The sequence below is a fragment of the Emydura macquarii genome, unplaced genomic scaffold, assembly GCF_026122565.2.
Source record: "Emydura macquarii macquarii isolate MOO-44397 ecotype Brisbane River unplaced genomic scaffold, CSIRO-AGI_Emac_v2 contig_1253, whole genome shotgun sequence".
Classification (NCBI taxonomy): domain Eukaryota; kingdom Metazoa; phylum Chordata; order Testudines; family Chelidae; genus Emydura; species Emydura macquarii.
In genome coordinates this window covers 61,908,179-61,980,267 of record NW_027131390.1, presented here as the reverse complement: position 1 = coordinate 61,980,267, position 72,089 = coordinate 61,908,179, and the positions used below count along the sequence as shown (strand labels likewise).

The 72,089-nt window shown below is 38.1% G+C and overlaps 1 long non-coding RNA gene across 1 annotated transcript; it reads right to left on the bottom strand.

Annotated features, from left to right (window-relative positions):
- Positions 1 to 17,425: 17,425 nt before the first annotated feature.
- On the bottom strand, positions 17,426 to 48,625 carry LOC137154119 (uncharacterized). The gene is made up of 3 exons (XR_010920081.1): positions 48,590 to 48,625; positions 31,390 to 31,492; positions 17,426 to 17,677 (listed from the first exon to the last, which is right to left on the bottom strand). It is a non-coding gene; the product is annotated as an uncharacterized lncRNA (long non-coding RNA).
- Positions 48,626 to 72,089: the final 23,464 nt, after the last annotated feature.

Below are 72,089 nucleotides of genomic sequence, written 5' to 3'. Positions count from 1 at the left end.
CAAAGGGGGAACAGGACTATAAAAAGAAGGGACAGACACCCAAAGAACCCTCTTTTCTCCCTGTCTGCCTTGGGCATCCACCTAAGAAGACAAAGGAAAATAGCCCTTGGACTCTGGTGGGGAGAGGGAGGTCCTCACCTAAGAGTTTGGTCAGTAACCTGCTGGAGAATGTGGTGAGAAACTTTGCTTGAATCTAATTTAGTTTGTTAAGTTAGGCACTAGTAAATGTTTTATCTTTATTTTTCTTATAAACATTTCTGACGTTTATGCCTCAATACTTATACTCACTCAAGATCTCTCTCTTTGTAGTTAAACTTGTTTTATTGTTTTATCTAATCCAGTGTGTTTAAATGGGATAATCTGTGTACTCTGTGTAAAATAATGAGATGGCATATTATCCCCTTAAAGAATAATGGACATAACATATTTGCACTGTCCAGGAGAGGGCTAGTCAGTACAAGATGTACATTTCTGGGGGGGCATCCAGACTGGGGGTGTCCTGGGGTCATTTTGTAGCATAAACAAGGCTGGTAAGAGCCAACGTGTGGCTGACTGTCTGCAGTTACACACAGACATAGCTGTGAATGATTTACATGCTGGAGGCTGTTTGTAAGCAGTCCAGGTTGGAGACTACAGCAACAAGGCATTGCAAAAGGCGCCCCAGGTTACAGGGTAGGGGGTGACAAAGTTTCTCATTAGTCTGGATTGTACCTTGGTGATGTCATGGTGACATCATGGTAGGAGCGTACTGTAGACACCAAATCAGTTTGTCAAATTCCAAAATATCTTGCCATCTCCAGATGGTTTCACTGAAGGTTTTTCATTCTTTTATCTACATTTAAACACTCAAGTTTATTACATTAATTTCTGCATTACCCATTTCTGCAGTATCTGAAGTCATTGTACAAGTACAAGCGTCACCTTTTATAAAAATCAGTATTAACCCAAAGTGAAAACTAAAATAACTACATAAAAGAAAAACTATAGGATCTGTCTCCGCAAGAATCCTGTCTTTGTCGGTTAGAAAACACTGCATAGGATAAATAAGAAATGGCTGTGTCTTATCAGATATCACTCTGTAATAACTGTGGATGAATGTTGTCCTTTCAGTAGTGATAATATTTTCATGGATCTTTTAAGGAGATTTACAGCTGCCATGCTACCTTTCAAGCTCAAGAGCATACTCTTAACAAGTATGTTCAGAGGTTTATAATATATTACTAGGAGTTTTGCCACAGACTTCAATGGAACCAGGTCTTAGCCATACTGTCTATATACTATTTTGAGGGAAAAGGAAGTTAATAGGAAAGACCAGCTTGGTTATCTGTGTGAAAGGCAAAAAAATGGAATGCTTATATGTCTAGGTAAGAAAACTATATGACTAAGAAGAGGTTCTATAAATACACTAGTAGCAAGGGAAGGACAAAGGAAAATGTAGGTCCACTATTTGCAGGGAAGAAGTAGTAGTGTCACCCATTACTCAAGGTTTTTAAGAACAGGTTAGATGAACACCCATCTGGGATGTGTTCCAGGCCTATATTTCTATGATTCAATGAAGTTGCACCTGTGTGTAACCAATATCCGAACTGGCCAGTAATAGGAGGATTGTCTTGAATTGTATTAAAATTGTGGAAATCTAAACAGCAAATCTAAACTGTATGCCCAGCTCTGTACATCAAATCCACCTAGACAATTAAATAGCACTGCCTTCATGCATGACTTCATGCAGTTTAGGTTGTAACTAGAGCTGTTCAGGAACCAGAATTTCTGTTCTAAGGAAACTTCCAAAAAAAATTTTTTTTTTAGAGTTCAAAATTGAAATGAAAATCCAAATTTTTTAATTTCCCACAAAAGAAAAATTCAAAAAAAAAAAAAAAAAAATCTTAATTCAGGATCATCAGAACATTTCATGTTGATAGTGTTGAAACTTTTTGCTTTTATTTGCTTGTATTATTTAACTTCATTTTGTTTCAATGTTAACATTAAAATATTAAATACATGCACATTAAATATAACATTAACATTGATATTTTAACACAATATAATTCAAAGCAAAACAAATTAAAATATTTTTATATTGTTGAAACAAAACAGGTTTTATATGTTCCTTTCAAAATTGACTCATTCCCACAAAATTTTCAATTTTGGCAAAACTGCATTATTTTTTTAAGGAAAACTATTTTTTTTTTTGCCAGCTCTAGTAGTAACCAAAGAAGGAGCAGAGTTTCAGAGTTGAATTCCAGAATGAAATCTAAATGTTCCTACATTGCTGGGGGTTTCAGATTTAGGGAACTGATTTAGTCTCATTATAAAACAGGCTTGAGCTACAAAGTTTCTAACTAGATTTGAATCTGAATCCATATTTTCCCAAAGAACTAGTGGTACAAAGGAACAGAGTACTGTATGGAAATTATATAGATGTATAAAATAAATAAGGACCTTTGAAATGAGTTTAAGAACATACTCTATCTTAAATTAATTTGCGTATTTAATGTCTGTTTTCATTTTTGTTTACAGGATGGGACAAGAAATTAAACTGAGGGCTGGACTGCTTATTTTCATTCAAGAGTCCTCAGCACTTTTTTTTTTTTTTTTTTTTTTTTAAGTGTATGGGCTTCAGTTACAATTCCCTTGTCAAATTACAACCTGAGTCATTACATTATGCCTACAAAATTTTTTAGATCTGGTTAGTTACTGTTGTTGAAAAGCCATTTTTCAATCAAAGGAAAATTTTCACCAATGGGTTGTTCTGAGATGGAGCTTGAGAGCTCGATATTTCATGTGTTCTTTGTCTGGCAGAGCAGTACTTAAAAGGCCACTCTCATTGCACAATTTAAAGTAGCCCTTAAATTGCTCTGCAATATTCAGGGGGACTGAAGACCAGGGGTTGGGCCAAAGTTTGAAGGAGAGTTAAGGTGTCTTACAGATACCATGTCAATGAGTGGCCAATAAAGAACTAATATGTAACTAAGGAGTACATAAAAGGTCCTATATGAATGTTGACATACTGTTATTTAAAGTATTCATGGGATAATATAGCAAGAAAACTCAAGTTGTATGAATAGACAGGAACATAATACAGTTACAAAACATTATAAGTCCATAAAAAGAATGGAGCTAATTGCTGAGTAAAGTGTTACTCAATGTCAATAAGTGTAGCAGAATAAAACCCTTATATAGTTAATTTAGCTGATAGAAAGTGGGATTTTACTGATCATAATTTCTGATTTAGTTATTTTCAAGCAAATGCTGCTGGAAAAATATCCAAGCATCTCTATGATGAGCAGATAGAAAGCACAGGGATACCTGATCCTGTGTTCATCAAAGGCCATTTGAGACTTAATACTGATTAGTACATTGGGCTGAGCCAAGTATCCAACTTTACTGGGCCCAGATACAGCCTGAGTGAACTCTGCTGCACTCTGAAGAAGGATTTGCAGGATCAAGGACAAAGTGATCACATGGATCTGTAAGAGATGTTTCAGTCCCATTGTATCTGAAATAAGCTTTTCACAGTTCTTTTCAGCTCATTCGAGAAATATTACTTTGAGCTCACTTTACGGATGTGCTATCTAATGATTATTAGGGTTCTGGTTCATATTAAGAAGTAGTAATAAAAATCTGTAATGTCTCTGGGCCCTCAGGTTGGCTGGTGATTAAGAAGGAATCACCATGAAGTTAAAATATGAAGGAACCAAGGGGCTTTTTATACATTATGCACATCAAAAGAATTTAGCTTCAGAATATTCAAGAGCCTCATTGATCTAATATCTTTTTTGTGGTTCCCTTTTTCATTTCCCTAATTGTTACCGCTAAAAAAAGAAAATGTATTCTCTCTCTTCTTTACTAAATCTAATTCATTCTAAAGCTAAATGTTTTTACTGGTAGTTGGATAACTCAGGAATATTTCACCTACTGAAGACCACTTACATAGAAGTGGTTACAATGGCCTCTTAATGTTTCCTGTGTGATTAGTAGAAATAGTTCTGCCTTAATGCACCCACTTTCTTCCAATTAATTTAGATTAAATGATGACAGTGCAGAGGAATTGTGTGGAAAGACCCATTTAAACAAACTTGGCACCCACTCCTGCAGAAGGATCTGTATTGGCAGTCCCTTATGCTTATTTGCACTCCCATTGACTTCATTGGGACTCTTCCCATACCACCTCCCTTTACTAGTTCAGGGACTTTGTTTGCTTTGCTGTTTCCCTTATTGATACAGGTCAATCTGTAGGATGATGTACCATGACAGATACCATCTTTTGTTAGCATATTCTATGTTATTTGATGGAACGAGTCAGAAAATAATATGATATACTATTTTCCAAGGAAAGCAAACTGTCAGAATTATGATTTACTCATAGGTTTGTAACCATTGTTTTGTGTCTTGATGGTGTAATGTATTAAAGCCGGACTTCTAAGGCAAGAAATGGCTAGCAAAGCAGCCAATGATTCAAATAAGAGACAATCTCACTTCAGCTCAAGGTCACAATTTGAATCTTGACTGTGCTAGTGTGCATAAAATACATTCTTCGTCTCCAACCATGAGAAGGAGGAATCCATTAAGTAGTTTCATCCTAATACTTCAGTCCACTGAGCCCTATCTTTCCTCTCCATTCTAATATAGCTCATTCTGTCTCCTCCTGACCCACTCCTCTTCTACCTTCTATAGGTGACAGAAGTTTTCCAGTGTAGTGGGTTGCTAGAGGAATTGTTACCAGGCTTCACGGTTGTTTTCTGTCTCTCAAATTAATTCCCATACTTGGCACTGATTCAGCACGTTACTTAAGTACATGCATCAATTTAAGCATATGAGTAATCCCATTGAAGTGCCATGCTCAAGTACCTTGCTGAATCTTGGTCACAATCTCTAACTGTGAGTAGCTGATTAGAGGCGGTGTCCTTGTGGCTCAACAGTCTTTCACATCTCTTCACTAAACAAATTTAAAAATTTCTAAATTCTTTGACAACTTCTCTGCTGGTGTATGCTGGTGAAGAACTATGGAAGCCAATGAAGCTGGCCCACTTTACACCAGAAGATAATTAGACCCTGTGTATTTATAATTAACAATTAACCACAAAATGGTGCATTATCTCCATCGGCACTTTTTCCATCACTGTTAATTATTCCTTAGGTTAGGGTCTTTCCTATGTGTTCATATAATGCCTGGCACAACAGAACACTGACCCTTTTGGGGACTGCTGAGAACTTTCACAATGAAAATTAATAATAATAGTGATATAATAATACAACCTGAAAGTTATTGTATTTATGTAATGATAGTTATTGTAATCATCTTCTGGGCTCACTTCAGAACTAAACAACACATATTCCTTGTAGCTGGATTTTTCTGAACCTCTCACAAACAATTTATTTTTCTCACTTACTGTAATGGTTCTTAGACACCACATATCAGTCAGTCCTGTTTTACCAGTTTGCATGTCTCTAATAGTGCTAATATTTTAGGGATTTAAACTTTAAGTTGCCATGACATGAACATTAGTACTCAGCAAAAGATACTGATTTTTTTTTTAAACTGGCTGAACTACCATCCAACAAGAATCCCCAAATATTCTGTTTTCTTATTCTCCTCCAGGTTCTCTCCCCTCCCATCTTCTATATGGGATAGCAATCTTGCAGTTTGGTGAGTTTCTATAGAGGCTCAAAATGTATCAAAGTCCAGTAAGCTAGGTGTTACAACCTGGACAAGTCCCTATAATGTATGGCCTTTGGATTCCACATAATTTAAATCCAACTGAGCGTGAGCAGCATCCAGACACTCTCTGTATTTCTGGCCTCTGAGAAACATTCCTGGAGGGCAGACTTCCTTGTCTGCACCACTTCTTGGGACATGGGTCCCTGCAGTCCAACTGCCCTGGGCCCTGAGACCTGTGCTGAAACTTCCAAGCATCCCCAGTTGCTTATGAATGCTGCCCCAGAGACCACCCCCACGGGTGCTCAGGATTATATGTTAATTCTTTGGGGACCAGGTAACAGTTCCAATAAGACCATGGGCTTTGAAAAGGCTTAAACACACACAAACTTCATTCACAGATTGCACAAGACATACAGACTCAGACAAAACAACACCCAATGCAATATCCCTTTGTCTGGTCTCAGCTCCTTTTTGTGAGTCTCTTGGTTTGATACAAATCCTTAAGGTTGGCCAGGTCTCCCTTGCCTTCCCTCCTCCTGCTGAGTCTTCTGGCTCTGGTGATGAAAGCTCCTCTTGCTTAGAGAGCACACCACTTTTAAAAGCAATCTGTGATACCTTTTCTTGGTTCCTGTCCTTCTACTGGAATTTTCCATGCTGCAACCTCATGCAGGATCACTGGCAGATAGTCTTTAATAGTCAATGTCTCTGCCTGTAGCAACCCATTGTTCTACCAGGGTAGAGCTATTGAATGTTGATGCCTCCTTGATGACCCTTTTTCAGTTCCCCAGACATAGCCTGTTTTCTACTATAAAATGGAAGTTCTAATCCACACTGAAGGATAAATGCTATAAAACAAAGATGAATTAATGTCTTGAAAGAGATGTATTCCCCTAATTGTCACTCCAGTGTCCTGGAAAAGAGCGTTTCTCTTCAAGGATTGCCTGTTGTTGTTGTTTCCATCTCCCCCACCCCAGCCCACTTCTGCTACTTTACATATCTAACATTACCCAGAAAATATTATTCTAATTAATTGCTCATGAAAAACACATTTTCCACGCAAACCCTTAAAAACAAGTGCTGATGTTTCTGAAATGCATCTATATTTTTATAAGGATTTAAAAATTATTCTGTCCCTAATTCTGCAAGAAAATGCAACCAAGTGGACCAGTGCACCCACACAGAGCCCCTTTGAAGTTCATGAAGATCCACACAGATAGCGGACTCTGTAGGAGTTCATCTTACTGCAGGAATGGGGTCATATTTCTGAAGACCGAAGAACTGTATGACTTTCTGACTTTGATTGTCTTCATAATGAACTCCATAATTCCACTGAGTCCAAGTCTGCGCTTGACTTCAGTGGGAGCTATTCTCAGCTCTGCCATTGACCTACTGTAAGCCTGTGACTCACCTACCATGCACCACTAGCTGGCCAGACAGGGTGGAGTTGCTCTCCTCCTCCTTTGGTGCTCCTTGCTGACAGTCACTCTGTCCTTGTGGTGGTCTGTCTCTTCCTGTGACTTGGCCCTCTATCCAGATCACTTAAAGTCCTGCCCCTTCTGGGGAAATCAGAGTCCCACACACCATTGGTTTCACACTGGATGTTTGGCCCAACTTCAGGCTTTTGGGTCTACCAAATCTTGGCTCCAGTGCCTTCACCCCCCTGCCCTCACTGGGTCAGTAGGGGAACCCAGGCCCACCGTCTGCTCAGGTTCCAGCCCAGGATTCCTACATGAAGCAGATAAGATCTGTTCATTCAGATCATCTGGGGTATCCCTGGGCTGCTTCCTACCATGGCCTCCACTAGACCTTTCTCACAGTCTATTCCCCCACTAGATGCTTCTGCAGGATCCAAAACAAAGAAGATCCAAACTACTTGAGGAACCAAAAGAAACAAAAAAGTTTTGCAGCAGGCCTACCTGCCCCAAGACAGCTCTGACACGTAAGATCCTCTAGTTAGGTTCTAGCCCCCACTGATCCTTCCTTCCAGGCTGCTTCAATGTAGTCTTTACTCTCTGGCCCCAGCCAAGTCTTCCTTCACAGGATTACCTCAAAGAGGTCTACTCCCTCTCCTGGTCAGCGATGACTAAGTTGGGCTTTTCATTTTTATCTCTTCCTTCAGGCTTTACACCAACTGTAGGTGTAGCAGGATGAGGCTGATTATGCTCATGGGTTCCCATTAACCCATTCAGGCCCTGTGTGTGATTCATCACATCACACCTACTATGTGACCTTAAGCAAGCCATTTCATCCTTGTGTGTTTATGTGCTCCCACCCTTTAACTGTGTTTTCTATTTAGATTATAAAGTCATTAGGGCAGGGACTATTTTATGCTATTTGTGTTTACAGTACTTAACATGATAGGGTCCCAACTTTGTTTGTAATTCTAAGTGCTACTAGAATATAAATTCATAATAATAATAATTAATCTAAGGGAAGGATTTGGCACCTATTTCCAAGAAAGAAATTAAATACTGTAGAAACAAATTGTTAAAGTAGGTGCAACATTCAGGTGTGCAACCCTGTTTTCCACAAAGAAGGCATTTTCTGTTTATTTTAGCCTCAGGGAGTATAACACTTTAGTCTTAAAATACAGAAACCCAAATATTAGCATGTTTTTAAGCAGATGTCATGATAGGACCATGATCAACAATTTTTAGCTCAGCCCACCTTTAAAGAATGACAGCCCACCTGTCAAGCAGGTACAAGATAAGATAATATCTTGATGAGACTCAAATTTCTCTCTTTTTCATTGACTTACACTATTTTTAAGCTATAGTTGAAATGTCAATTTTAATTTGCATAGGATTCTGATCATAATTCTTTGTGGTTTTTCAATATGAAATGAAAGAAAGATGGTAATGATTAATATGACAGGTTGGCAAGGAAATGAGTTCATATAATATTTGCATTACTTGGTTATAGTATTTCATTCCTATTCCCTATGGAAGTTGTATTAATATTAAACATAATTTTCAAGCCACAGACAGCATGCAACAGAGAGAAAAGGATGCAGTACTGTAAATGCTGCCTGGAGATTCAGTATATCCTCTTGATTTATCTTAACCATTTATATAATGCTGCTTACTGATTACTGTAAACAAGGGCAGTTAGTATGGCCTTACTGGAACTTCATATTATAGATTAGCCTGCCTCATTATATTGAGAGAAATCAGCTGCAATTTTTTTATATATATTATTTAATTTATTGCTACTGACTGAACTTAAAAAATTGGTTTTGAAGTGCTAAAATGTTATCATCCCTTCTATCTATCTATCTATCTATCTATCTAACACATACCAGCTTATAATGTAAACCAGGCAGAATTTGGCTTTTTCTTCCTCTTCAGTGAATTTTTTATTAATGAACAAAATTATTTTGAAGCAAACATATTTGACAAGCATAATCTTTTACTCTTCATGAATTTTTCACAAAGAGCCTTTGAGCTTTATAGATTTGTTCATTATTTGAAACTATTCAAAAAATGGTTTGTGTAAACATTTTAGCCTATAGACTACTACTAACTTTAGCATTTTCATTTCAGAACTAGCTGTTCATGCCCTTTGATTTGGCACACAGTGTTTCAGTTCTGTGACTGGAGGATTCTCAAAACTTTCAGGATGGCTCTGCGCTTCTGGAGTGAATACGTACTGCATACACAAATATTCCTGACGCTTTTTGTTACTATAAACAATTTGGAACTTGATCCAAAGCCCACTGAAGTTCATTAGAAAGATTTTCAGGGACTTCACTGGGATTTGGGTCAAGCTGAAAATGAATAACATTTAACTAGTGAGAAAGTTCACAGAAAATAAATAAAAGAGATCACAGATACTATGTTAGTAAACTAATTTAACTAATATTTGTGATGACATTTTTGTAATATTCATCAATTTCTAATCTTCACCCAACAACCAAAATTTGTATGCTATACAGTAGACTACTACTTGCAAAAATATTGGCTTTGGTTCTTGACCATCCCAATCCATCCCTCACTTCATAAATAAGAAAATTTATATTTATCCTCATGACATACACATTTGTTAAGAGAAGTGAACTGAATGCAGTCATGGATGATTGGAAATTACAGAAAACTATCAGTTTTACATTCTAAAAGAAAGTGTTCTTATGATCTTATACACACAGGCTGTAGTTAAGGACCAATTAGTATGTCTATTATACAATATTCTGTTGAGGGTTTGTCTATAAAAATGCACTGTAGGATAAAACTTGGCATCAAAGACCCTGGCATAAAGCACTGCTAAAATGATACCAGTGCAGAAGAAAATAACCTCAAATCTAATTTGATATTTCAACGGGGAACTGCAAATTCAATGTTCAAATCCACTGAAAATCTGGCTTTTATAATATTTGGCTCCAGTAAGGTGTCTGATACAAAGATTTCCATGCCAAGCAAAAACAGAATTGGTCTCCCAGACAGCTTCTAGACAAGAAGTAACTAGATCATAATTCTGTAACCTCCAAACTGGAAGAACTATTCCTTCATTTCCTCTATCTATTGGTGAAATGTAATAAAAATAATGAAACCCTGGGGATCAATTCTATTAATAAAAAGTCACTGTACAAAGTAGCAACAAAAGATAATCAAGATAGTTACATGAAAAATGAGGAAAGCAAAGGATTTCTGGGAATGGGACCCTGGCAAGCGCAGAAAACCTTAAAGACTAACTAAGGGCAGTGAGTATAATTTAATATACTCCTGGCAGAACACACATAAGAGAATACTCAGATGCGATTATAGAAGATGTCATCTCTTAAGAATCAGAATTTGCAAAATTCATTTGTAAAATGCTGCCAAGAGTTTGCTTTTATTTTTTTCTTTCCCCTGTTCAGAAAACACATTATCTGTGATGGCATCAACATGTAAATACTAAAACGTTCAGGAAAGATTGACAGATACGGAATCAGGGTGACATTTCACATTTAAAATGTATTGTCCACCTTAAGTGTGCAATCATTCAGAGAGACATGAATTTACATTTTGGATTCAAGGATAATTGGGACTTTGCCACAAGCCCTGAGTAAGGGGCCAATCTGTATTTATGCTGACACAGTAACAGACTATGATTATTACCAGGTTCCAGATTCCCCCATGCTTCAGGGGAAGTAATCTGTACTGGCCATATAGATAGACAGATTACTTCCCCATGGATGCTGGGTCTGCTCCAGGGGCCTAAGCTCTGCCTACTTTGCATCCCATGTACAGAATGGGAAATGGATCTCTGTGCAGGTGGCTGTCCTCACTGTGCTGCTATCCACGATGCAAGTAGCCCCTGTAAGGGTATTGTGGAGTGCCTTAGGCCCCCTTTCTCCTCTGTGTGGGCACATAAGGCAGTTCACTACTGATCACTTGGCCAGCAGGACTTATTTTAAACAAGCAAATGCACATATAAAATCTTTATTCTTTCTTGAATTTCAGAGTATTCTTTGGGTCACCTTTACAGCCCAGTTGCTTGGAAGTGAGGAGCACGTTAGCTCTTTACTCCTGTGTATATATAATCTGATCAAATCTTGGATTGTTTGGACATGGTGCAGAAGGGTTCAAGTGTAAAATGCAGAGTTGTTCTGTAGAAAGGCATTATAACAATTGTAATAACAACAATTATTGTCATTATTGTAATAATTTGGTCTTATGTTTGTAATAAGCTAATTAAATATATTGTATAAGTTCTTATATAACTATTTTATATTGTTGGGCAGTCTACTTCCTTCTTTCTGACACACTGTTGCTACACTTCTGGCAAAAGCAAGGTGGAGTAATTTATAGAAACCCTATATATACACAGAGCCCAAGCATAATTTTTTGGGGCCAAGTACAAACATGTAACATGGGCCCCTTCCATACACATACCACAATCCCTCATCCCATACATACAAAGTCATGAACCATGAAAAAAGTTTGAATTCTGAAATTACTGTTACATATTCTACATTTCTGAAAAATGCCCCCCTTTGCTATTTTTGTTTAACATACACCCAGCTTGAGAGTCCTACAAGTTTACTAGCTATTTTGTTAACTTTTTGGTCATTTTAAAGGTATTATATCCTGTCAATGTCTTTATTTTTTTATTCTAATAAACCAATGTGTTACCTGTCAGCTCTGTGTTCTTGGGGAACCAGGGTGCAAAACCTCTACTCTCTCTGGCTCACATGAATCCCGCCCCCAGCCCCTGCTTGAACCAGAAACCAAATGCATCTCAATATGAAAAGGCAGTGGAAGACACACCTAAAACCCTCCCAACAAGGGTGATACAACTCCCCTAGCCTCATCTACATCAAAGATGTAAAAGGAGGCATCTCAATTAGCACAGTGAATGGAGAACAGAAGCCTCATCTACATCGAAAATGGAACAAGAATTAGCATAGCGTATGGAGAACCAACCTCCAAAGCAGGGACCACACTGAATTCTGGTATTGGCAAAGCGGGGATGCACTGCATGATGGGAGATCTCTGCTCTTGATGTAAATGAACTCACACCTGCACACATCCAGCTCCGCAGTTATCAGACCATTCTAGTTATTGATATGCAAAATACTGAAGCTTCCTGATTGCATTGTGAGCTCCCTCAAGGAACACTGCCCATAGCCAGGAGTGATCAGCTTCTATTGTCCAACATAAAGAAAACCACTCTGGGATACTTCCTTGAGACATTGTTTACCCATAAACAAACCTGGTCTACAAAAACCCCTATCCAAGTTCAAACTTCTGTTCTGATGCCTGGATCCAAATTCTGCATCAGTTCCACTGGAACCTCCCCTTTTCCTGACTGATCCTGTTGGGAGCTCTGCCTGTCTCAAGCACTCCAGACCCTAAGCTGAATAGCCTGTCTCCTGGGAACCTTTGAGCTGCACAGAGTGGTGAGACCCTCCCCCTCCCGCTTCCTTCCCCCAACACTCTCTCTTTCTCCGTCCCTTTCCCTCTCTTAGTTCACATATAACTTCCTATTTTTGTAATCAAACCTGGGCTAGCTTTCTCCAATACTCCAACTGTAATTGTGTAGTATTGTGTTTGATTGTTTTTCTCTCCTTGAGTGGTATTACTATTTAGTATTATAAGTTTTACATACCTGGCAATAAAATAACTGTTATAATCAAGCTGGTTGCTCCCCCCCACCTGCACCTCCCTCCCTCCCTCAAGTGCATTTACTCCTTTGTGTTCTTGGCTTCCCTATCTTGCTCTGCAGGAACGCTTCTTTTACCTAAGCCAAAGATCCCTGGAGTGCCCAAAAATCCTACGGGGTTTGCTCATCAAGGGGGTTACTGCTAGAATAATTGTAGAGTGAAGGGGGAGGCAGCTGAGAAGTGCTGTTCTACCTAGTCTACAGAGTCCAGGGGCATATAAAGGTTGCAGCTGAAAGTGCTGTTTGAATCCAGCCTGCTCAGAAGTGTGCTCTATTCTGGTGCGGTGCAAAGGGGCATATAAGGGTGGCCGCTGAAAGTGCTGTGTCACGCAGCCTGCTGAGTTCAGGAACATATAAGGGGTCAGCTGAGAGTGCTGATAGCCCGGTCCACTCAGACACACTGGGTTAATCTGGAATGTGTGTGTGTGTGTGTGTGTATCTGTGGGAGGTTTATTTGAATCTGGGGCTGGAGGAACCCAGTTCTGAAAACCTTAGGTCCTGCAGGATAGCTCCATTGGGAGGGAACTTGTAGCCATATGAACACACAAGTAACACAAGCAGTATATTAATAGAATCACCCCCCCTTCCAGGAAGGTAGCCCTAATAAATGAGCGTACCGCAAGGTGATGGGCAAGTCTGGTAACAAATGTGACTGCAAACATTTTATAATTAGGACAATTAACTTTAAAGCTTTATTTTTCTGGCCTTTTTCATTGAAAAATCATGAATTAGCCCCCCAAAGTCAATTTCTCTGGGACTGGTAGTTCTTGATCTTGTTACGATAGATCATGTCACAGAGAGGAGCACAAATCTCCTTGTCTCTCAGCCTCAAACTACAAGTCCTAGTTTAACTGCACAAGCGCACACTATCTATTCTAGAGAAGGGCCTGGGATGGGCCTGTTCAGAGTGTTGCTTGAGACTGCTCTAACACTGCTTCTGATTGGCTCCAGCAAATCTCACATGATCTGGACAATAGATACATAGATACAGGGAAATAAGTTTCTATTAATATCCTCAGGCATGATCTACAATTTAGCCTCAATTTTTTCCTCATGGTAATGGAGATTGCAAGCTGGGCCAGGCCCCAAGAACCTTCAGGCCCTGGTAAAGTGTACCTTTTTCCACCCCATGTGGGGGCCCTGTAAACACACACCTTTTACAGAAAAATACCAGTGCCATCCAATACCTACAAATTCTGCCCATGTTTCCTTTTTAGCATTTTTACAGAAAATGAACAGTGTAGTTTCTGTTTTGTTATAAAGTCAAATGGCATACTGTAAATTTTCCATTATAATCATTTTATGCAATTAAGTCCACTTACAATTGTATAGCAAACTACTTAAGACTGCAAACTTTTCATTCTGATAGAGATAATGAGAGTGAGACAACCTCAGAGTAATAGAATTATAGAAATGAGATATAAAGAGATTTATTAGATAATCTAACCCTCCTTCTTCCTTACAACAAGTCAAGTGATGGGCTTCTAAGAAGATGTCTCCTTCTAAAACATAAAAAAAATCTTGCTATTTTCTTTTATTTCAGAGTTTTCCATTTTGGATTGATTTTAAGAAGTGATACTGAACATAGTATTAAGTGAATCCTGCACCCACTGCTGTATGAGAGACAGGGCCAGTGAAATGATTATAGCCTAATTAGAATCTTAATCATATGGTTTCTAGAGCAGAGCATGAGCACTATGATGTCATCACTCTGCTTCTCATTAAGCTTCTCACATGGCTATGTGATTAGAAATTACTGAATTGATTTGGTTCCAGGATTAAAGAGCTGTAGACTGAACCCTTTTTTAACTGGATTGTGGCATACCAATATGAGGGAAGTTTGCACTGTCCCTTCCCATGAAGTACATGCTTTGTGGGTAGAAGACTTCAGGGTGGTAAATTTGGTACATTTCATATGCTCTATGTTCTCTCTTTGATATACACATACAGTGCTTAAACAAATTAATGTATTTAAATAAAACAACCAGCTAAAAGCTTTCCCCAAAGTATTTTTGAAGTTTGAATAAAAAAAGCAACAGGATAACATGATTTTCATAATTTTTATTTTCATATGTCTTAAGTTGTTTTATGTAGCAGCTGATATTATGCAAAAAACTGACAAACAGGATTTTTCTCTGTATTCATACAACAATGTATTTAAGATAATCTAAATCAAAGAGCTTAATGCACATTATGTTCCTTGTTATCTACCTAGAATTTACTGAATCAAGGACTTTTGAAGCACCACTTTAAAGCTCTTTGATCTTTTAACACTAATGTACTGTATATATCATTTATATACTAGATGTGTTGAAATTACTCCCTGAAAATAATTAATTTTAATAGTTTAATTATTCATATAATTTAGAGAGATTGGAAAGTCCTATTTGGTCATCTAGCTCATTCCCCTTCATAGAGCAGGATTGTTCCCTGCAGTATATGCTTTTATACATCTTACTTGTAAAGATTGTCTTAATACATATTTGTGAGCATACCTAATATTATATTTCTCTCTTTGTCTGCTGTCTTCTTTCCTTTGAGAGTTTTGAAGTAGCCAATTTTTATTAACTTCACCCAATCACTTTATTTACCTGCTGAAGAGCTGATCAGTAAATCATACCAAAGACTAGAACAAAAATCTATTTCTTAAAGCAGAAAGTGTAAAGAGCTGAAACTAATGGCCAGATCCATAGCTGGTGTAAATGTCAGCTGATGTAGTATTGAGCATCTGGTTCAATATTACTGAAAAGAGGGATCCTTTTACATCATACAAAAATAGAGCAGTTGAGTTTAGGAAAATGTACCTTACAACAATCAAGGACCATTAGTTCTGTGATACCATGGCTAGGAGCATAGCACATAGTAAGCAGTGAAGAGCTAACTGCACCTCAGTGAGGCAACCACCAGCGATGGGGTCTGGAAACTGAGAGGTACCTGAAGAGTTATCATCTCTGCATATGTGACTTGTTATTTCTGAGGCTTAGTCTAGAAATTCCAGGAGATCCCTGGCCCACATGGTCTTGGCAGGCCTTCCTACTTAGCCTCTTCACTTCTCTACTATTCAAATGCTGAAGCAAGGACAGGTAAGTGATCTACTTTCATACATTTTTGTGCAGGAAGGGAATATAGAAGCCTAAGTTTTCTGTTAAAATAGAAGAAAAGCGTTTCAAGTTCTCGGAGAACAGAAATCCTGGACGAGTTCAACTAAAATGAGTAAGGCAGCTTAAAAGTTTTGTATTTAGGCTTTTCTCTCTCTCTTTTTTCCTGTCATACCCACTGGCTACTATATTAGAGAAAAACATTTCAAAGCTATGTTTTGTGCTCAGCTCACGCTCCTCTGTAGCTATATTTAAAGGGATCATTATCAGTGGTGCAGCTGAGCTTCAGCTTCTTCAGTCAGCTTTCCTGACACTTCAAGAGGCAGGAAGGGGGTGAAAAATGTATGTGCTATTAGCAGAAATGGGCAGAACTCTCCATGTTTGCATATGAATCATGGAAATGAAGGGTTGGAAGGGATCTCAAAAAGTCATCAAGTCCAGCCCCCTGTGCTGAGGTAGGTCCAAGTAAACCTAAACCTAAGCCATCCCTGACAGTCATTTGCCCTACCTGACTTAAAAATCTCCAATGATCTCCCCTTGGAAGCCTATTCCTTAGCTACCTAAGCCTTAGCTACCGTTTCAGTTAGAATTTTTTTCCTAATATTTAGCCTAAATCTTTCTTGCTGCAAATTAAGTCAATTTCATCTTGTCCTACCTTCAGTGGACATGGAGAACAATTGATTTCTGTTCTCTTTATAACAGTCCTTAACATATTTAAAGACTATTTTCAGAGCCTCACTCAGACTTCTCAAGACTAAAGAGACCCAGTTTTTTAACCTTTCCTCATAGGTCAGATTTTCTGAACCTGAAGTTTTAGATTGTCAGTTTCCACAAGAATTGGTGAATTTGCACAAAGGAGAAGTTTCGTTATTTTTATCAAGCTTTTTTCTTGGTATAAAAAGTATTTTTATACATTTACTATATGCTACTCCCACAGTATCTCTAAGTCTTTAGACAAAGTCCAAGGATAAGATCAACCTATTCTACGATTTTAGAAAGGATATCCACTTTGATATTTCTGTAAAGAGATAACCATTGATTCCTTTTGTAATTGTTGATGTGATTTCAAGCCTGGTTGGTCATAAATTGAAGCCTGGTTCAATTATGTATATTTGTATAAAACTCTGTTCAGCAAGGACCTAAGCACATACCTAACTTTATCCATCTTCAATGGGGCTTTTTTATTGATGAAACTATTGACATGCTTACTGTTTGGAATGCAGTTAAATACTTTGATGAATTGGGGCCGAAGGCTCTATAAATACTTTTTAATCTGTTTTTCTCTCTCTATCTGGTAGAGTCTGCTTTATTTGAATAACCCATAGTAATATACATATCATTATGTAGAGCTGGCTGAAAAATGTTGATGGAATAGTTATTGTAGAAAACTGCAGTTTCATCAAAATAAAAACATCTCATGGAATGTATCAATTTTGATAAACTTTTCAACAGAAAAAGTCTAAACAAATTTTTCAACATATTTCATTTTGACATTGAAACAACACTGAAATTAAGGTAAAACATTGTTTCTAATTTATCACTTTAATTAATTATAACTGTTCTATTATATTAAAATTACATGTGGCAGATTACAATGGATTCTGTGACAAAAATTGTGGATTCTTGGGCAGTGTAGATGTGGGACACTTGGGACATCCATGTAGTGACAAATGATATAGGAAGGAGGACTATCAGACCTCTTCTGGAACTGCTGCTGGACCCCTGGAGAATGTGGAAGGAAGGGATCCACGATTGGCTTATTTGTTCCCACTTTCTGAAACTGCTGGGGGAAAAAAATCTCTATCAGCAGCTCCAGAAGATACTGTACAGTCCATTCAACTCCCCACATTTTAACATATATGCAATATTATTGGCAGCACAGTTAGTAAGGTCTATAGCTAAAGTTGCCTGACACATCCTATTGTAAGACCCTGTTTTCAGTTGCTTATAACATTGCCAGACTAACTTTTAGGGTTGAAATTTTCTATGTCATGTGTCTGCCTCATTCTAATTTTTACTTGATTTCATTTCTTAAATTTCAGCCAAAATGGGTCAGCTGTTAAGTAAACATGAGATTAGAGGGAAATACATTATTTTGCCCATGTTAAAAATATTCTTACAATTGTTTCATTGAGATGCTCCAATTCCTTTGTGCTTTGGCACAGAGACTTGACATTTGGTGGATGATCACCCTGGTATCAAGAATATATATGTATTGTCCCCATGAGAACCCACCCAAATTTGGCCAGTTAAGACTACGCCAAAGGGCTAGAATGGTGGGGAGAGGGAAAAGTAGATCAAAGAGCTGAAGGTGATGGGATTCTGGATTAGGACATAGAGCTACAGCAGGACCATAAGGGCATATATTGGGGTACCACTAAACTAAGCTTAAAAAAAAAAAAAAAAGACCTAAAACCCAGGCCACCTAAACATTTCCAATAGGAAAAACTTGAGACATTGAGTAAAATAAAAATCCTCTGACAAATTCGTGTTTGCAGAAGATAAGAAATATCAACATTAAAGAATCATGTGTTCTCCAAATTCCCCCTCCTAATTCATTAAAGGGGAGGACAAAATACACATACTAATATATAACACTGAAATGAAGGATTGCTAATGATACGATTAAGAGCTTTGTTAGCAATATTTTTTATAAATTATGTAATTTATAATGAATTAATTTATGTAATTATGTACAGCAAGTATATAGATCAGGTAACACTGGCCAAGGCTTTGCCTGGCATAAGTGTATTTTTTGTTAATTTCTCTGATACCATTTTAAACAAATCAGCAAATTGTATTGTTGGCAAGATAAGCAGTGTGTTGTGTTGGAAGATAAGGAGGAGGTACAATCATATACTGTTAATAAAAAACTCCTCCCTTTTTCTGGGAAACTTAGAAACAGGGTAATTCAGGGCACCACAACACAGAAACTGCAAATTTAGCAGAAAAAAGTGGCCATTAAATGATTTAAGTGTGTTCGTGTGCAATGTATAGGTTACGAAAAAATCAATGTGTTAGGTGTTGAATGCTGATTAGAGGAAAATTGGGTAATGGAGAATGTGAAAATGTATTTGAATACATGTGAAAACGGGACTGAAACTAGAAAAATGTCAGACCAAAGGTGAAGAATGAGTCTGATTGATCAGACCAGGAAACATGGGGCATCATGGAGGAAGAAAGAACTTTTGGTGCATCGTTATGTGGTAACTTGGACCCTTTTACCTATTCTTTAGTGTCTGTTATTACATGTCTGGCATAAATGTATGTCCATACACTATAAGTAACAATAATTCTGTCTGAAATTGTACTAAATAAAGGCAAAACTGATTAAGTTGACATGGGGTGGATGTGTTACTCAGTTTCCTAATCTACAGCACCCATCCACATTCCATTCAATCTTGGACTGTAGGTTCTCTTTTACTGGGGGATCAGAGGTATCTTTTCTTCTGGCGCCTCTGCCAAATCAGTGTCAAGAGATCGATAAGTTTGCATGGATGCCTTAACCAGCCATGGCCTTGAAGATGGTAGCAGTTTTGTTTAACTTACCCAACATCTATCTGATACGTGCTTTATTATTAAAACCACTAACAAATTAAAGGATTTCCCCATATCAATAAGAAGCTAATTCTTACCAGGAGAATGCCAAACACATGTGCAGGAGTCTAGTCTTAACAGGAGGAATGATATCTTTTCCAAGGGGATGAAAATTTGGGCTACCTTTCCTTTACCCTCCTCTTCATATGAAGGCGCTGATACTCTGAGGAGCTTCTGCATTTCTTATCTTGGCCTCTCCCAAAAAGGGGATTAAACCCTAATCCTTTACAAGATCAGAGAGATTTATGTTCTTTCTCCACAAAGCTGCTGGGTGAAATCTCCAGGGGAAACACTTATGAAATTATGAATTGATCTCCCTCTCGAGGGTGAAATTTATTTGGCATTCTCATAATGTTTGTATTAAAAATCTAGCATTTTGTGGCAGCTAGATTGTAACAAAGTCAGACATATGTACTATTACAAGAACAGTGTACATTAAAAGAACACTGTGTTTGTAAAATTAAGCACTCACAAGCAAATGCTAAGAATTGCCTATTCAATGATAATTCAGTCTCCTTGTGTGTATGCATTATGATACAGTCTTTAATTACATGATCACATTTTTTCCCCACAGGACTCCTGCCTCATTCAGTGCACAAGATGAATGGTACTCATGGAATAAAAAGTATTCAGTTGCAACCCCCTTTGGAGTTTACTAGCTCCTGGAATGCTAAACTGAGTCTGGGAGCCTTACCCCCTGGAATGCATCAACAATGGATCCAGAGCCTCCAGCCACTATTTCCCAGTCTGCTTAGGGTCCAGGGCAGGGACAGAATAGATCAGAAACTTCTACAAAAGCCAAAGGGGAGCTTTAGATGAAGAAATGAATATAGGCAATTTGCTGAGCCAAAAAGGAACTAAGATTGTTCAGTCCCTCAGAGGGACAGGACAAGCTGCTCTCGAGACAAACGGATTAGTTTTGGTCTCTTTGATTCTGGAGCTGAAAGAGGAGCAGCATAGCCTGGGCAGTCTCTAATTAACTCTTGCTGTCCACACCAAGGAGGACCTTGAACTATTATGGGATTTAGTAGGTGATCAGGGAGGGCCAGCCCTGGGGACACCAGTGATCAGAGAGGCAGAGAACCAACCTCATGCTGGCTATGTAGAGCTAGCGGAGATGAGACCTCCACAGAGCTCCAGACTAGGGAGGAGACTTGAGTCATGCCTCAGGGGAGGGGCTACCCAATATTGTTTAATCTTCATTATTAAATGTGTGGCCCCCTCCCTTACTTACTGCATGCTATACAAACCCTGCTTTGAAGATGGAATTATTGCTTTCCTCAGGGGCTTTTCAATGACACTAATCATAATTATCTGAGTGTTTCAAAAACATTAATGAATTTATCCTCACACCAAAGAGGATGGGTTGCCTTATGTTTGAATATTTGACTTTGCAAACTTTTTTTTTTTTTAAACATTTTGTGTGTGTGTAGTATTCCTTCTACTTTACAGATCTCAGCTTACAGTAAAACATGTTATGTTGTTGAAAATATTACCTCCAAAAAGGAACAACAATGATCAAAGAAAATAACCCACTGCCAGGCACTTTTATGCTGTGAGTTGGGAATTTTCTACTGTAAAACTCAGTTCCACTCAGTATGGTAATTATATTGAGGTTGTCATAAAAAGATAATTGTGGTATCAGACATCACTGTGGCACCTATTTGCAAATGCTGATGTTTTAACATGAGAAGCACTGTATATAGCATGGGCCAGATCTCAGCTGCTGTCAATCAGATTTGTCTCTAACTATTGTAATATACCCATATATATATTGCTACATTTGACAAACTACCTACAGACAAAGCCGAGCTGGTCAGAAAACCATTTTTCCATTAGAAATCTGAACAAAAAACCTCTCTCCAAAAGTGTTCATTTGAAATTTTTTATTTTTCCTTCAAGAAGTATTAAACCAATTCAAAATTGACAGCGTGGGTCAAGGAGGTCAATTTTTCTTTTTTTTCCTTTCTTTTTTTTTTTTTTGCATTTGTGCAACTACACAGATGTCACTGGATTCGAAGTAAATGAAATATTTTGCAGATTTTCCTTGAGTGTTGCATATTATTGCAATGTCATGAGGTAGTGGGAAGGCAAAATTTGCCTTTTCATCTTTCTTCTTCCATTAGTATTTTTACACTCAAATGAGAACCTTACCAAATGTAGTCACTTGACACATGCATGTATATTTGCAACATACATTTCTCACCTCTCCATGGTGACTGTCAGCTCCCGCCATGGCCCCGCAGCTGGAGGAGCTTGCTCTCTCCCCAGAGCCAGAAGAGTTCTGTGCCCGTCAATTATTGAGAGCTCCGTGCTCCTGCTTGCCCCGTGTTTTACTGTATTCTTTAAAAAATATCCACCTGGACAGATACAGTGATGAGTTTGGCCATTAACTCCCATTGATTGCAATGGGATCAGGTGCAATGAATGAATGCAAAGAATGACATTCATCAGTGGTCACAAAATAAAAAGTACATTATCTCAATAGCATGGAAATAAAGGTAACAGATATATGCTGGTGAGATCATAAATTAGCTCGATTTTTTTTAAAATCAGGTCTTTTAATCTTTACTAAATAGACCTCTGATATCCGCAAACAGGGCTCAATCATATCATGTGGCATAGCTCTGTGTTAGAATTAGTGAAGATTAATTGAACAGTAGTAATTCACCAGGACCAGATGGCATTCACCCAAATGTTCTGAAGGGACATAAATATGAAATTCGAGAACTACTACCTGTGGTATGTAACCTATCACTTAAAATCAGCCTCTGTACTAGAAGACTGGCTGATAGCTAATATAACATCAATTTTTGAAAATGCCTCCAAAAACAGTCCTGGCAATTACAGACCATAAAGCCTAACTTCAGTACCAGGCAAATTGGTTGAATCTATAGTAAAGAACAGAACTGTCAGACACACAGATAAATAAAATGTTGGGAAGGAGTCACCATGGCTTTGGTAAAGTGAAATCATGCCTCACCAATCTATAAGAATTCTTGACGGTGTCAACAAGCATGTGGACAAGGATATAGTGTACTTGGACTTTTAGAAAGGTTTTGATAAAGGCTCTTAAGGAAACTAAGCAGTCATAGGATAAAAGGGAAGGTCCTCTCATGGACCAGTAACTCGTTAAAAGATGGAAAACAAATGGTAGGAATAAACGGTCAGTTTTCACAATTGAGTGAGGTTAATAGTGGGGTCCCCCAAGCCTCTGTACTGGAATCACTGTTGTCTAACAAATTCATAAATTATCAAGAAAAAGGGCTAAACAGGGAGATGACAAAGTATGCTGATGATACAAAGTCAGTCAAGATCGTTAAATCCAAAACTGACAGTGAAGAATTACAGAGGGATCTCACTAAACAGGGTGACTTGTTAACAAAATGACAGATGAAATTCAGTGTTAATAAATGCAAAGTAATGCCCATTGGAAAAAAACAATCCCAACAATCTATACAGAATGAAGGATCTAAATTAGCTGTTACCACTCAAGAAACAGATCTTGAAGTCATTGTGGATAATTCTCTGAAAATATCTGCTCAATGTGCAGCAGCAGTCAAAAAAGTTAATGTTATGAACCCTTAGAAAAGCAATAATAAAAACAGAAAATAATGCCACTATGTAAATACATAGTGCATCCACACCTTGAATTCTGAATACAGCTCTGGTCACTCTATCTCAAAAAACCTATACTTGAATTAGAAAAAGGTACAGACAAAGGCAACCAAAATGATTAGGGGTTTGGAACACTTTCCATATGAGGAGACATTAAAAAGACAGACTATTCATCTTAGAAAAGGAACAACTAAGGATGGACAGGACAGAGGTTTATAAAATCATAAATGGTATGATGAAAGTCAATCAGGAAGTGTTATTTCTGATCACCCACTCAGCAGATTTAAAACAAACATAAGGTAGTACTTTTTCACACACACCACACAGTCAACTTGTGGAACTCATTGCCATGGGATTTTGTGAAGTTCCAAAAGTAAAACTGGATTAAAAAGAGAATTAGATAAATTCATGGAGGATAAGTCCATCAATGGCAATTAGCCAAGATGGTCAGGGATGCAACCTCATTCTCCCAATATCCCTAAACCTCAAACTACCAGAAGCTGGGTCTGGATAACAGGGGATAGATCTCTTGAAAGTGCCCTATTCTGTCCGTTTCCTCTGAAGCATCTGGCACTTGCCACTGACAGAAGACAGAACACTGGCCTACATGGATCACTGGTTTGAACCAGTATGGCCATACTTATGTTCTTAAGAGCCACCCACTTCAAAGGGAGCTCTAAGAGCAACTGAGCCTCAGGAAGGCATAATTTGTTTTGGAGCTCCACAGGTAGGATGACCAGATGTTCCGCTATAGGGGCTTTGTCTTATATAAGCAACCTTTTACCCTCTCATCCTGATTTTTCAAACTTTTTATCTGATCACTCTATCCATAGGGCACGAGAAGAAGAGGATGTCCATTACTACAAACATTTAGCAGTGCAGAAAACTCCTGACTGCATGCTGTCCCTACCACTGTCCACCCTCTTTGGCCTACATGGCATGAAGAGTATTGCTGAGCAAAAATTTCAGTGTTTTATTACTGCATAAAATCCAACATGTCACACTTGTTTTCAATCAAAATCAGGATGAAAAGTTGAAATTCTGACATTCTGCAGAACAGAAATTTTTTTGAATTACATTTTTGAGAATGTCAGTGTTTTGTTTAGCCATTTCCAAACAAAACAAAACATTCTGACATTCTCAATATTTGAAATGTTTCATTTTGACTTATTGAATTGATCCAAAGTTATTTGTTTTGAGTCAGTTCAATATAAGCCATATTTTCCCATGTTTGTTGCAATGCCTCATGGGTGTTGGTGTGGGAGCCCACTTCTCTACTGGCCAGCATCCTTGGATGGACTACATCTTCCATAATGCAGTCGGAGTCATGTGACTAAATCCACACTACATAAAAGATGTAGTCCTCCAGATAGCCAGGCCCATAGGAGAGAATGAGAATTGAACTACAATATCCATGAGGCAATGTGATAATAAGAAAATGTAGCTACATGTTTTGGCAACTGATTTGAAATTAAACATTCTGGATCAGTTCAAAAAACAAACTATTCTAATCTGACTCAAAATAACCTTTTACAAATTTCAGTTTAATTTCCACAATGTGAAATTGTAAGTTCTCATCAAAAATCAAAGTTTTCTCAGAGAAAATTTCATTTTTGCAGAAACCAGATTTTCCATTAGAAAATCATCCTGATGGAAAATTCCCAGCCAGCTCTAGCGAACAGACTCTACATTCCCGCAATTGTGACCAAGTGCTGCACTGGGCTGCAAATGGCAGACAGCTCCTTGTGTATCCCCAATCTATGTACCCATGGGGCAGTCGCATACAACTTCGCTCATGATGATTGTTACCTTCTCTGGCTCAAAGGTCTGTAATTTTCATTTAGATGGTAACTAGGCAATTCAGTCATTAGCTCCTTTGCACGCTAAAATGGGATTAAATCCCAGGTCAGATTTGAAGCCCACATTCAGTCCTTACTTAAGAAAATAGCTAGACTTGAATGAGAATTTGCCAGAGTGAAGGCTGAGAAAACTGAGTTAGGCCTTCAGGATTTGATCCCTTGTAGAAAAAATAGTAATTTATTTACAAAGTGAATTCTGACAAGAATCCCTCCTCCCTTTGCCCCCGCTTCTCATAATCCTTAGTTTCAGTTGCTTTGAGGACAAATAATTCAGGAATCTTCTCTCCAATACATTTCTATTCTGGGCAAGAGAACAATACAGCATTGATAAGATTATTCATTTTACTCTGCGCAAGTACTCTGCAGTCCCACTGGGCAACATGTCTTATAAGAATGAGTTTTTACTCTGCTATAGGACTTCCTCAGTAATTACTTTTTAAAAGAATAAGTTTTAAAAAAAATCTTGTGTCCTCTTGGTGTTAGTCTCTCTCATGACAAATAAATGATTGCCTTTAAATATTTCATTCAGCATATACAGCTGTCATACGCACATTGCTATTTGAAATTTGAGCTTTGTTTGTTTTTTTTCTGGAGATCTGACATTCAGATCAAATAGCGATATTTATATGAATTATTATTGGAAAAGAAACAAAAACCAAAACCTTTGCATTTTAGTTTTGCATCTCCTCAAATTTCTGAAGCCTAGGGTGGCAAAACAAGATTTGCTCATTCTTTCATAATGTATCCAACAGAAGCAAAAGAAAAATAAAGAAACTGCAGAAAGAAAGAACAATTGTGATATTTTACATTTTGCTACTTGGAGAAAGTATTTTTAAGCCTTCTGTACTTGAAAAGCGAGAGCTATATGAATATCAATTTTTCCCCTTGAGTTTTCACAGGGATTTAAAAAGGAGTGAATTCTCAAGTTAAAGGCTCTTCATGGAGAACATCTCACTGACAGCTCCTCCTTAAGCCTAGGGGGCTACAGCTTGAGTGCCTCATTCCTGGTGTTTGTGATCACAAACGCAAGCAAGGAATAAGAAATTTTAAAAGATAACATTAAATGGAAATAATTAATGGAAGATAGATATCAGAAATGAGTCAGGAAAGATTTCTGAAAACACATTTTATAGAAAGTTGAGGGTTAGTTTAAAATGCCAGTGTCTTTTAACTCATAACAAATGCTGGAGGTAAGTGAATGGTAGACTTACATGCTTGAATATTCTGAGATACGTCAGTGAGGAAAGGTGCTCCTTGACAATCCAAGTGAATTTTTTCATAAAACTCACCTCCAGAGCCCTGGCACAAAGTCAATTAAAGTAGCCAGACCAGAATCTAACCACAAGCTTTGCAACTACAATATCATGAACCTGCACTTATGTTGCATGATTGTAATAGCATACAATTAAAAATAAGATACAACACGCCTATGCATCTTATTTATTTTTTCCAGGAATGATCCCCCATGTAACGCTTGTTTAGCTCTCTTTTTTTCAGGTCCAAACTACTCCAAAGTTGCTTGATCTTGCCTATCTGCTACCTGTCCCTAAATTGCTACTTCTCTTCCTGAGAGATTCTAGACTTCTATTCATTCAATCATGGAACAGAAACAATAGCATGTGACTTATTCAATCAATCAAAATCAACCAATAAAGCTGAAATTTCAAGCATTCAAGATCTGAATACTTCCAGCAAGCTTCATGAACAATTTATACATTGGAAAATAAAATCATTCATTAAGTTATTAGCTACAGATTCTTTGCTTAGGTTTACTACCAGAATAATACTCAGTTCAGGACTCAGATTTCTCCCTCACTCCCTCTTTTTAATTGCACACACTACACCTCTTCTTTATAAGGTATTCCATAACAGAGGATGTGACATCTCACTCAGGTCACCCAGACCTGTGAGCCAGTGTTACTACTCTGCCTCAGCAAGAATGAATTTTGCTGCTGCTAAGCTTTGTGCCAGCTCCCTGACACACCAGCTTGTCTGCTTTGTCAGGAAACTCTTCAGGACACTGCCAGCCCAAACCTCGCCTGGCAGGTAACAGTTAGTGCAACCTATTCCCAAGTTCCCCAGAGAAGTCCTTCTGCAGTGTCTAGTCTCTGTCACTGGATACTCACAAAGTTATCAAGTTCACTGCCTCCAAAGGGGCAGAACGCACACCAGCCTGTTATTTTAGCCGAATACCTACAGTTCAATTTAACACTGAGATGGTTTTGTAAGAAAACAAGGATAAGTTATTTTATACAAAGAACAGAGATTTAAGTAATTTCAGGTAAGAGGCAAAGATAAGAAAAGTTACAAACAAAACACTTTCTAGGGACTAAAATAACTTCAGCAAGTTACAATCTTTGTCTAAGTAGGTTTCTCACCTAAAGTCAATTCCCAGAGACTTCAACCCCTTGGTTAAAGGATCCACCTTTCTCAGATTTCTGGCATCTTGTGTTCATTCAGTGATGAGTAATAAAAGGGTTTTCTACTTATATCTCCTAAAGTTTATTGATCCTGTTACAAGAGGAAGGAAGGCTTCCTGGAGGTTCAGTCTCCACCCACCTCCCCCATCATGATTGTTAAGTGGTCCTATCTGCCACTTGCTTACCTGATGGCTTTGTTTACCTTACATGTAAATCTACTTTCCATTGTCTTAGTCTGACATTGCTTAATTTTCATTGGAGACACAGTCAAACAGGCAAAATAACTTTCCTTTAACTAGGGTGGGCTAGACTCAGGCACTGTCTGCTAAACACATTTTGGGAACATGGTTCCAGCACACATTTATAATTGTTTATACATCTCCCATATTTCCATCACACAATAATATTAAGGAACAGCATGTCACCAGTTTGCCTATAATATCTTACAAGGTGTCTTGTAGATATAGATTCTGACTGTAGTGTGTTGGGGTAATGAGGGTGTCAGGCCTGATGTGAGTTTTGGTGTCATGTGCCCTCAATCAGTTGGCAGTGTGGAGTTTCTAGGGTAATCAAGGAGATGTTTGCTGTCATTACCAAAGCCACTGGTCAGTTTACAGCCAAGAACTTACTGGGCAGAATTCATTTGGTTTTAAAAAGTTAAAGTTAGTTTTGGTTTAATTGGTGGCTTGCCTTCTCATTATATATCTATATGAACTATCAATGTACACCAAGGTACTTCTGAAATAAAATAGCAGTATACTAAAATATTCTATTGTTATAATATTTAAGATTATTGCCTGCTAGATAAACAATTGCTATGTTTCACCGATACACAAAAAAGATGGATGAGAATAACAAAAAACCCAGGCAATATGATGTGAGAAATTAACTTAAGGAAACTACTTTTAAGAGAGCTGCATATCTTTTCAATTAATCCCTCACTCCTGTATGCAGCAATATTTATATAGGTAAGTGGCTTCTAGCAACATGACTCTTTAGGAAGGACCCTCTACTTCATTTTTTAAAGAGGACTTCATTAAGTGAACTAGACAGGTCTCATAATCAGTGGTGCACTATGGAATACTAATGCAAGGACCATTTGTAAAGGGAAGGCTGTACTGGTGGAACACTTCTGGGTGAGAAACAACCTAGTAAATTCAATGTGTTTGTTTGTTTGTTGTTATTGTTGCTGAGTTTTGGGGGGGGACTAGCTGAGCGTTTCTTGCTGTGAAAGTTTTCAAGCTATCTTTCAGTTAATATTTCTCTTATTCAGAGTTAGCCATCTACCTCCATGGTAGTATCATTTTCTTGGGGGGGCATAAATGCAATCTTTTTTATTTGAGTTCCAGTCAGAATCTTTCACGGCATTTCTGAGGATGCATAGGCTTCAAACTCTTGCTCAGAGATCCCTCCTCACTGGTGAAAGTTGGTGTTTGGGGTCATCATTGAAGTTGATTCTCAATACCTGCCTGAGGGAAGACATAGTACCAAGTTGTTTCAAAGAAGTGAATGTTAGATCCTTGCTCATAAATATTGATCAACATAGGCAATCAATTAATACCCTGTTTTTAAATCTCCCTTTTTTGGGGGAAGAATGTGGAGAAGATTATGCTAACAGCATAATCAATTGCTGCAGCATGGTATAAGATAATTGTTATAAGATCTAAATAAATAAATAGGCAGAGTCTTCATGTACCTTTTGACCTCAGTCAGTTTGGCTTTAGGCTTAGGAATAGTATGAAAACAGCACCTGGGTCATAGCCTGATGTTTGCTTCCTTGTGATGGCTGGAGCCTTGGTGTTTATGCTGATTCTTTTAGATCTATTAGCTGCCTTCCATATCATTGACTGTGAGGTGCTGTTGACATCTGCAGAGCCTAATAGTGCAAGATGTAGTTGCTTTTGAGAAATCAGAGCGAATAGCATTAATCCATTTTCATTGCCATCAAGAACCCTCTCACAGGGTAACTATTTTGACAGACGACTGTTCAAGGTTGGTAAGGAGTATTTGTAATAGTCTCTTCAGTATGCCAATGGCACCATTTCCTCCAATTCTGAACTTAGCCAGGAGACCAGTTATACTGATCTATGGCCAGAAATGACTTACTATGAGTCAGTAACAAAGACACAGCAAGAAATCAGATGGTTATTTTAAATCGGTTAACCCAGGAAGCCATGTTGAAGGGGAAATGCCTTCAGAAGGAATTTGTATTCTGCATTTGACCTATATTTTTAACTCTATCAAGAATTTGTGCATACTACCCATCTCCATTCAAAAGTGCTTTGAGTGGGCCGAAGTTATATTTTAAAATATGACAGTAACATAATTAGAGATGGTTGAAAATTTTCAATTGTTGGTTGAATTACAGATGGTTTCAATTTGAGATGATTGAAAATTTTCTGATGGAACATTTTTCTATTGAGAAGTACCTATTTATTGAAAGTGACAATATTGCAACAAAGGTTTGTTTCAAAAGAACCCCCTCCCCCCCCCAAAAAAAAAATCCAAACAAACCAACATTTCAATAAGGTCAAAATATTCTCTCTGATTCAACCTTTTTGGAATGGAATGTTTACATTTTCCATTCTGAAACAACTTTGTTGTGGTATTTTACTTTATAAATTTAAAAAATAAAAAGTCAAAATCTGAACCAAACAAATTGATTTTATCCACACAAAAAAGGTTCAATCTACCCAGCTCATTTTTCCCCACCAGATTTCATTTTGCAGAAAGTTTAAATCCTTTTGTTTCTACTCTGTTCTGGAATGGAAAAACAAACCAACGAACAAACAGATTAATGGAATTTCCTGCACACTGAAGAATCTGGTTTCTCCACAACTATACTTATCAGTGTGAAGAGCTATTTTTAAAATTGTTTTAGAAGAGAGTGTCTATGTTGTCTCAGTTCTTATTCTTATAGACAGCACACCTTGCCATGATGTTCAATACATTTTCTTTAAGAAGGTTGGAATGACTCATCAAGAAAATAGAACCTCAAAATGCAGTAACATGCAATTCAATATACAGTGTCAGATACAAAAATATTTCCTAGATAAACAATTGAATACATTTCCTCCCCATCTTCTTTAAGGAAAAGAAGTGTGTTTAATACTATTTATGTTTGTAAGAAATAACTCATAATAATTAAAACAATGATTTACTATTAGAGCCTGTACATGGAATGTGTATGTTACATAGACACATGGATATTGCATATAGAGCTGCTCTTCTGTTGGACTCATTTCCCAGGATTAATAATTCATGCACACAACACCACCTTGATTTGGCTATCCAACATAAGGAGTTTTCTGTGCTTTTTGGCATCAAAAGGTGGGACAGTTGATAAGATTTTTATCTAATTCACAGTTTAGCATTTGTAATGGCTACTCAATGATTTTACTGCCCGAGTCCAATTTTTTCAGCCAAATGAATGAGGACTCCAGTATCTGAGAAAAAATAGTCCACACAAAACCATCACTAGATATACACTGTAATTCTACTTTGGAGTGACTCACACTAACACTATTTAGTAGCTTTTAGGACACATTAGATTGCTGGAAGGCATGATCAAAGTCAGTGTTAAAAATACTCTGCTGCAACTATGTACCATCAACAAATGGAGAATGAACATTTCTGTATGACTTAGTATAATAGCTTGAGTAACAGTAATTGTTTGATATGAGGTAATGAAGAAAACCCTTCAAAATATGAACAAATAACTCATGGCTTTTTCAAATATCAGTGTACACAATGGTATCTTTTGTTTGTGGGGCCAGAAAACTGCAATTCTAATAAAGGCCAAATCTTCCTTCTATGGACAACAATTGAGTAACTAGATTTTGCAAAATGGTCCTTTGAAGAGTCTGGGTGAGACAGAACCCTTCCCCACTCCAGGCTGTAACAGATGTTACTGGACTCAGATCCTGAACACAAAAGCTGCATACCACTAATAGCGGATGAAGTGTAACACAACACAATAATGCATATGGAATACAGACCTCACTTGTTGCATGGACTCTTCATGCAATTCTTTTCACCACACCCAAAATACAGATAGGCAGGTGGCTGCATCAGTTCCATTCTATTTTGAGCTCTTAGTTCCTATGGAGAGGAGGACAAGATTTACATGTGTGAGGCAAGGATCAGAGTTCAAAGGTTCAAACCTCCTTGCTATTTTCGGGGATCTGTAATCACAGTAGCTGCCTCGCATGGACAAACTCATGTGCTAGGGTCACACTTCAGGCAGCCTGTCTGAGTTTTACCTGTCAGTAAGTTCAAATAAAACATCCCTTCATGCCTTCTCTTTATAATAAATACACCCTCCTTGGGAACTAGGTTTATTAATATAAAATGAACTGCAAATAAAACTAAAAAAATCTTGAAGTCCATTTCTGAGTCCACACAACACAAGGTTTCTCTTCCTCTTCCCAGGCCTTCCTGGCTGGGGCCTTTGTAGTCTCTCCCAGACCTTCTTACCTGAGGTATATCCCCTTGCCTCAGGATCCTCCTAGCAGAGACCTTTCCTCACTCTCTACAGACCCTTCCTAGACTTCCCTATAAAGGACAACAGGTGGCTACAGTAAAGAGGGAAGTACCTGATTCAACCCAGCTGTGGCTCATTTTTTACTCAAGGTTGTCTAGTCCCAGCCCTCCAATGGCAAAGTACCCTATTCCAGGTTCTTAGTATCTTAAGCCTTGGACTCAAGTATTTTAGAGCCACTGAAACATCTGACTAATAAAGCCCTCAGACAACTAAGAATGTTTTAAGTTTGTTTCCAATAGAATTTTGCCTTTTCTAACATGTTATTTAGTACCAGTCTCACCTCGAACATTGGGATCTGAATGGATAACTCAAACTCACAACATTCATGTATTCTCAGATTACTATAAAACTCACCACGCTTGATACCCCTCTAACTCTTGATTTACACCTGTGTAAGTAACTCCATTGAAGAAGGGAGGCTAGATCTTCAGCTACACTAGAACTTTACTTGAAGCTGAAAGAGGGTGTGGGTACAGGGCACTGATAAACTCCCTGAGGCTGCTGAGAGTCAATTCAAACCCTGATGTAATTTATGCTTAGCTGTAGTGGCCTTAAAGTGGTTGTTCTACAGCTGGGATCTAGGCCCCAATATATCCCTTGTACAAGAAAGGAATCCCTTACAGCTAGCTCTATGCCAGCCTCCTGTTAGAGCAGCCTTATTGGAAGTCAGGATCTGATCTAATCAGGTTACATCAAAGAGGAATCAGTGTAAGTGAGGTCAGAATCAGATCTTTCAACTCAGCTCTAGTGTATTGGCTAGTGAAATTAAAGAAAAATACTTGAGAACCCCATCCATAGCCTTTAGTAATACAGCTTTTGCCTTTAATAAATGAAATGCACACAGTAACTTCAATTTGCATTTCATGCAGGCCAATTCCATTTATGCTAATAGCACGGAGACTTCCTTTCATTTCTGTCTCCCTGTAGAAAAATCTTATTTTTTCCCAAAAGAAGGTTTCCCCACACCCCTAACAAGCCAGTTGATTCAGAAAAAAAACTGCAGCTTGTCAGTGTGACCTTGTTTAATTTGTGACAAATTGTAAATGGAGACAGAAAATGAAAACTCTAATAGTGACAGTCAGTAGCAAAAGTGATTATTTTTTTGTCACCAGGCAAATGTGTGACATGGAAAGAATGTTATACATTTGCATATGCTGTAATATTAACCTTAATTACAGATGAGTGAGCCACTCAAATAGAAGGTATGCACATAGTAATAAATAAATGTGAGGTTAGTTCATTCCAGTCAAGATTCTAGTCAATGTACTCATTCAAACAGGCTTCCAATTTGCATATTTCATAAGTCATACAACCCAATCATTTGCTTTAATGTCCAGTAACAAAATGCTGTTAGTAAATACTGCTTAGAATAAAGAAACATTCAGAAAAGCTGGAAGTGTATCTCAACTCTTTTTCAATATGGAATGTTAATGTCACTGTTTATAATCAGATCTTCAGCTGGTGTAAATTGGCATAGCTCTATTATGCTGATTTACACCAGTTGAGTATCTGGCCATGAATTTCTTAGCTATGCTAATAAATCTACAGATGTTACGGTGAGTATGTTTAGAATGACATTTATTATAGCATCCAGTTAATTCCAATTACTGCATATCAAATAACTAGTTAGCCAAAGCTAGCCAGAAGGGAAATGCCCTACCTCTATTTCCCTATTTCCCAAGCGAGCAGTTTGATGGATGATAAGTGCTCCTATTTATCCTAAATTCTTTAAAACAGATGGAAATATTAAAACATTAGCTTTCAGTGCTCTGGGTTACTTTGACATTTATACACTAAGTATGTGAATGGTGTGGATACAGAGCTTGAGGCCGTTAAAAGTCTTTTCTTTTGAAATACTTCAGATTACCAAAATTATTCACTAAAGTGGTTTCTAATCATGAATACAAATAATCCATCACAAATCCCCAGACAACAGTATGTAAAAATCTACATTTAAAAATTAAATTATTCAAATTCACAGTATTCTGAATGAATGTTTGGAACTAGGATTAGTCATAAGGTAATATCTGAAAGTTGATCTGTAGGTCTGCTTTGCCCTCAGCGCTAACAATGTGGTAGACTTGGAATGGTGCCTATTGACCATGGTGATGACTAATTACAAATGTTTAAAAAGAGTTAACTAGATGGAGAAATTAAATAACTGGCCAAATAACATCATATCCAGCCTTAATTAGGGCCTGATCCCAAGCCCATTCAAGTCAATGGGATAAATATCACAAATATTCATACGAAATATATATGTTCATAGGACGTTATGTGTGTATGTATGTCCCATGAATTAATCTATGGTGGCCCTGGACTTACTGTATGAGCCTCTATGTGTGCTTTAAAAACAAGAGTTCTGTTTCTCTCTCGTGATCTATTTGACTGTCACACATGGTGAGTGTTGCGGATTTTGACCTTCTCTCCTATTTGGCTTCTGTTAGGGGTTTTCCACTCACCTTCTCTGTTACTCACATTTTTTAGTCCCACATGGCCACTGTGTCTGAGACTTAGCTACATTTTATTTAGTCTCTTCCCCACTGCAGAAAACTTTGTTTTACAAAAATTCCAACGCATTTACAGTTTGTGTTCCATTACAAAACTTTTTCATGACTCTAACACAGGATTTGGCTCATTATAGCCCCAACTCAGAAAGGTACTTAAGCATGTGCATGTGTGTAAATTTAATCATGTGATCCATCCATTGATTGATTGCCAGTAGTTTTAATTACTCTTATGCTTAAATTTATGCATGTGCTTACGTGCTTTTCTGGAGGTCATAAGGAATATATAATGCCAAATCAAATCAAATAAAATAAAATAAAAAGGTAAGAGAAGAGAGAATAGGAAGCAATGAAAGCATGAAAGTTGTGAAGAGGAGTGAATGTCACTGGTAAACAGTCATACACTGAAAACAGAACAAACTGGCAATTCACAGTTTTACAGATAGAAAGTAACACTGAGCCAAAGAGGCAAGTACCCATGAGCACTGAAGAGAAAAACAAAACAGTGATAAGTACCTAGAGGAGGTGGGCTGTAAAGAAACTGAAAACAGATGTGAAAGAGGCAATGTAGAATTAAAATCAAATTATACTTTTATAATTCAGCTAGTTTTTACTTAATCCAACCAATTATCTAAAATGAAATTCAAGCACACTTGACTTCAGTGAGCTATGTTCTATTATAATTTTTCATGCATCATTCTGAAAAGTTAAGTATGAATTGATTGCATTTTAGAACATTGGTTACATTTTTCATAGGGATTTAAAAATGAGTGAATTCTTAAATTAAATGTCCTTCATGGAGAACATCTTACTGATCCATTCGGCTTAAGCCGAATGGGTCAGAGCTTGAGAGCCTCCACTGCTGGTGTTTATGTGAGTCACAAACACAAGTAGGGGATAAGATATTCAAAAAGGCAATATAAATTTTAAATGCAGTAACTGCATTTTAGAAAATTGGTTACATTTTTCAGACTGTGAAGAGAAAACATTTAAATGGGCTATGGACAAGTTACATGTAGTTGTGGCATGTTTTTCATAGTCCTTGCTGAAGCCTTAATTTACCAGTACGTTGTGTTACTAAGTGGAATACCTACATTTAACAGTGTACATTGGGTGAGGATGTTGGGTAGGGGAAGTTTGAGGTGCATAGCTCTCCTTATTATGCACCTAGAACCCAGAATCCATATGAAATAGGGGTAGATAATTTTAAGATAGATCCACAAAGTTTTAATGGATCTAGGTTAAAACATGTTCACAGAGCCCTATTCCCGCTACTCCAAGACAAGTTGGTTCCTCCTGTGCTATGGATCCCAAGGCACCCAAACATTATCTTGGGTCTCAGCTGAGTGCCAGTGACCTGAACATGCCAATGTATCATTTTCTCATTTTGCTGATGTCATCTCTCTGGAGATTTTCAGAGGTGCCAGGTGGCCACTGACATCTTGTATAGCAGTTCTGAGAGGCCACCAGATCAAGGCCTCTTCCCTCCAAAGCCATAAGGGTCAATGAGTCTGATTCTCCACACAATGAGCAGTCTGGATTAGGAAAACATCCCTCCCATTACCAGCCGTGCTGAACTGAAAGCAGGGACATACAATAGTCATCTTTAAAGACAGCATTTAGCAACAGTTACAAGATCTGTGCTACCTGAGACATCGCTGTGTTTTCTTCGACAAGAAACCGATGTAATGTCTCAGACTATAGTATATGGAAAACTGTTAATAGAAGAGTGCTTGACTTTTTAATGGTGATCCTGTTGAATACCCATAAGCTTTAGCATGCGCCTGGAGAACTCTGATGATATCAGTTGTGGCACAATTGCTAAAGAATAACAGTGAGTTCTGTAGCTTGGTTTCTAAGCTGTACGTACTGCTATTTAGCACAGGAGCTGCCGCAGCAGGGGAAGGGTTTCCTCCCTGCTCGTTGCTGAGCAGTGCTAGCCTGAAACAGCCATCCCCAGCTACCTTAAAATCAGCTCTCCATAGCCCCTGAAAGCCTTTGCTTAAAAATTGGGTTTGTGGCTGCATTCTAGCTGCTTTGTTTGCAGCTGCTCTCCAGGTGCCAATTCTGTGTGGCCTTTGATATAAAGAGAGCTGAGAGCAGCCAACAGTAGGTGCCCTGTGGCTGCCTTTTGTAGGTGGTAACAGAAAAACAGCAAGTACCCTGCAGCTGTTGAAGATAACCTGCCAGCAGGTGCATTTTAAATCAGAGACAACCAGGGAGCACCTACTAGGGTATTCCTTCTGCAAGTGCCTCAGAAAAACTTCTGAACATCGATAAGGTTTCCATAAAGCTGTAGCTGCTTTCAATTTTTTTTGGAACAAGCAGTCCTATTGAGAGCCCCAGGAGCAGTAACAGTACATGCATATAATCAGTTTTCTATGGAAATACAGAGACTTACAGCAAGCACACTCATCATTTTTAGTAAGGCCATCTATGGAATGAAGATCCCAATACATTCAGTATAAGTGTTTGAAACATTAAAAGAGGGACACAGTCAAGATAAAAATAACAAGCAAGATTTTCAGACGTGGCTGGTGATTTTAGTCATCTCAGGTTCTCAAAACCCAGTTTGAAAAATTTTAAATGGGCCTGATTGATAAGAAGTGCTGAGCAGCTGACTTCTAAAATTAATACTTCAAGACTCAAGTTGGAAACCCAAAGTAGAGAAGCATCCATAGTCAATTTTGAAAAAAACAATCATTTGGATAAAATTTTAAGTACTTACCAATTTAATTAATCGCACTTTAGATGATCAGAAATGAGAGAGAATCTGATTTTTTTTCCATCTAAGTTATTAGCCATAACTCAGGCCTGGTCTACACTGGTGACTTAGGTCAACTTAACGTCACTTAAGTTGACTTAATAACACCCACGTCTACACTGGCACCACTCTTAATTCGCATTAAGCTGCCTGTAAAATCGACTTAATAAGACCACCTCTGCAAGTGGCGTAGCACCTAATTCGATTTTTTTAAGTCAACTTAGTGTCAGTGTAGACACAAAGGAACTTAATTTGAATTAATTGACCTCCAGAATGTATCCCACAATTTCCCATTTTGACCACTCTGGACAGTTGCACTGTGCTGCTCTGTGGTCACGGTAGCAGGAAAGTCCCCTCCGCTCAAGCCCCAGGAATATTTGAATTTCCATTTCCTGTGCTTGCTGCCAGCGTGGAGAGAGCTTTGCCACTGTTCTCCGCATGTCTACTGCAAAGCCGAAACGCGCTCCAGCATGGAGTCGACCAGAGGTCTTTAGACCTCATAGGGCTGTGGCGAGAGGAGTCCGTTCTCACTCAGCTCAGAGCCAGCAAAAGGAATCTGGACATATATGGGAAGATATCACAGGGCATACTGGAGAAGAGCATCCCTCTGATGTCCTAGCAGTGCCGCATGAAGATTAAGGAGCTGTGCCAGTCATATCAGAAAGCCGTAACAGCTGCTCTGGCTCCTCTCCCAAAACATGCAGGTTCTATAATGAGGTGCATGCAATTCTTGGGGGCAATCTCACCATGGTGCCTCCATGCAGCAGTGATACCTCTGCTAGTTCACAGTCCATGATCAATGAGGAGAACTCCATGGACGAGGAGGAAGAGGAAGCTGTGGAGAGCACGGTGCAGGAGAGTGGGGTGTCTGTTCTCCCACAAAGTCAGGACTTATTCCTGACCCCCGAGCAGTCCACCAGCTCACACGACAGCAATAATGATCATGGAGAAGCCGCATCTGTTGAGTTTTCTTTCTTATTAACATTTCTGTCCTTGTACATTGGGTGGGGGGGAACGAAGGGGATCTCAGGCATTTTGGTGAATGATCTGGGGCAGGGGTGGCCAACCTGTGGCTCGCAAGCCACGTGAGGCTCTTTGGTCATACAAATGCGGCTCGTGGCTCTTTGCATGGGGCTTTTTCCTCTTTGAAATTGACAAGCTTTTCAGTGGAGGGTAAGAGAGGAGGGGAAACTGAAAAGGTAAATGTGGCTTTTTGTCTCTGACTGGTTGGCCACCCCTGATCAGGGGGGTTACCCAGGGATCAGTTGTTTTACGTGATGAGAAATGCTATGTTTATCATCAGTTGATATCTCGTGTAAAATGTAATGTATGTAATCTGTTATTCCTCACAAAACTTTTCAGGGGAGGGCTGCTTTGTTCCTACCTCCACGGTAGGATTCTTCTCTGAAATCATGGTAGCCAGCATCATGGCTTCATGTGCTTTAAGCATAGCCTCCCCTCCCTGCCACCCCCCATACGCAGTTCCTTTCTGTAAGAGTTTGAAATAGAAGCAGAGATTTCCCTGCCCCCACCACGCCATCCGCAGTTCCCCTATGTAAGGTTCTGAAATACAAGCAGAGAGAGGAAATCATTTGCTACCTTGTTTCATGGGCTCATTATCGAAATATTTACGTTTATATCATTTTCTTCACTATGCTACCCATGGCTACATTTTATCACGTGCTCAGTATGGAAATTGTTACATTTGTATCATTTTCTTCACTATGCAAACTGTGGCTACCCTCTTATTTTCCTTTCATTCTGTAGACACCTTGGCAGTGGATCGACCCTTAAGAACTGCTGCAAACAGACTGTCTCAGATTAGAAAAAGGAAAAAAAAAAAAAAAAAAAGCAGAGATGACATGTTTGCGGAGCTCATGAATGCCTCATCAGCCACAGAGACAGAGCAAAGAGCAAGGTGGTCCCATAACGTGGGACAAATGCAGGAGCATGATCACAGCACCATGAAGGAGATGCTGCGACTCCCGCGGGACCAGGCAGAGTTGCTCCGTCTTCTTGGGGACAGAGTCCTGCCAGAGTCCCTCCATAATGCTCCTCAATTGAGTGCTTTGCCGCCCTCCTCCTTCTCCTCCTTCCCCTCCCCGGCACCAAGAGATCTCAGAGGAGATTGTCCAGGATGCAGTATGCGCTCTCCTCCACCCCAGTGGAGGCGAGCAGAAAGCTGTGGCAGCCACGCTGACTGCTGGCCAGCCTGCTACCACCCTACTCCTGGAGACAGTGAATGAACCCTCCCCCCCTCATCCATGACTTGAATGTTAAAAATAAAGTTTTTCATCATTCCAAAACTTTTCTTTGTTAAATCATATATTGTTCAGGAGGGAGAGGGATTTGTTGGGCATAGATATAGAAGGGGGGTGGGGAGTGAGATGATTATCAAAGGCAAACAGCATACAGAAACAGAAATCACTCCTGCATCTCATTGCAGAACCTTGTTTTCAAAGCTTCCCTAATGCAAAGCTCTCTGTGGTTAGCTCTCAGTGTAGTGCTGGCACTGGCTGCTCATAATTGGCAGCCAGTCTTTCTGCCTCCACAGCCCAACCCTGGGGGAACCTCTCACCCTTCACTTCACACACATTATGAAGAACACAGCAAGCAGATATCACAGAAGGGAGGTTCTTCTCATTCATGTCCAGCCTAGTGAGGATACTCCTCCATCTACCCCTTAAAAGCCCAAACGAACATTCTACAACCATTCTGCAACTGCTTAACCTCTTATTAAAACACTCCTTGTCACTGTCAAGGTGACCGGTGTACTCCTTCATTAGCCAAGGGAGCAAGGGATAAGCAGAATCCCCCAGGCTCACTATGGGCATTTCCACACCCCTCAATGTGAATTTTTTGGTCGGGGAAAAAAGTGCCCGCCTGCATCTTAGAGAACAGCCCCGAGTTACGAAATACATGAGCATCATGCACCTTCCCAGACCACCCCACGTAGATGTCTGTGAAATGACCCCCTGTGATCAGCAAGCCTCTGCAGGGCCATGGAAAAATGCTCATTGCGGTTTATGTACTCGGTCGCCAGGTGTGTAGGCGCTAAGATGGGGATGTGCATCCCATCAATGGCCCCCCACACAGTTTGGGGAGCCCATCATGGCAAACCCCTCCACTATGTCCTGCACATTTCCCAAAGTCACTAGCCTTCAGAGCAGAACTCTATTTATGGCACTGCACAGTTGATTCACGGCTATGCCCACTGTAGATTTACCAACTCCGAATTGATTCTCAACCAAGCAGTAACAGTCGGGGGTTGCCAGCTTCCACAGAGCGATGGCGACTCTCTTCTCCACCGTCATAGCTTGTCTCAAGTGAGTGTTCACGCGCTTCAGGGACGGTGCCAGTTCCGAGCACAGTTCTAGGAAAGTTGCCTTTTGCATACAAAAGTTTTGCAGCCACTGATCATCATCCCACAGCTGCATAACGATGCGGTCCCACCAGTCTGTGCTTGTTTCCCTACACCAGAACCTGCATTCCACGGACTGCAGATGACATGTTACAGCCTGCAGCAATCGGGAATTGTTCTGCTTGATGTTTTGTAGCAGGGCAGCCTCGGTGACATAGGTGTAGAATCTGCTTCACCTTCTTGCTCTGTTTCTAAAGTACTCCATGATAGGCTGCGATGTATTTGTTACACTCACAATTATAGTGCAGAGCTGAGCTGGCTCCATGTCTCTGCAGCAATGACGATTGCGGGGAGTAAAAAAACAGTGCAGAAATCTTTTTCTTGTTTGTTTGGGGAGGGAGAAAGAGTGCGGAAAGCAGCGTTGCATCCTGGGACAAGTGTCTTCGTCCCAACAGCCACCGTGGCTAGTTGCAGTGTGGGATAGCTACCCTCATTGTACTGATTTGTAATTCGAATTAAGGCTGGCCAGTGTGAATGCAAGAGACCAGCACAAACACCATAGTGTGTATACTCTGCTGCAATTTCTAAAAATTGGCTACTGAAAGTCGAATGAAACAAAGTCAAATTAACTCAGCAGTGTAGACATAGCCTCAGTCTGTACTTCCCATTCCTCCCATCTCATGAATACCAAATTCTGTGTCTTGTATACATTATGTTACCCTACACTGACTAAGTACTGAAAGTCGGTGGAAGAAATATGGCTTTTAGCCATATTTGAAGAAACTCCCCCCAAAATCCAGGAATTCTGGATCTTAGTCATTGAAGAATGGGAATTTCATCATTGGTGAATATGCATTGTTAATAGCTTTGCACCCAAACCTAGAAGTTTCCGGGCTTATCCAAGTGCAGATCTGAACTGCTCATAGCTGAAGTGGGTTGAGGGGTTAATATGTGAAGAGGGCAATGCTGGTATGCATAAGTCAGGATAGCAGTCTCACCCCAAAAACACAATTCATTCAACTGCTATTTGTAGCTCTTTGCATACCACTGTAATTGCTGATGAATGTCAAAATGCATAGACACATGCAATGTAGAGATGGAATAATGAAGATTGGAAAGAACAATGATGCCCTAGAGCACCTGACTACAGGGGTAACCAAAATATCTTCCTCAAGAACTGTTTTCTTGCCCTGTTCTGTTGCACCCACCTCTTTGTCTGAAGGAAACCTGCTACCCAGCCACTTCTCTGCAAGTGCAGTAAAGTATTTAAGTCCCGCTTGCTAGAGACCCATCCAAGTTCATATTCTGTAAACGGTAATCATGCTCAGCCCATTTCTCCCCCTTCAGAATAGGAGCAGCTTCTCCCATTGATTTCAGTGGGCGGGGAGGAGAGGAAGGGGGTTGTGTCAGGATTTCAACCTATTGTCTAAAATGGGAATTACTCGCATCCTCAGGAGGTGATCTGGAATCTTAGGGACTGATCCAAAGTACTTTGAAGTCAAAGGCCTCTTTCCCTTAATTTCAATAGGCTTTGGATCAGGCCGTTCGTCACTTCCACCTGGTTCTTGGCATTTGCACAGTGCTTGTGTGTTCTGGGTTTTCAGCACTCTGAGGGAACATTTAAATCTGCCCCAAAAATCCCCAATCCAACACACCAAGGTGTTTTGTTTTGTTTTTTAATTCCTCTTAATGAAATGGCTTATAAAATATTTTTATTTCATTTTTTCAAATCCTATATATTGAGCTTAAGTCAAAAGCATTGCCATCAAGCAGTTTAACTATAAAAAGAATCTCATATGTGTTACTGCAGTAATGATTATCTTCGTTTTCCCCTTATTTTAACATTCACCTATTCTATTCCCTTGTGTCTTATTTTAACATTGGCATTGATCATTATGGAGCGCTGACAATAAAACTGCTTTTAATGGGAGAGTCTCTTCCTTCTGGTTTGCTTTTTGTTATTTTAAACAAACTCAGCATACTACAATGCAATGATGCATTGTTTCATACTTGTGCAACCCACAGCCTATTATATTGATTGCTATCATTCTTCGATTTTCAGTTAAAACCACAAAGGCATAATTTGAAACCTACCTAGGTAATTGCTTTGATATTGACCATGTCTCATGAGGGTAAGTTGGGAAATGTTAACTCCTAATATGTTTTTCTGTATTCAAGTAAATAATATTCTGCTACGATATCCAAAGGGTAATGAAGACAAAGACCTTAATAACTACAAATGCAACAAAAATATTAGCATCAAAATTTCAGTGATACTTGTTTTGGGACTAAGATCATCTATTTGTAGGGCAAATTTTGAATTGACACATTGTTAGTTAATTGGCATTTATCATTGACCAGTAAATCCAACTTTAATATATACTGTTGGCTATTAAATACAATGATTATGATTAACATATAAGAACAAAATGAAAAACTCCACGCCACTAATCACATCATCCAATTTACCTTTCCAGTGCTCAGTGTCAAATCCTACCACACTGCCAAATGCTGTCTAAAACTCTAGGTCTCATACTGTCCCAGCCCTTTTCTTGAGATTAGGATAAATTTGGGTCTTGATAACATAGCTGCAAGACTCCTCCCATTTTAAAAATGTGTTAGAATGTGAACCATGACTCAAACTAAAATGAATGGTTTTAAATAGGATCGCCTTGGCCTATGCCTTCCACTACTAAAGGAAAGAAGAAAAACTCCCAAACAACATTGCAAGCCTGCTGCAAAGGAAAAAATGCCTTCCTAAACTGAAAAGGGTGATCAGCACAGTTGGAAGTACAGTAAGAGACAACAACCCACCAAAATATGCATAGCACTTGTCACGTGTGGAAATAAAGCTCTTTGTAATGAGGAAGGGCTGGGAAAGTTCTATCCTGCTCCCAGGAACTGAAATGTGCTCTGAGGCTCTACAGTTCACTTTACCACCCTTTGGAAACTGATGGGTGAGCCAGAGGTTGCTGGTGAGGTACAAATCTGCCATGCAGGCAGCAAGATCCACAGCTTGTGTTGGATAACCCATGTGTTGAAGCAGAGGACTTGGGAGGTAACGGGGTTCTCCATATTTTATTCTCTTTCTCCTCTGCATGGCCTGCTAAAATGCCATGCCACTAAAGCGGGGAATTACTTACTTTAAAGGTTAGCTCTAACAACTTCTCTCAGAGCTTTTAGCTCTAATAACAGTATGCTTCACAGTGACATACAGTATCCTTCGAACTCCTGGTTATTCACTTCAGGGGACTGCTTCGTCGATGTCTCTTGCTTTTCTTTTTGTGAACAGAGATGATGAGTCTTTGACCCCCACTCCCACCCCTCACTCTTGACCAAACAGTAATCACATGATGAGACAACAGCCACAGAAATGCAGTTGGGTCAAACAGTGCACTAGAAACTGGGGTCAAAGACACGCAGGCAGCAGTTCATTTTCAGAAAGCAGGTCTAGCAATAGGTTCAGGATAAATTTCATTTTCAAATTAATTCCTTCCTCTCAGAGTTAAAGGTCAGAACACTGGCAGTCATTAGAGAGGTCCCAGCTGCATCAAGGTTGAAGAACAACTAAAAGTCATTCAGAGCAGTGTCTCTAATCCACACGTGTCTCTGGAGGATGGAGACCAGAGACGAGAACAGAAAATTGTTCATGCTGTGATCAGCAAGTGAGTCAGGCCCACTGCTGTGAAAAAGGTATTTTTTGCTCTCTCTAGGTCTACAGTAAGCAAGAAAGTTTTATTTTTACCGTGGAAACCCTTTGTAGCAAATGTGTACATTAACCATTGATTACCCTGTATGGCTGAACAATTGGACTTTTTTTAAATATATATATTTAAGGACAAGTGTAACATTACAGATATTAAAACAATTGCTATTATTTTATTTTAAGCAAGAGTGGGGTTACAAGATAATATTCAAGGTAATGCACAGATTGCCTCCAGGAGTGGAAACAGTGAAAGCTTTGCTGTGAAAAGCTTTTCCATCCTGTTGAAAACATCAATACCACATGCCTTGGTTGGCAATTCAGAGAAATAAATATTGATTTCCCTCCTCCTTTCTTTAACCAATGGCAAAAAAATGCCTTCCTACCTCCGATTTCCCCCCCTCCGTTGTTTTACAGTTGACTGATTCTGTTAGCATTGAATTTTTATTGTTTCATTGTTCTCTCTTTTTAAAACATTTATGTTTGTTGGGGTGGACAAGACAGCAAAGCAGTAGTTGAAATTAATGTAGAACTCCTTATACTGTAGTTCTCTTGTCAGGTCTAATTTATCTAATTTTGGTATTACTAGCAGGAACTTTAACAATTTCTTGGGAACATATGGTGTTAATGATGATAAAGGATCATTATTAAATAGGGTGACCAGATCTCCTGATTTTATAGGAACAGTCCCAATATTTGGAGCTTTTTCTTATATAGGCGCCTATTACCCCACACCTCCCATCCCAGTTTTTCCACACTTGCTATCTGGTCACCCTACTATTAAAATTTTCTGCAACTTGCATCATAGTTCATATGTATATTGTTTAGTATTGTACAATGAACATATTAACACATTCAGTTCAATTAATAAAACTGTCCATCTTCTTTCTGATGAAGTGAAACCAGACAAATTTGCTTCTTCTCCAAGACAGCAATACATACAATAAAAGTGAGCTGCAGAAGTGAAATGAAATGGTGAAATATGCCAAATTTTCCTGAAATATTCTATACTAAGCAAGATTTTGCGAGTGGGGATAGAGGCAAAGCAAGCTCATAATGTTTTGACAGAAAGCCCATCATTTTTCAATATGACATGTATTCCATGCATACAGAGTAGTTCTTCATTTTCCTCAAAGGTCACCCTGATAGCACAAGTTTGTGTCATTTTTTTGATAACCGTTCTACACTTGTTACACACTCTATGAAAGATGATGACCAGTAACTGTCCCTTCAATCCATTGAAGCAAATGGGATTTTTAACCTCCAAATAACAGGTAAATATGTATTTAAAAAAAAAACACAGTCACTTGTATGTGCTATTGAGAAAGGATGCTGTTGTGGTTAAGATACTAGAGGGGGAAATCAGGAGACCTGGGTTAAGTTCCTAGTTCTACCATACAATTCCTGTGTGACCATGGGCAAGTCACTTAACTTCTCAGTTCCCCATTTATAAGATGGGGACAGTATTTTCTTTCCTCCTCCTTTTTTAGGCATGTCTATTTAGACAGTAAGATCTTCAGGGCAATAACTGTCTGTCATAGCTCCCAGCACATGACACTCCAACCTTACCAAGGCATCTAGTTCTACATGATACAAATGATTAATACACATTAATAAAATATTGATTTTTAAATTTGTATTGATGATTTATTTTGCTCCCTGCCATCCTCGCCTATTCTTGCTCCTCTTCTGATGTCACATGCATAGCCTTCTTCTCTGTCAAATAACCCCTGATCCTTCTTATTATTCATTTATCTGTACACTAACACCTTCTATTCTTTGGGGATTTGAAACTGAAAAATGCATTTCATGGTTGATTGGATGGTTCTTGTCTAAAACGTTTAATTGCTGCTTACAAATCATATTGTGTGCAATACAATGAGGTCTTTGAACACAATTGTTGCAACTCACATTTGGGGTTTACGCAGACTCAGACTGACAGTATAATAAAGGTGAAATATACATTTTGTTAACATGCTTTCCAGTCACTCGTGTTAGCAATGTAATGAGGACTATGCTAGCAAGTCACCCATTCATCTGTAAAGAAGTGGCAAGTAGAACAGATGGGCAGGGGACAGAAGGAAACCCTATGGTGACCTATTTGGTGTGAGCCATTAGTAGAGGACAAACAGGCAGGACATGGATCCACAGTCTGAGCACCACCACTTCCTATGAAAGCCAGTGGAAGTTGAGGGTGCTCAGAACTTTGCAAAATCAAGCCCACAGTGACCAGGAAGTCCTGTAGAAAGTCTTCAATAGGGTGACCAGAAGTATAAAAAAATCGGGACGGCGGTAATAGATACCTATATGAGACAAAGCCCCAACTATCTGGACAGTCCCTATAAAATCCTAAACATGCAGAGTAGCATGTCAGATGCAAAAATTTTGTCTTATGCTGTGTCCATGGGCCAAAGGAGTGAATTTATTTCCCCTAGCCAGACAAAACCAGTTACTTAAGCTTCATTTGAGGAGTGAATTTCACCCTGTATGAGATCCCTACTACTATTGTCCAGTTTTGGTATGTCTGCCCTTTCAGCAAGAAAGGCTATGCGTCCTGGAGATGCAAGGCTTTTCGGTAACTGAGAATAATTGAGAATAAAGAAATAATAATAAAGAATAATAAAGAATAAAGAAAACAAGTTCAAGAATCTCTTACCAGTTTGGTACAAATAATCTTATTGATACATATAGTTACATTAATGCAATACTATGATTGAAGTTTTAAATGAAAAAATGCACGCATTTAAAATAATGATTCTGAAAGTGACTAACTTTAGTAACCCTAGAATATGTAACATTTAATATTAATGAGCATGGAATTTTTTTTATCACTTAATCCACTCAACAATTGAAGTAAACTAACTTTGATTCCATGGTTAGAAAATCTGCTGTGGTAAGAGCACATTGGGAGAAAAAAAACATTATATATATACACACACATACATACACACCCTGTAATGTGACTAAGTTATAGATGCAGTAAGAACTAAGTTTCCTGATAATTATGCATTTAAAATGTCAAGTCTAACATTTTGCATGTATTATTCATTTGGTAAAGAAAAATATTATGAAAAATTGATAGATTATTAATTCAAATAAATATTGATTAACCTTCAAATAAGTGTGTCAAATATAAAGAGAATGTGGAGGTGCTCAAAAAATCTTTCATGAAAAGTGGCTTTTCAACCAAAATAAATATTTTCAGAGAAAAAAAATTAATTGTTGAAATTTCTCATTTTTAAAATTATTTTTCCAGGTTTCCCCCTCCCCCACATTATTTTTTTTCTGATTTGTCAGTTAAATGTTCCATTTTTTGTTTTGTTTTTTAAAGAAACTGAACATTCTGTGGTAAAAAATATTTTTCAAAAAATTGTTCTTTTTCTGGTTTAGCTTTTATAAAAAAAAAAAAAAAACACCTCTTCATTTTCTGATTTTCAAAACCCAAAATATTTAATTGAAAATGTTTTTATTTTCATTTAAGAATGATTATTTTATCCATAAGACATGTTGGGAGTTGTAATAGACTTTCCAAACACTCACACATGAAAACACATTCAGATAAATGCCAAGGTATGATAAGAAATGGTAAAGGGACTTGCACAACAGCTATGTTCTTAAATATCTTTTTGTTCTTCCTAACACAATGTGATCCTGGTCCATGACTAGGCATTATGGTAATACTAATAAATAATAATAAATTACACAGAATGGCCACTTATCACAAAGAATGAAAAGAGATTTTTCCCATGCTCATTTGAGCCTGGAGTTCTCTGCTGGGATTAGCATCATGGTTACCAATTAATGCCAATTGCAGTTGTGATTTTTTCTGAAGTGGCCACTCATCCAAGAATTGGACTGAGATCATAGGTTATAATGATAGACAACAAACAGCCAACAGATAGCAACAACTTTCAGTCTCTCCCAAACTTTGGGGTTTGAGTTATGTGAGTGTAAACAGACTGAATGTATACCCAACTGCCACAATAAAAGCATCACCACTGAGTAGAGCGCAAATAGCAATAACTTCAGTCCAGACAGACTTTTGGTAACTGGGTCTCCAAAACCCAACTATAAAAGGTCACCTTTTAATAGTGTAGTAAAAGTGATTTGGATGTAAACACAGCTTAAACTGGTCAGATAGACCTGTCACAGGGCATCTCCATCACTACCTGATTAACCTCACTGCCTACCCAATTCAGAGGGTCTCACACTCACTAGGACATTTATCCTCCACCAAGGTGTGCATTTATTTCACAATAACATGCAACCCAAACTTATAGTAAGGACAGGTTTCCCTGTAGCCTTTACTCCCAAACTCACCCTCTAAGTTTCCTCCTAAATGTCTCTTGATCTCACTTCTTAGCTGTTCCTGTGTCCTGTTTCCTGTCCTTATATTTTCCCCAGTTACCTTGTTAACCCAGTGATTGCCATCCAGATGCTCACAATCCCCCAACAGAAAGCATATAGTTGCTCTCATTGGGGCCTGCAGCCTTCTCCAAGCTGCAGCACTGTCACTGATCTGGCTGCTGCTAATAGCACCCTGTCACAGAACCTCAGACATGAAGTTTGGATCCAGATATAAACTTTCCTCGGGTCTGAGAATGTTCAGATCTGGGGTTTCAATTAACAGTCTGCTATGCCTACTTAATAGTCACCCATCTCTCTCCTTTAACAGGATACTATGGATACCAGATCCTCCACAGTGTTCCATGCAAATCAACAGAACCCTTTATCTCTAAAAATTAGTTTTCTGCAATCAGTGCTTAATACACAATTGGCCATAGCCAGAAACATCTGATTGATTAAGCCTTTTTCCCTCCAGGTATATTTGCCATGCAGAAGGAAATTGGAATTTGGATAATATCGCTTGTAATGTTTACCAATTTCATAACAACGTACTGTACATTACGTCACTTTGCTGCAATTTATATTGGTACATAAATTTCACTGACACACCATTAACATGGGTAAATATTGTAAATAATTGATTTCTCCAGAGAAACATAATAAAACCCCAAACAGCATAATAATACAGTTCTGCAGTGTACATGAGTGAGTCACCATTAGGAAATATGTATTTCTATTGACTTTGTTTTAACTAAATCAATTTTAAAACAAAGTTTATATTTAAGGAAATAAATTTGAAAGTAAGATTAAATTCCCTTTGAAATGCTACAAAACATCCTACTTTGGGGGCATTATTCACATCCTATGTGTGTGTGAGTACGTCCCTGAAGCTGTGAGGAGCCCTCTTGACTTCAATGGAGCTCTATGGGGATACAAGGATGAACTCATTCATAATCAATTGTAGGTGGAAGGCATATGAATTTACCTAATAATCTGACATTTTACATTTGACTGTTCTGTATTTTATTTATGCATAGCTCATGTACATATTTGTATTCTGTACATATATTTTATTTTGAACACAACATTAGTATTAAACACTGAGAGGAAGGAAATACAAAAATATTATATGTAAAAGGAAGTCTATCTAACAGATGGGTTATTTAAAGTTTTTCATGAGGCACCAGTGAAAACCCTAAAAAAAAACCCCAAACACTTGACTACACACAAAATATTTGCCCTGAGGAGAGGATGAGAGAATAAACCACATGTGACAGATGATAGTAATCTCACTTAATGCACTACTGGAAGGACCTCAGAAGATGTGCTTCTATGTAGAAATAGAAAACAAGCCTTAAACTGCATATGTAATTTCCTGGTGGTTGGAATAGTTGGCCTTTCATGCTTTTCATTCTTTTTTAAATATTCAGAATTACATTGGGAAACATATTTTGTCAATATTTTTGTATTTAATGAAACATTTATGGCTAATTTCATGATTAATTACTGACAGTCAGCTAGTAGAACTGTTCATTCTTTGCAATATTAAATAAGCACTCCTGAATGCTTTAGGATTGCAACTTTAAATGCTAATATCTATAAATAAGAAGAAAGACACTATAGCTATATTTTCGTGCAAAGAAAAGCAAAATGCTTTTAAAAAATGTATAGGGTAACGTACAAAGTATAAAGAGTTTAAATGTAGATTACAACCAGCCAGGTCACACCAAGTGTAACTAAATAAATTGGGAAAAATCTTTACAATTGTTTAAAAACAGGATTGACCATAAGATGAATAGTGTGCAAAGTTATACAATGGGCCATATCTTCATATATGGAGAACAATGTCGCTGAGCTGAATCCAGCTCTACTGATGTCAAAAGCAAAAAGCCTCCTGGGAAAAGGATTGGAAGCACTAGACTTTCATTTGTAGGTGTCAATTGAATTTTCTGTCGTGTTTAAACATGCAATTAAACATAACTCAGGCTTCCTCAGTTCCTAAACTGACAATTCACTATATATTTGCCCAATACTAGTCTGATCTCCGTCAACCTCACCTTTCTCTTTATAGTTACTTCTTTTCTTCTGCTATGTTGTAGAACCCTTTTTCCTTATTATATTTCTGGGAAACTTGAAAAGCCTTTAGGGGAGCTGAAATGTATTTCCAATAAAATAAGCTCTCCAGGTCTATAGCTCCAACAATTATGATATTGTACTGGCGGTGGTCAGGTATAGAGTATAAAATCATAGCAATATAAGAAGGTTTTCATATAAGACAGAGCCAAGTGCTTCGCTTTCAGAATAATTTCTTTTAGTCCCGAGAGAACTCAAAAAAGCCCCCAAAGCTTCAGTGGACTTTTTACCACAAGCTAACTGAGCTGAAAAAAGTTGCTTTGAATTCAGAAAAAGTGATGTATTTGTGTGGCTAAGGGGATTGATATTGGAATAGGGAAGATTCTAGTTCTAGCCACTTGTTCCAATCTTCATCAGGGTAAGGGTAAGTAGTTATGTGACAGCTGCTCGGTGTCCACATCACAAAAACCATCATTCCAAAAGGTGAAGTTCCTGAGAGTCTTAGCAAAGAGTCCAAGGACTGAATAGGAAGGGAGACATCAATGAGGCAGTTTATGGTAAGGGCTGGGATACCTTGGCAGAACAATGCAAGAAGTTTGCATAGCTACTGCCAACGCTGTACCTATTTTGTGAATCAAAAGAATTCATTTTCCAGTCTTATATTCTTAGGCAATGGATTAAAAAAGAAGATGATGAAAGGAGTCAATGAGGAAACAATATATATTTATGTGAACTTACCAATTTGTGCTTGGAGAATTTGAATGTGGAAATGACAGTTTTCTGCTTGCTTATGCTGCCTTTTGTTTTTTGAGGGAAAAACAAAAAATGTTTAATTTTTTCACAGTTTTATCCATATCTCTTTGATCTTAATACTGAGCTGAAATTTTACAAGATCAAGTTTTGTCTGGGCCAGCTCAGAAACACCAGAAGAGCAGGCTCTTCACTGTATTTTGATTCTTTCATTTCTAGTTCCAACTCAAATCACAGAGTGACAAGAAGTGCGACAATCAAAACAAAATCTAACCAGACTTTTTTTAACTTTAGAAAAAACTTGGTTTTTGGGTGAAGGTTCATATGGTTTTTATTTTATTCAAACAGCTTACCTAATTACAGATGATATTTTTTAAGTCTCTTTATTCGTCAGAATTGTATTGCAAAGTCTCTGAAACATTATATTATAGCAACACTTTCAGCAAGGTTTATTCTTACAGCATAGTCACATGGTTTAATGTGTATATCTGGTTCATTCATTTTCATATTTTAGAGTTTTTATTTTTTTAACATTCAGAAATGTAATGACCTGCTTCAAGACAATTTCTACAAATATTAGATTTTCTGTCATTAGAAAGGTTATAAAAAAAAGAGAAGAAACATAATACAAATTATGATGTCTACACACTAACCTTTCAATTATCTATCATCAGGATAAATCACAACTTTGAGTAAGGGATGAAGGAAAAAAGCCATAATAAACAACAAGAAAAAATTGGCATATATTTGAGAGCTAGTGTATTAACTAATTACATATAGAATATTTTCATATTCTTTCAAATGTAATGTCAACTATCATAGCTAAGTCTCTTCTTTCACTGAGTACTTCATCTTTGACCGAAAATGTGCTCACTGCAACAGAATGAGGTGAGTCTTTGTCCAGCTGGCTGGAAGAAAAGTTGTTCCCTTTCAATTGGGTTGCATAGGGAGGGGGAATTGACCTGAATGGACAGGCAGGAGCAGGAAGTTGCCAGACCAGGTGAGCAATGCTGCCCCTCCAGGTGCCCAGGGAAGGAGAGTATTTTTGCGCTAGGGAGTTTTGGAGAAACCCTCTCTCACAGCAGTCAGGCTAGCAGTACTCATCTTCCCACCCATTCTATCAGAGCAAAACTGTCTCCCTTCCCTCCCCCACAGGATCTGCTGTGATCATTGTTATTTTTTTTTTCCTTTTGGGGCTGGGAAGGAATTATCCCTTCACTGCCAGACTGACTGAGGCAGGGTGGGGGTTTTTGCCTTCCACATAGCAGGGACTTGGTGCAGTAGGTAAGCAAGATATTGCAACTTAGTAAGTGGCAGGTATCCAGTGCAGGTACATATTATAGAAGGTTCCCTGATAAGCAGGAGCGGGAAGAGGAAGGCATCCTCCAAAGAAGCTGGGGAAAGGGGTCAGGGGCTGTTCCACCTAATACTGAAGGAAGACAACCCCCCTCTGTTTCCAGCCTCCCCTTATCCCACATTCAAGAGGAGGACAACAGGGTCCCAGCAAGGGGATGGAACCAGGTTGGGAAGGCTGATGTCAGGTGGAAACAATAAAGGAAATTATGATGCCCTGGACTGTACAATTTATTGTTCTTTATGCCCAGATATTTTGACTGAATAAAGCTGTGGCCTAATTAAACCACACCAATTGCATTTTGTCTTTCTTCCTGCGTGGCCAGGACCATATAACCTTAGTGTTAGAATTAACTTATGTAATTCTGACAGAATACACAGGTACTTTTGCACAAGTACTTTACATTTATATTTATACCTTTTGAAAAAAATCAGTTTATCAAAATGATTAAAATCAATTAATCAAATTTAAATCCGTTGTTTCAAGTCTTGCAATCCTATTTTTGTGGAGTCCATTTAAGATTTATTACGTATGTGGTTTTGTTCTTTCTTGGCATTTCTTTCTCCCATTGAGTTTGTAAGAACAAGCCTTTTTTGCTTCTCCTCAGGTAAGCCCAGATTGTGCTTGGTTTTATGCAGGTAGAAGGCTCAATGAACCTGCCCCTCTTCCTTAGGCCCATGTAAAGGCCAGACACAGCTTCAATCTCTCCTTGTTCCCTTGGGAAGGGCGAAGAGGCTAACCATGGCTCTATCCCACTCTGTGTACCAATCAGCGAAGCAAGTTGGGAGTCTAGCAGCAGCTTTGGTGTGTCTGCATGCTCTGGGAGATGATGTTCTTTCTCTGGGGAGATGCTCCTCCATCAAAAAGATGGTTTTGACTCTCCCTCAATGCTGTCGTTCCTTATATTAGAAAATGAATCCATTAGAACTGATCTTCCTTTTAATTAATACTATTGTTGCTACAGAACCCAAACCACAAAAAAGAAAATCAACCTTCTGCTGGTGGCATCTGACTCAGATGATGATAATGAATCTGTGTCAGTCTGCACTGCTTTGGATCATTATCATGCTGAACAGTCATCATCATGGAAGCATGTCTCTGGAATGGTTGAAGAATGAAGGGGCATACAAATGTTTAGCATATCTGACATGTAAATACCTTGCAATGCCAGCTACAACAGTGCCATGCGAGCGCTTCTTCTCATTTTCTGGTGACACTGTAAACAAGAAGAAGGCAGCATTATCTCCTGTAAATGTAAACAAATTTGTTCGTCTTAGCGATTGGCTGAAGAAGAAGTAGGATTGAGTGTACTTGTAGGCTTTAAAGTTTTACATGGTTTTATTTTTTAAAATATTTTTAAAAAATATTTTTTAAAAATAATTCTACATTTGTAAATTCAACTTTCATGATAAAGAGATTGCACTACATACTTGTATGAGGTGAATTGAAATATTATTTCTTTTGTTTCTTTCTACAGTGCAAATATTTGTAATAAAAATATAAACTGAGCACTGTACACTTTGTATTCTGTTGTAATTGAAATCAATATTTTTGAAAATGTAGAAAACATCCAAAACTATTTAAATAAATGGTATTCTATTATTGCTTAACAGCGCAATTAATCACGATGAATTTTTTTTAATTGCTTGACAGTCCTACTTTATTGGTGTTTGCAATATATCAAAAGTACAATTTTTAAAGCTTCAAATATTTAGTGTTACAACTAGAAATCATGGTAAGAAGTTTATCCACTTTTTAATATAATATACACAAGTCTGCTTGTAGATATTAACACAGAAGGACTTCCTCCCCTAAGTCAACAGAAAATAACCATTGATCCTTCTATTAGAATTGTCATACTCTCATGAACATGGCCAACTTTGTTTTATCTTCTTCCTATGACAACCTACAGTGTGACGCCTCAATTTAAAATTTGCCAACACTGTGATTGTTGTTAGGTTTAACTTTTTCCTGTGGTGCATTATCTTTTTCTGAGATGTGGTGAGTGAAACTAGACAAAGGCACACCTTTGACTTATATAGTAATACTATAAACATCTATTTCTTTTTTTAAAGTCTAATATTTTTGCCCATGTACCCACCATTGCATGTTGAGTAGATGTCTTCACTTAGCTGCCAACTCTGACATCTAAATCTTTTTTAAGAGATTACAACTAAGTTAGAACCAAGCAATGTGTGTGATTAGTTTCATTTTTTCCTGTTAGCCGCCATCTAACACTTGTCCACATTGCATTTCATGTGCTTTCATGATGGCCAGGTGAGAAATTTTGTGTGAGAATATCTTCATGTCTCATAAATGCACCAAGATCTGTGCTAACAAGCATTGTGAGAATTCAATAGGCTTGAAATGTTTTATTCTATAACTAGTGGGTTGGTTTTGTGGCTGCCTAATTAGCTACAATTTCATGTGTGTGTGTGTGATTATGTATATATATGTAATATCAATCATCTATTTTAGGAGATTTTTAAAAAGAGTCTTACATTCTGAAGGACCAAGGGTCATATGAGTGTGTCATACTGTGTTTCATTACCTTCCATTGTAAATCTCAGAAGGTGATGTGATACAATTTTATTCTCTTAGGGATAAACTCTATCACTTCCCATCTGCAGGAGCCATGAATGCAGGAGAACTTAAGCAATTTTGTTTTCCAGAGGGGCAGGATGAAGGGAGGTCACACATGACGTTCAGATCCCTTTGAACTACATTCATTTGATGGAATGTATTGGGATGAAGTGAGTCTGCTGTTCTGAGGAAGAACTGTAGATTGTGGCTTCAACCACAGAGGTTATTGCAGCTCTGAGCCTGCCGTGATGGTCAAACAGCAAATCCACAACTGCTTCCCAGGGACCAGGGAGAGGCTTCCTACTACCTTGACTGCTACAGGATTCTGTAAAGTACAATATAAGTTCATGTCAATAGTCTTCAAACCTAGACTTCCACTGAAAAGGAAATTTTATAATATCGTACACCACATACTGACAAATACCTTCTCATTTTCCATATAAAGTCTTGGGTTTAATGAGGATTTGAACTGTGATCTTGTAATGTGACAGTTTACTTCATTAACCCACCACTTCACCTACACAAATCTCTTGGTCTTGAAGTGCAACACAGTGAATCGCATTACAGTGAGTTACGGCAAAGTAATATAGGGGAGTTTTGCTAGACCTCTTTTGTATGACAGCTGAGTCTGATACTGCTTAATAGAACTCTTCTTTGCAAATGATTTATTTATTTGATAACTATAACCTTTTCTGTTCAACACAGGCCAGGAACAGATCATAAATTGTATGAATTTGTTATTTGAAATCATTCAGTGTTTCAGTTTTTCAAGAATATTGAAGCTATGGATGGTTCAGCAACTGTTCAGAATAGTCGCTGTTCACATTTGTCAAATTCACTCTTTGAGCTTTCTGACTGGCCCTCTAACTTACATGGTATTATATTTGGGAATACTTTTTGCTTGTCTGCATAACCTACCTGTTATGAATATTTGTGCTTCCAACCAAGACAAATTTATAGGATGAAATATTGATTGAAATTTTTTCATCAATTTTTCCAGTGTAAAATTAGGTTTTCTAGAAAATGAACATTTTTGCAGAAAGTGTCTGCTGTCTTTGAAATGTTTTAATTTTTCACTGGAAAAATTAAAAAAAACCTCTATATGCAAAATTGTTGGCTAATGGCATTGAGCTTTATCTTTCCTCCCTAAGTCAGAGGAATGGATTCAAGGAGAGAGATTCAAAACTGATATTCAGAATAAACAATAACAGAAGAGGTATGTGCCAGAAAAATACCTTTTTAAAGAATGTTTGTAGTGTTATTATAGCATGTTGGTACCAAGATATGAGAGCGACAAGGTGGATGAGATAATATCTTTTTCGGACCAACTTCTGTTAGTGAAAAAGACAAGCTTTAAAGCTCAATATCTTGTGTCTTTCATCAACAGAAGTTGGACCTATAAAGATATTACTTCACCCACTTGTCACTTTTTTAAAGAAGAAAGTCATGAACACTGACCCTTGAGACCTAGCAAACTTTGATGCTTACCATTTCGGATTAAGCTAAATAATAAACTACTGGGGGGAAAAATGAACTTTTCATTGTACCTTGAGTACAAAGAAAAAAGAATGTATCCTACAACAAATGACTAACTTTTTCCCAGAATTGTTCATCATTTCTGAATAATATACATGGTGAAGTGTGAGAAAGATGCTTGATTAAATGAGGTCCCTGGAGTGCTTAGGATGAGATTTAGGTTGGAAACCAGCTGCTGCTTTAGCCTTCTACCCTGTCATTCTCAGTGCTCTGCTGTTTCCACTTTTTATATTATATTACCCTTTTCATGATTAGCATAATTGGACAGTGCATTATGTGAAATTATTCAGACTTTGTGTAGTGGTCACACAAAATGTCTCTCAATGTGCTAAGGCTTGAAAAATATTACTGAACACTTTATTTATTTATTTTTCTTGGCTGGAATAATAATAATTAATTCTCAAATATATTGACCCAAATTATCAGCTTTTCCTAGCCAGTCATAGCTGATAAGTACCGATGCTGGTGCCCAATATAATCAAATCAGTAAATTTTATTGGCCTGGCTTTCTCTCTTATTATTTTTTTTGCATTTCCTCCTTTATCTATTAATACATTTGACATTGGAAGTCACAGCCTAAAACTGGTGTAAATCAGTATAGTTTCAGTGAACACAATACAGCTATGTAAATTTAGGGCCAGGTTCCCAGCTGATATAAGTCTCACCTTTCTTGAACCTGGATTCACCACTCCATTGCAACAGCATTATAAATTCATTGAAATCAACTGAACTGGTGGCATAAAACTGGAAAAAAATTATTCAAGCTGGTTTTGCATTTAATGTGCATTTTTTAACTTTTATGTCCCCCCAAAAACAAAAACAAAAAACAATGGAGAAATCTTTCATTTTTAACCCAGACTGATGTAGTGTTGGAAAAATACAAACCAGATAACTCCAGAGGCAAGTGGAATTACTTCAGAGAATACTAGACACTTCCCACCAAGGTCTAAATTTTCAAAAGTGCCAATTTTCCTCTTCAGAGATGTGGACAGAGGCCCACTTTTGGGGGGAAAAAAGAGAAATCAAAAAATGTTTGCCAGTATACAATAGCAGCCACAAGGAACAGGGACAAGCACAGAAGAAAGTGCACTGAGGGATGCTCAGCTGATTCAGCAGGTAGTGGCAGCAGAGGGACCCTGTGAGGCTGAAATTAGGGAAGAGCACCAAGGGCAGGTCACAGTACGACCCCCAAGCTGCTAGATATCTTTCCTCCCCTTCCCTTTCTCTCACACAGCTTCCTTGCAGTATGTCTTCGCTTCATCAGATTTATCCTATCCCATCTCACTGTTTCTATCATCTTCTCCTCCCTTTCTACTCATTACTGTTACTTATAACATACATGACATTTCACAAAATAAATATGTTGCCTGTATCTCACCGCTCCTTTCCTTTCTCCTTTTCTGATTTCACTCGTCTGTCTTTCTCCTTATCTCTGCTGCTACTTCCTTTTCATTTTCCCTATTCCTCTTTTTCAATTCAAATTGCAAATCAAGGCGATTAAATACAGCCACATGGCCCTCCAGTATGTAAATTGGATCCTCGTAATTCCATCTTTCCTGGGATACGTCTCTAGCTAAAGAGAAGAGAAGCAGAGTGGGAGGTAAACCGACTTGCAAGTGGGAGTGCAATCTCTATTCTTCCTTTGCCACTGTAAGACCTTGGATGTGATTCCAATTCCTTTTTTTCTGTATTCTCACCATCTGGCTGTCATTCAGAAAGGTGTGTGAACATACCTCTGATGGCACTAGCATGGGGAGGGGAGAGGAGAAGCTATCATACTGGTATTTTTATGCAACAGGAAGAATGCATGTTAGAAGCTGACTAATATGGAGGTGGCTGGACACTGATCCATTATCAACAAATATTGTGAGATTAATGCTGGTTTCGGAGAGTGGTTTCTGATTCACAGAAGAGCAGAACTGTTTATCCATTCCAGTTGTACACTGGTTCATTTAATGGTATGCCTTCTCTCACAACTGCACAGACACATTTGATTACAGAGGCAACCATTTTTATGAGAAAATTGTATGCCAATATTAACTAATAACAAAGATAATATCAAAGATAAAATTGCCACGGAGTTATTACAAGGCTGTAATTTACGTGAGCATTCTTATGAAATTATAAAATGGGACATCACATCTATATATTATTATGAACAGTAGCATATCCCCATGAGTTAATAATTACAGTCTTGTTTTCATGTGGTTGACAATCTATGACTAATTACAATCTGAAGAGAATTTAAACAAATCAATTCAACATCAGCTATCTAAACAAAAGTAACGAGGTAAAATTTTCTATTTTATTTTGAGTTGTGAATTTTCCAAGTTTTTATTTTAGATTTTGGATACACTGAGGAGCACCTTAAAGTTGTCAGGAAGGAGTTTTATTTCTTTCCCCCACACACCATGTGTTCTGTTTTTTGTTTGTTTGTTTCATCTCCTTCCTCTCAGGCATTAAGGATGGCCATGGCTGGAAATAGGACATTTGGTGGAGAGGGCCAGGGTTCTGAGGCAGCATTGAGCGTTCTCTCTCAGGAGCTTGCCTAGGTGGTTCTTGCTCACTTGCTCAGGGTCTAACTGATCACCATATGTGGGTCAGTAAGGAATTTCTCCCTTGAGAAGGCAGTGACCTTGGGTGTTTTTGCCTTCCTCTGAAGCATGTGGGTGAGGGTTAGTTGCCAGAATTAGCTGGATATATCACACAATCACAATCATTTCTCTGCCATTGTGGTGGCCTCAGGGACATGTGCACCTTGGTCTCCCCTTTTATCTGCCTGTGGCACACATGAAGTTTCCTGAGGCCTGTAATACTTTGGTCTAATTTCAGTTGTTGGGTTTAGTATGTGTGTGCTGGATGGTGTTGGTGGCCTTAAACATACAGGAGACCAGACTAGATGATACGGTGATCCCTTCTGGCCTATGATTCTAAAGAAAATTAAACCCAACTTTTTTTTTTTTGTTACAAGTTGTCCATAAATAGAGAATGTGCTCATTTTAATATAGTACACTTCTTATTCTTTAACCCTTTTAATATATTCATAATTTTGTCATGCATTTTTCAACAGTCCCATGATTTGGAAGTAATTGTTATTGGTACTGAACTCCTAGTAGGTTTCTGTTTTTAGCTCCATCACTGAATTAGCCCAAGGCAACTAACTCTGCCACTGTCTGAATTAACCCAAGGCTAGGTTCTGCCAATATGTACTGGGAGAAAAATGGATTTTTCAGCACACTGGCAATTTCAAAAAGTTTTTTTTTAAAGTTTCATAAAATGAAAATAATTATTTTTGAAGAATTCAAAAAGAAAAAAAATCATTTTGGGTAGAATAAAACATTTCATTTTGTCAAAACAAAAAATTTTGTTTGCCCTGAAATGAAATATTTTGTTTCAATTGTGGCCAATTTAAATGTTTTTCATTAAAAATAAATACATTTAATTCAATTAAATTGAAGGAAAAAATTCTAAACAAAAAAGTTGCTTCGAATTGAAAATCAAACATTTTGTTTAGAAATACCAAAAGAAACATTTTTATTTTTTCAACTTTTTTTTCCCCTGAACTAAACAAGTTGTCAAAATGACGTGAATTCATGATTCATTTTCTTATTGCTGAATCTGCATTTTCTGCTGAAAAAAGTTCCGGCTAAAGAATTTTACCCAGCATTAATAATAAGTACTGTCTAATTAGTATTTATAAATGAATGTGCCAATCAATGAGTATTGTAATAACCAGCATGAATAAGGATGGCAGAATCTGACTCTTAACCTCCTTCCTGCCTATCTTGAAGGGATATCGTGCAGCTTAATTAATAATATTTATAAAGTGCTTTGAGATCCTTTGATGCAAGTCATTTCTGCAGATGTTCTTAAATGTGTGCAACCTCTCTGACCCCTTACAGAGCGGAAAAGTTCCCAGGAAATTATGTCATTTAAATGAGAGAACAAGATATAAGAATGAGAGAAATTTTCAAACTACTTTCTTCTCTTTATTAAAATCCCTCCTTCCTTCACACTTTTGTGAAACACTTAAACAATAACATACCAATAGTTATTAAAAAACAAAAATATCTGAACCCTTTTGAGTCTATCCCTTTATCTGGTGTCTTGAGTGTCTGAACTGCTCTATGTGTGTCTGTTTCTGATGGGAAACTGTGCAGAGGGGGACAATGTCTTCATTTATATTTGCTGAATGCTATGGACTCAGAGCATAATAAATAAAATACTAATCACTATTTAAATTAATCTACAAAGTAATGTGTGTGCAGTACAGTGATCACACAGTAAAGGTCCATGTCTAACTGTATTACTGAGAAAAGAAAAAAGTACCCACAAGTTAGATCTCTCAGTGCTATAAATCCATTGAGTAAATTACAGTCTGATATTATTCATTTTGAATAGACATCCTAGAATCATAGAATCCTAAATGTAACATTTTGCTGCGGCATTACAGATCTGAATCTCTTGAATGCAGCATCACAAGGTTAAATATCATAGGTGAAAGTGTTCATATTATGAAAATATTTTCTCTTGGTAATTCTATCATATTAATTTCTCAGTTGTTGATGAATTACTGTAATTGATTTTAAATGCTTCTTCAGGGGCAGCATTTTAGAAATGTTTAAATCTCTCATGATTTAAACTCTCCAGATGAACAATAAGGGTTTATCACTGGGAAGGGGAATCTGTTAGCTGAGAAAGTGAAGTCACAGGTTAATTTAACAATGGCTCATTGAAGTCCTGGCAACAAATAATTTAACTGATTAATTTAACCCATGAACAGAAATTCTGTGTATTTGTTTGCTATTTCCATTTGTTCAATGTATAAATTTTAGCTTGCAAACTTCTCATGAGCTTTTTGACTTTAGGAAGTATTTACTACTTGCTATTCATGATCTGTAATGGGTTACTGACATTGCATGTTATCTTTCTGCTTCTTAACTGGAGCATGGAAACTTGAATAGTTTCTTTCTATTGTCTTTCCAGAATTCATGTATTGACAGGAGAATGACTGCATCGCACCTTCAAGCAGGATGGATTTTGTCCGGTTGGCCGAATGAAGGGAACAGTGTTTTACTGCTGGGGAATGGAGGAGTGGAAGAGGTCAGAAACTGCTGCAAAAGAGGAGGAGAAGTCCGTATGGTTGCTGATTCCTCCCCTGGGAACCAGAAGAGCAGAAAGGGCTGTTTGAAAGGGGCAGCCTGCAATGGTGAAAGTCTCTCTTCCATGGAGCAGGCTGGGGCTACACTCACCCTCCCTTTCCTTTAGGTGGTGAAATGCCAGGTTTGGTCAGGACCTGTTGTGGGCATTGCACTAGTAGTCCCTTTTCAGGGGGTCTGGGAAGGAATTTTTCCCTCACCACCAGGTTGGCCTAGCTGAAGTAGGCTTTTTTTTGCCTTCCTTGCAGCAGGTTAAGAGAGGGCTCTGTTTATGTGTGGCATGAAGGAGTTTGGCTACATGAAGCAACTTGTTATGTAAAATGTGCCCACCTTACCTTCCTCTGGGGTGGGGGTGGGGTGGATGGTAAGGTCCCAGCAATGGATTCGCTGTGAGACCTAGATGGAAAAAGACGGGGAATTGGCGGAAGCCCCCAGGTAATTATTGAATGAACATGGGATTGCCTGCACTGACACTTATCTGCAGGGTAGTTCCACACATCTAATAATAAAGTTGCGGCCTGATTAAAAAGTTATCAAGTGTCTCCTGTCCTTTTTTTTTTTGGTGTAGCCGGATAACGCTGTAGGCACATTTAACCAAAGTTTTCCTACAAATAGAGAGTCCCACAAACACTCGTGAACAAGCCCTTAGTCTATGAATATTACAGACAGTGAACGGAAAAGACCATGACACACAAATGCTCATTTCCTGATATTACTTGTACTACTTTCCATCTGTATTTGCCCTGATCTATTTGTAACTAACTTCTAGGCCCAATATGCTAAAATGTTATTTTGGTTCATCTGCTATCCTACAGATTCTCTTTTTTCTCCTTTAATTATTTATTCTCAGTGAAAACATGAGAAAATTAAAATAAATGTGCCCCTGTAAATGAGGAATGGTGTAGAATTCAAACAAAAACCAGGAGGCATGTAGAGGTGCTGACATTTCAGAAGGCATGTATGATTATTCATCAAAAGAATGCCAACTCCACAACATAAATATAACCACCTAACCAATCCTCAGACTCAGTATGGTTTGTTACCCAGTTTACATAGGGATTTTTTTTCCAAACAGGAAACCCATGAAAACTGTTGATGCAAATCAAGTCTATTCCTTGTATCTAGGTATATGAAAACAAAAGTAGATTAGTATTTCTCTTGCAATTCCATGATGGATGTGTAGTTTTCTAGAGCTACTGTACATGCTGAGGCCATACACAGTACATAAATAATTTCTAAGAAGAAGATGGAAAATGACAAAAGCTTTATTATTGTTATCAAAGGCATAAATATTATTGCCATTGAGCAACACTGTTTTAGTAACTTTAAATAGAAAAGCTGATGGCATAATCTTGGTTTAAAATTTTGGGAATATGTTCTTTGATCCACATACACACATAATTCGTGTTGATCTTAATCAATGGATATTGATGTCTGCTCAAGTAAATATCAAGATTAATTGGTTCAAGGGGTAAATTTTGATGAAGGCAAAGGTGAGGTCAATATTTATTTTGAAGGAAAATACATCTTGATCTTCACCAAAACAATAAATCAATAGGCCAAATTTTAATTTCAGTTACACAGGTGGGTCCCTTTATTTATTTTCCTCAAGAGTGGGGGAGTGGCCATTAGAAGGATCCTCTCACAGATACCCCCAAAGACTCAGTGACTGGGAAGATCTGCTCAGCCTTGGCACAAGCAGCTTCCTCTCTCTCCTGGAGCTGCTTCCACAGGGAATTTGGGGATGCTCCTCTGCAGTGCCTGAGCCATCAAAAGGAGATAAACGCCACTGGCTTCCTTTAAATGCCACTTTGTGAAATGTGCATATGGGAAAGTTGTATGAGGAATATAATGAGGGAATGTTCCCTGTTCTGCATGTTCTTTTCCCACGTGCGTTAAATTAATTTGGAAATCACGGGTGGCTGTCTCACATGGGTAAGAAAGAGATGTCTCAGGATGACCAAGTTTGACCAAGAAAAATCCCTTGGCACACTTATTTGTAAGCAGTGTCAAGAAGACAGAGTACATCATGTCCATATCTAGAAAAAGAATACTTAAAATCAGAACAAAGCCAGCCTTTTTTTTCCCCCGCCCCATTGGGGCTATCTATTTTGCATTCTTGTCATTTCCATTTCTTTCCTTTACTACAGGCAGTTTTAGGTGGCAGCTGAAGTATTTTTTTCTCTTCTGTAACCAAATATTGTGCTCACTCTGTACTCAAGTCATTGTTTCCTTTTGCAATTTAATCTGCCCTAAATATGAAGCCTATGGTGACAAAAATATTGTAAATGAGCATTAAGTGACATTTTATCACCACTTATATGAAACATTTTATCATACTGTGTTCTGAGTATTATATAAATTAAGTATGCATTCATCGAGCATACACATACTGTAATAGAATAACCTCATACTGTGTATTTAAAAGGCAACCTTTAACATGTTAATATGATGGGAATATGTTTTCCCAGGAAAAATGATTTACAATACTGAAACGAAGTAGGCTTATTGCAATATCTATTTTTTAAAAATAGATTGCACTTTATTTCTCATAGAATTTTTAATTGATTGGGTTAGAAATGGAAATGTTCTCAGGCTGTTGTAATGCATGTTATAATTTAAAGTATTCCTGTTTTAATGAAAGTGACAGCGAGAAAATGGAAACTGCTAATTTATACCAAACAAAGAGACAATTTAACACCTGGCTCTTGAATGCTATGGTTCTGTTTTGTTTCTAGCAGCAGAGCATTGACCTACGATGCAAAGGATCCAGGTGTAGGTAATAGGTTTATCCCTCATTCGCAGGTTAGAAGTGATGAGGAGGCAGCAAAGACAGATAGAAGAATAGATTCTTTATTTCAATATCTCCATTTTTCATATTGCACCTGAACAGTTCCTTCTGTTCAATCCTCAATGTAATCTTTGACAGTTTCTTGAGAGAAAGTTTCTGAAGTACAATTATTGAGAGTGGGAAGGCAGAAAGGTAGAGCTTGTCTACATGGGTATATGCAGGAAATTTAATCCAAATTATTATTTTAATGGGTTAATTAAACTATATTCAATCCCAGTGTGGCTAGTCTTATTCAGAATTAAAGTAACCTTACTTCATTTTCATTTAATTCCCTTTAGAAGTGAATTAATATAAACCGAATTAAGGACACTTTAATTCTGAATGCCAGCATTCATTCACAGTCTTAAAGTGGTTTTACTAATACACCTTAAAAATTAATTCAGATTAATTTTCCCGAATGTAACCATGTAGATGATTTCTTAGTGGGATACAAACAGTCTCATTTCTCACCACTTTAGAAGCCTATGCCCTCTGAGTTATTTCTTTTCTCTTCTTTATAAACAAAGTGTTTATTTTTCATTGTGATCACAGTCAACTTTCCATCTATTTTACTAAAATATGAAAAACCATGCATATCTGAGATTGACAGTGTAATTTCTGTATGTTAGGAACAAAGTATCTATTAAGTACCTGCTACTATAAACTGCAATGTGAATAAGAACAGGCAAAACTGGTACCGATAAAGAAGAACTGACCAAGACCTTAACCCAAAATTCAAATTGAAACCAGGGGATGGGGAGAAAGGACAAATTCACTGCTCATTGATTTCAATGGAACTATACAATTTACTCCATCAGAGAATTTCACCCAGTTCATTTAGATTGTTTGGGATGGCCTCTTAGTTTTCATGTAGTCATTAATTTCTTACTTTGAACTGGGAACAAAATTAATAATTCTTGTGGTAATTCTGACATGATCAACATTAAAGCATGATCAGGTAAAAGCATGTGACTTCAAACACCTGCCAACTTGAGTTCAAGGGGTGTATCTTTCATTGCCTTTCACCATAATATCCTCATAGTTCTTAGCACCATCGCTCTTGGAAGATAGCACTTCTGACAATGTGATGATATTGCCAGGGCCACAGATCACTGAATAAATAAGACTGTATTTTTACAAGTTTGCAAAAAAGTAAAAGTTTCTTGCCTTGAATACTTCTCAAAATGATGAATTTTCATTTGTAATAAAATCATAGCATTTGGTTTGTAATGATCTACGGAGGATACAAAAAATAAAGGTGCCATTTACTTTTTAAGCAAATTAGAATAAAATTTGCAATGGCTCTTAAAAAGATGGGAAGGGTGTGGAACAGAGTGTGTGGGGATGGGGCGGGAGGGAAGGTTGTGAAAAAGCCTTATTAGAGAGTGATAAGCAGCTGCCAAGGGAATTTCAGTGGCTGGGTTGTACAGTTGCTGAGTATCTAAACCAAACGAGGTGGGGTTCAGATGTAGTTGAAGAAATAAAATGTGCAGCAGAATAAATTAGGAACCAGTATATATGTAGACTGATTCTTAGCCTGTTTGAACTTCAGAGTATGCAGTCTCACAAAAAAATGTATGAACCACCATTTATCCTTTGAAGATACTCAGGGAGAGAGACATAGGGAAACTATGAGTCCTCAAGATTACTGGTTTTTCAGGGTATTCTTCCAAGTAATGCCTATCTTGTCACAAACTTTTATGAGAAATGGTTACTGGTGAATTTCAGCTGGGAAAGCGATAAGTAAGGCAGACAGTAGTTTCAAGTTGATATTAAGGATTTTGAGGTGTGGAGGTCCAGGGATGAGCATGACAAAGGTCTCATGTTTGCAAGTGGATGAAGTGCTCAGTTATCCCAGAGACGCTTTGAGAAGGACTGTGGAGGGACTGATGAGAGACGTGACATGAGGAGAACCAGGAGAAACACTGCTTGTACATGCAGGAATGAAATCAGGAAGTCCAAAGCACAATCGGAGTTGCAGCTAGCAAGGGAAGTGAAGGGGAACAAAAAGGGTTTCTACAGGTATGTTGCCAACAAGAGGAAAATTAGGGAAAGTGTGGGCCCCTTACAGAATGGGGGAGGCAACCTAATGACAGAGGATGTGGAGAAAGCTGAGGTACTCAATGCCTTTTTTGCCTCTGTCTTCACAGACAAGATCAGCTCCCAGACTACTGCACTGGGTGGCACACAATGGGAAGGAGGTGAACATCCCGCAGTGCTGAAGAAACAGGTCCAAGACTATTTAGAAAGATTGGACATACATAAGTCCATGGGGCCAGATGCAATGCACCCGAGGGTGCTGAGGGAGTTGGCTGATGTGATTTCAGAGCCATTAGCTATTATCTTTGAAAGCTCGTGGCAATTGGGGGAGGTCCCTGATGACTGAAAAAAAGCAAATATAGTGCCCATCTTCAAGAAAGGGAGGAAAGAGGATCCAGGGAACTACAGACCAGTCAGCCTCTTCTCAATCCCTGGAAAAATCATGGAGCAGGTCCTCAAGGAATCCATTTTAAGGCACTTGGAAGAGAGGAAGGTGATCAGGAACAGTCAACATGGGCTCACCAAAGGAAAGTCATGCCTGACCAATCTGATTGCTTTCTATAAAGAAGTGACTGGCTTTGTGGATGTGGGGAAAGCGGTGGATGTGATATACCTTGACTTTAGCAAAGCTTTTGATATGAACTCACAATATTCTTATCAGCAAGTTAAAGAAGTATGGGTTGGATTAATGGACTATAAAATGGATAGAGAACTGGCTAGAACATAGGGCTCAACGAGTAGTGATCAATGGCTCCATGTCTAACTGGCAGCTGGTCACGAGCGAAGTGCCCCAGTCCTGGGGCCGGTTTTCAACATCTTCATTAATGATCTGGAGGATGGGATAGATTGCACCTTCAGCAAGTTTGCAGATGACACTAAGCTAGGGGGAGTGGTAGATACCCTGGAAGGTAGGGATAGGATACAGAAGGACCTTAACAAACTGAAGGATTGGGCCAAAAGAAATCTGATGAGGTTCAACAAGGACAAGTGTAGAGTCCTGCACTTAGGACGGAAGAATCCCATGCACAGTTACAGACTGGGGACCAATGAGCGAGGCAGCAGTTCTGCAGAAAAGGACCTGGGGGTAACAGTGGATAAGAAGCTGGATAAGAGTCAGCCCTGGTTGCCAAGAAGGCTAAAAGCATATTGGTCTGCATTAATAGAAGCATTGCCAGCAGATCGCGGGAATTGATTATTCCCCTCTATTCGGCATTGGTGAGGCTGCATTTGGAGTATTGTGTCCAGTTTTGGGCCCCCCACTACAAAAAGGATGTGGACAAGTTGGAGAGAGTGCAGCGGAGGACAACAAAAATGATGAGGGGGCTGGAGCACAAGACTTATAAGGAGAGGCTGAGGGAAGGAACTAGGCTTGTTTAATCTGCAGAAGAGAAGAACAAGGGGGGATTTGATAGCAGCCTTTAATTACCTGAAGGGGGTTCCACGGAGGATGGAGCTAGGCTGTTCTCAGCGGTGGCAGATGACAGAACAAAGAGCAATGGTCTCAAGTTGCAGTGGGGGAAGTCTAGGTTGGATATTAGGAAAAGGTTTTTCACTAGGGGGGTGGTGAAACACTGGAATGAGTTACCTAGGGAGGTGATGGAATCTCCATCTTTGGAGGTTTTTAAGCTGCGGCTTGACAAAGCCCTGGCTGGGATTATTTAGCTGAGGTTAGTCCTAGTTAGTCCTGCTCTGAGCAGGGGGTTGGACTAGATGACCTCTTGAGGTCCCTTCCAACTCTATGATTCTATGATTCTAAATAGTAGTTTGCTTTGTTTGCATCACACTTCAGTTGAAGACTGAAATACAACTAGAACGACTCCCTCAGAGAACTCTGAAAAGCAAAATATTCTTTAACCTGCAAGTCAACAGCACAACCATATTTTGAGCCTGCCTTCAGCCTTAGCCAAAGTAACAGACTAGAGCAGAGGAGAGTATAAATTGTAAATTCTTAGTGAACTATAGGTACTTATTGTAAACTTTTTTGGTAAAGAATTCTCTCTCACATTAAGTGTGCTGGAAATCAGAAACCACTGTTATAATCAGTTCAGCTTATTTTTAAAGGAAAGTCAATGAGGATTTGATTCTTTGAGGATAAGAAGGAAAAAAACTTTCATGTCAATTATTATGGAACAGTCAATAATGCTAATAGCAGAGAATTATAATCACAGGCTAATTATCGCATGTTGTCACAAACTCCTGTGACTAGGAGACAGCTTACTGACTGTCTGTTTGTTTAAAATAATTCTTGTAGCCCAAAGGTATTCATCCAGTAGGGAATAAAGAGATACTTTCTTTGTTTATTAGAATAAACACACTTGGAAAATGGTTTTGTTGCTTAACTGCATGTTTTACACATATACTATTAAAATATAAGGGACTGGATTCTCTGCAGCTAAGTTCTTCTTGGTATAAGAGAGAAGGGGCTGGCAGGGAGCTTATCTGATTTTCTATCCTGTTCTGCATTGATTCCACTGTAGATTAGATCTAGAGCTGTGAGAATAACTGATTTTTTGATTCACTAGGCATTCCAAAGTAAATCAGAAATAAAAATAATTTTGGGTTGACCCAAAATATTTGTAAACATTTTCAGCAAACCAAAACTTAAAAAGAAAATTATTTTAGGTCAAACAAAACATTCAGTTTAAAAGTTGAACTTTTAAAGAACAGTTTTTATTTTTATTTTCAATAAAATTTAAGTAAATTTCAAAGAAAAAAGGCATTTCAAATCAAATAAATAAAAATGTTTCATTTTTAAATTGTCAAAAGAAAGTGTTTAGATTTTTTTTTTTTTAATTTTTTCCAACTGAAACACTTCAGTGAAATCAACACAAATTTGCTAATTATTTTCATAAGACTATAACGTCCATATTGGGTCAGGATAATAGTCCATCTAGCCTAGTATCCTGTCTTCCAACAGTGGCCAATGCCAAATGCTTCAGAGGAAATGAACTGAAGAAGGCAATTTATCGAATGATCCATCACATTGTTCAGTCCCACCTTTTGGTAGAGAAAGGCTTAGGGACACCCAGAGCATAGGGTTGCTTCCCTACCCATCTTGGATAATAGCCATTGAAGGACCTATGAACCTAAGGACCTTTCATGAATTTATATAATTCTTTTTTGAACCCAGTTATACTTTTTGACCTTTACAACATACCTTGCCAATGAGTTCCACAGATTGATTGTGTGTTGAGTGAAAAAGTATTTCCTTATGTTTGTTTTAAACCTACTGTCTATAAATTTTATCTGACGACCCCTGGTTCTTGTGTTATGTAAAGGGATGAATAACACTTCCTTATTCACTTTCTCCACACAATTCATGATTTTATAGGCCTCTATCATATTCCCCTTATTCATCTTTTTTCTAAGCTGAACAACCCCGTTTTTTTTAATCTACCATCACATGGAACTTGTTCCATACCCCAATCATTTTGGTTGCCCTTCTATGTACTCTTTTTCAATTCTAATATATCTTTTTTGAGATGTAATGATCAGAACTGCCCTCGATATTCAAGGTGTGGGCATATCGTGGATTTATAGAGTGACATGATATTTTCCGTCTTATTAGTTCTCTCTTTCCTAATGGTTCTGTTATTCTGAATAATAAGAATATAGCTATAGCAATACACTACCAACCACCTTACCAGAGCAGTGATCATGATTGTGAAATGCTCAGTGACATTAGAGAAGCTAGAAAAACAAAAAGCCCAGTAATAATGAGGGATTTCAACATCCTTTTAGGGGGGGAATACTGAAGAAACCTACCAAAGTAGCTTTTAACTTCAGAAAGGAGAACTATGAAAAATGAGGAGGCTTGTTAAATGGAAATTAAAAGGAACAGTAATAAGAATGAAATGTCTGCAAGCTGCACCATGATAAAGGCTCAAAAATATGTGTGCCCCAAATAATTTAAAAAAACCCAAAACAGTAAGACCACCCAAAAATGTCATCTTTCCTGAACATAGTAAAAGAGGCAGACAAAGACAAAAAAAAAATCTTTTAAAAGTTGGAAGTTAAATCCTATTGAGAGAAAATAGAAAGGAACATTAACTCTGGCAAGACAAGTGTAAAAGTATAATTAGGCAGGCCAAAACAGAATTTGAAGAGCAACTAGCAAAAGACACAAAAACTAAGTACATCAGAAGCAATCAGTGGCGCATGGGAGCTTACTACACTCACTCTATGAATGCTAGGAGAAGCAGGCAGTTTCCACTCTTTCCAGGGAGAGGCCAAAGAATCTTGGTTCTAGTGATAAGTTTAGTTAAAGTCTGCTAGTTTTAGAAGAATACATATACAATTTTTGTTGTTTCCTAAAATAACCACAGCTGATAGTCATCCTTTCTGAAGGGTTATTTTTGAAACCTAAAAGGAGAGATAATCTACACCTTCAAACTATAACATCTGAAAGAAGTTCAGGGGTCTAATGATCATTCAGATTCAATAAATCTCCTGATAACTAGTCCCTAATAACTATTGTAAAGTTGGTAATTGCCTTATAATATCACTTGGCACTTTGACTGGTAATCAGTTTTATCATTTGTAGCCAAATGCTACAAGCTATCCAAGGGAACAGGATTTTACCATCAGTTTTGCAAATAACCGTATACTTTGGCAGTAGTGCTGAAACATGGCCTCAAACCCAATTCATAACTAAATCTCCCATCATCCAGTCAAATCCACATGGGTAGATCCCTGCCCCTATGGGGAGTCCTATTGATTTCAATGAAGATCTATATGGGAACAACAGTACACATGAATTGATCAAGGATCAGGCTTAAGTATGAAAACGTCAGTTTTGTATGTGAATGTGCGCAAAAGGGACACTGAGATTTTATTTCCATTCAGAACAGCCAGAAGAAGCACAGAAATTTGACTCTAGTCTTGTTCTCTGGCTTCCAAGCATGTCTTCCAATGTATTATAATGATTCTAGAAAATATGGTATATTAAAATTTATCAAGGTAAAGTCATTTTGACAAATTCATCACTGGCATAATTCCATTAAGCTTGACAGAGATAAACCAAGTGTGAATTTGCCCCATTAGTTCTTAAAAGTCCTTTAAAAACTATATTAGATGGCAAATTACTTCTACAACTCAATATGGATGAATCTACAAAGATGCACACCCTGATCAAGAGGGTAGTTAGAG